General features: G+C 39.9%; 1 protein-coding gene across 10 annotated transcripts; it reads right to left on the bottom strand.

Moving 5' to 3' along the window:
* Positions 1 to 21650: 21650 nt before the first annotated feature.
* HDX (highly divergent homeobox) lies at positions 21651 to 70233 on the bottom strand. 10 transcript variants are annotated; one of them, XM_075053806.1, is made up of 12 exons: positions 69461 to 69513; positions 67158 to 67227; positions 66339 to 66484; positions 60940 to 61086; positions 55202 to 56326; positions 49742 to 49795; positions 38438 to 38584; positions 32210 to 32417; positions 28776 to 28855; positions 25798 to 25881; positions 23050 to 23172; positions 21651 to 22404 (listed from the first exon to the last, which is right to left on the bottom strand). In XM_075053806.1, the coding sequence occupies exons 4-12, from the start codon at positions 61084 to 61086 to the stop codon at positions 22279 to 22281; spliced, it is 2094 nt and encodes a 697-aa protein (XP_074909907.1). In that variant the 5' UTR covers positions 66339 to 66484; positions 67158 to 67227; positions 69461 to 69513; the 3' UTR covers positions 21651 to 22278. The 10 variants fall into 10 exon arrangements, with proteins under 10 accessions (XP_074909907.1, XP_074909909.1, XP_074909908.1 ...); XM_075053808.1 differs by lacking the exons at positions 67158 to 67227; positions 69461 to 69513 and adding an exon at positions 69583 to 69600; XM_075053807.1 differs by lacking the exon at positions 67158 to 67227 and having other exon boundaries at positions 69461 to 69517.
* Positions 70234 to 72089: the final 1856 nt, after the last annotated feature.

Genomic DNA, 72089 nt, shown 5'->3' with positions numbered 1-72089 from the left:
CAACATGTTCCACAAGTAAACAAAAGTACTTATTACAAAAGTATCTCACTCTGAGCCTCCTGCTTAGTTTCATCTGATGCTCCCTAGCCTTTTATTGTAAGGGAGAGTGATTAATCACCCTCTCCACATCGTTTGTGATTTTATGCACGGTATATATCCCACCTCCACCATCCTACCGTGCTCTGCTCTGTTTGCCAGGTTGAAGATTCCTGGACCATTTAGTCACTTGTAAATGAATGTACACACTTTCACTCGTGATTTGGGAGTAAATATAAAATAACTACCAATAACATGCACAAATTACAAAGAGAAAGGAAAGTCATGAGCAGTCATTAGCTATCAAAGTCCTTTGGGAAATGACAAATGACTCAAAGTAAATTACAGGCTGTCCTGGTTTTGGCTGGGATAGAGTTAATTTTCTTTCTAGTAGCTGGTATGATGTTATGTTTTGGGTTCAGTATGAGAAGAATGTTGATAACACGCTGATGTTTTCAGTTGTTGCTGAGTAGTGTTTAGACTAAGTCAAGGATTTTTCAGCTTCTGGTGCCCAGCCAGCAGGAAGGGTGGAGGGGCACAAGGAGTTGGGAGGGGACACAGCCAGGGCAGCTGAACCAAACTGGCCAAAGGGCTATTCCACGCCATGTGACATCATGCCCAGTATATAAACTGGGGGGAGTTGGCCTTAGGGAGATCGCTGCTCAGGAACTAACTGGGCATTGGTCAGCGGGTGGTGAGCAATTGCATCGTGCATCACTTGTTTTGTATATTCTAATCCTTTAATTAGTATTGTCATTTTATTAGTGTTATTATTATCACTATTAGTTTCTTCATTCCTGTTTTATTAAACTGTTCTTATTGCAACCCACGAGTTTTACCTTCTTCCTTCTGATTCTCTCCCCCATCCCGCTGGGTGGGGGGGAAGTGAGTGAGCGGCTGCGTGGTGCTTAGTTGCTGCCTAGGGTTAAACTGCAACACAGGCCTACCATGAGGACTGGATACACAAGGAGTGATCAAGTAAGGAGGGAGTTTGTTTTACCACCACAAGCAACACTGCAGGGATGGATACTTGAACTTTGCATACAGTTTTGAAGTCTGTGTGTAGAAAAGCCCAGCAGAGAACCCCAGAGATGCTCCAGCCTCTATGTAACGACTTACAGTGAAAAAGCCAAAGGCTCAGTTTTATCAAACCTCATTCTAAGTACTCATCAACAAGAATTTCTTTGGTAATTCAGCTCTTTCCAAAGACTACCGAAGAAAACTTAAGCAACTATATTTCCTATATTTCTTATATAAATTCCTAAGGTTAGCTGAGCCAAATGCAGGTCAGAAAAAGTAATTAAATACTGAAATAAGTTACTGCAGCAGTATGCATACACCAACAGATGGCAAATCTACCACAAGCAATTGATCCTTTTTTTTTTAAACTGAATCTCACATACTTCTGTATTTTTCCAAAACTTGCTTCATTATGTTTCTTCAAACCTGTTTAATCCTTGAAGCTGAAACCAAGCCTGAAAATTTCAACTTGAATTCACAGTGAATTTTGCCTCAGAGCACAGAATAAACCATCATGATGTTCCAATATGCAAATGTATCAACAATGATGAATACTTAAGGAATTGATTGCATCCAAAATCATCATGATCTCAATCTTCAGGGAAGTTTTTGTGACAGCAGAGGGTGTTACTTCTGAAATGATACAGAGCCAAAGATGTTGCCAGTTCCTAACTTTAGCTAGGAGCCCACATATCATGCCTCAAACCAGTATCCTAATCATCTCAGGTGAAAATTCTTCCCATTTGGGAAGACTATAATTAACTTCCTACTGAGCCATGCTTAGAAAAATGTCTCAACCTGGAAGATTAAATAGGGACTTAGTATCTGTCAGAAATAATTCAGCAGTAGCTGTTTGTGTCTTGCGGTATAAAGATACTGATTTAAAATATTATATTTAGAAATTGTTTTCTCCTTATTGTGGAACAAAAGGACTTGACTGCATGAGTAATAGATACATTACTGGGAATAGAGAGTAGGTCGCTGAATACCACTTCAGTAATATTAGTTTAGGTCTTCAGATAATTGCTGTAGCAGCAGCGCTTAAAGAATCCTCACTCCTGAAAGAAGAGAAATCAGTGTACCTTCCCAACTCACTGCTATTCTTATAGCTTCTGGGGGTCAACATAACTTGAATTGATTGCTATTTCTTCTCCACTATTATCAAGGTTATTTTCAATCTGTCTTGACTTTGCTTCTGTTCAAATTGGGGCACAACTTGACTCATCAGTTCTTTATTTGGAATGCACATCGCATTTCTTCACTTCATCAGTTCTCCTCCCAGTGAGCTCACTTGTTGGTGGCCATTCAATACTTCCTCCAGGTGCCCATTTCTCAGTTTAACTCATTTTCATACTATCCTGTGCATGGTGTCTTGCTTAAAGCCACCGTTCAGCCAAGTATGCCTTTTGTAGCAGTGTGACTTTGGGTTCAGGAGGATATAAGCACATGGTAAAAGCTGAGGACATTCTGAAATACATTTCAGAAGCAGTACCTGAAGCCCAACTTCTTTTTCCATTTAAAATGGTGACGATGTTCATAATAATTTCAATGGGAACACGATCATTCTGTAAGTAATTGCTATCAGGAATTTAATTTAAACCTCATTTGACTGACATTTCTTGTTTGCAAGATATCTATTTTAGGAACAATGTCTTGCTAGTATATCTCTCTTCATCTTAGTCATGACTGATAACAGAATAATCATCTCAACTACTTTCCTTTTCTTCTCCTGCATAATGGCTTTACTGCATTTTTACATACCAAACATACAAGAATAGAAACAATTAGAGAAATAACAGTATTGTATGCAGATGAGCGGGTAAGTGACTAGAACTTACTTGAAACTCTGTACTAGGATGGATGTCAGGCTGAGAAGCCTCTGCAGTCACATATTGGTTTGTTTAAAAGACTAAGGAAAGGTGCAAGTTTGTCTCTGAAGCATGCCTCTAACTCACGTTACTCTCAGTCAGCATTACGCAGAGTACTATAACTCTGACCTGCTCATTATTTAACGTGCTGCTCTGCAAGAGTTAACTGCTCGGTCCTCTCAATGCTATCTGATAACACAGCATTACCAGCAAAGTCAGAACTATTTATCCCAGTCACATTGTGCTTTCCCAGGACAAATCTGAAGCAGCAATTACAATGGCAATTTATCTTTAAACAGTATCTTTCATACAGGGAAATGCCACAAAGTGCTTCGCAGTTCATTTCATTATCTTGTTTCTTTTACTGCTTTAATAAATGACAGTGGTCACGGGGCAGCTGAATGCTAAGTTAAGAAAGGACATTACTTGCGACTGTTCCCAGTTCTTTGCAATATTTTCTCATTTGCCATAAATCTATGAGGACGAGCGGTTATGAAGAGTTTTCAACAAGTTGACTTTGACACCGAAAGAGCTGCTTCTCCTTTTAATGATGAGCTGTCACAGGCATCGATCAGTAGCCATGGCAGAACAGATGAAAGCAGTAAAAAATGACAGACGAACAGACTTCTTAATGATAAGGAAAAAATACAGTCCACACCATCTGAGAGGCAGATTCTCACCGCCTTTAATGGGAGGTTTTTTTAGTAAATGTTGTGTATTGGCTTCAGTGACAAATGAGAGCACTCAACGGAGAAAGCATCTAATAGAATGAGGTCAGACTTTTAAAGAATGGCTATTACCCAGGAAACCAGAACATCAGCAGACCACTATGGAGTAAACAATAAATAATCTGTTAACAGCAAGAATAACGCTGGTAGGGGCTACCTTGAAAACCCCAATGAAGCTACAAAAGGTCAGCTCCAGCCTGGTATAGGTTTACAATGTTTCACCAGTTAGTGGTGTTTCACTGAGTTTAAGCAAATTAGAACTGAGCCCTACAGCTGTTATGGCAAGTCTTTAAAAAATACAGCAGAAAGGAGCTAGATCTAGAGCCTCACTGCTGGAACTCTGCTGTTATCCGGACAGTCTTCATGGCAAAGGGGAAAAGGCAAAAGCTGCATCAAAATGAGAGTCTGTAGCAATGACCTGGCAGTGCTGTTTCTCTTTCAAGTTTGGGTCACTTCATGAACAGGCTTGCTCCTATTCTAGCAGTGTAGGCAGTATGTAATGAAATTACTTTCTTGCAACAATAAACCCCTCAGTCTAAGATTCTGTGCTGCACTCCGGAAAGTGCTCTAGGGCTGGTTTTATACCTTCCCTCTTCTGAGCCACAGATGTAGCTCAGCTGATCCTGACCCCATCACATAAATGGACAGGTGCTGAATACCCTAGAGTTTAGAACTAACAGTGTATCTTATAGCCAGGGAAATAAAGTGCTACTTTCATTAAATGCTAGGGTGTTTTTTAAACTTGAAATTCTGAGCATCAATCTTTATCTAATAAAAGAAAGAGGAGGAGCCCTTGATGTTTTTTCCTGTAACCAACACGATCTAGTACCATCTTTGGAACCACAGCAAAAAGCACTAGTGTAGGACTCTTAAAAAGAGGAGGATCTGATTTTTTATTACAAAAAAAACCCCAGTAAGACTTACTTTTAAAATATGCTAACAGTAACATAAAGAAAAAAAGAAATAATGCTGGGTTTGTGTGGGAAGGAAGCATATTTAAATCTAAAATGAATGACATACCTTGTAATTACAGGAACTGTTGAAAGAGATAGTCAGAATTAAAATACTTTAAATATTCACATTGAAATATTAATTTAAAAATTTTAAAGTATGTATAAATGCACATAAACAGAGGCAGATGATAAAGGGCTGAAGTTCAAATTGACTCAGGGAAAGAAGTCAGCCTTGTTAAATGAAAGCTAAAATTGTCACTGAGCTCAGCAGTGAGGGCTTTAGGCAGCATGTGGCTGGGTGAGCAGCTCTGCAACTTCAGATTTAGTGCTAAATTGTGTATTTTAGAGCACCACAACTGCCTTGCAATGATGCTTTTCTGAAGCACATGAACTCTGAGAACTCTTAAAAATTTAAATCAAAACACCCTTCTAAATTTTGAATCGCCAAACAATGGGTGATTAAGCATAATTATTAAGCTTGCAGCAACAGAAGTAACATATTTCTTCTGTTATGACAAAGTCCTCATTGCTTAATGCATTTTTATAAGACAGTTATAAAGTATTTTATGTTTTTACAGACATTTTACATCCAGCTGTTAATATTGCTTACTTAGCTTACTATATGGAAGATGTTTTCACTCAGAGACAATTCTATCTATATTAACAGCTACAGATAAAACTATGTACCCATTTAACATTGAGAGATGGCATTTTTTTTGAGCAAGGATGATGCTTATCTGAGCACAGAACCAGCACAAGACTCCCCCCAAGTCTTGTTACAGAGCTAGATACGATTTTGGTGGGGTAAACATCTTGTATCATTTTTCCATTCAGGAGAACATTTTGCCATAAGTGTTTTCTTCATAAAAGATTTTTCCTCCATAAAATGTTGAATTGAGTGCTCAGCATTTCCTTCCGAGGCCCCTTGTGTCACACCGATAGATCTGCTTAACCCACCGATAGCTGCAGAAAGCTTAGGGGAAATGAAAATTGTCATTCCTTGTTTGTCTGCTTGTTTGTTTAACTTCAACCCTGCAGTTCTGGCTTCTTCCAAAGTTGTTTTGAGACTCTGGGAGTGCTTTTTTAATGCTATTGTCATGTCAAAGTGACACCTACATTTCATTATACTCTATACAGTTGGAAAAAAAAGAGAGCTCACCTACGAAACACCTTGGCTGCTGAGCAGAACCAAACAGCTCCTTACCAAGGCACGGCCTCGAAAGCGGGTGATTAATCTGCACAGGTTGGTGGTTCATTTTGAAAAGTACCTGCCAAAACAACTGCTAATGCATTTCATTTCAACATTACTGAAATATTCACATGTACTGAGTTATTTTCTATCGACACACACCACAAGGACCTCAGTCCCTCCTCCCTCAAAATGTTTTTGAGCAGGAAATCATGGTTTGAGCTTTTATGGGGGTCCTTAACCCTCCAAACAACAAGCAGATTGATCAGCCCTAACACAGCCTCAAGCCCTTTTTTGTTTTTATCCTCATCCCACTCTCTATGTAAAAACATCTTCCTTCTGTTTTATCTCCATAGGAGTGCAGTGCTTCTCAATTTGTGTTTTAATTTCTTCTCGAGTCTGCTGAAAATTATTAAGCACATCGAGTGCTACAGAACTGACTGTTTTGCCTCCAGACTGTCCATCTTTCAGCTGGCATCCATTTCATAGAGAACTGCGAAAACCTTTTTGCGTCATCCTTCAGCTTTCCGGAGAGATTCAAACTCCTCGGGGAGCTCCAGTTGTACACGTAGGTTATTATAATCCTGGTGCAGCACATTGAGAAATCTCTCAGAAACAGCATCTGGGAAAGGTCTGCTTCAGCCAGGGTCTGAGCTGGAAATGGTTGGCATTGCTTCCCACCAGCACAGCACAACGCTGGCTCCACTGGTGCCAGACAGTTCGTGCAAGAGCCCTTTAGGGGTACAATCCTCTCCTTTTACTACAAATAAGAAATACACATTTATAAGCCTATAGTTGTATTTTAAAAGACTAACCAGTTGAAGGAGTCACCAAAAAAAATGTAAATTAAAGTTATCAGGTCAGACTAGACCTAGGCTAGAGAAAGCTGGAGTGACTCAGTTTATTTCAGAGCATGAGTTGAATCAGTTCAAGATCTCTTTCCTTGAACTAGGAGATACTTTTAGAAAAAATACTCATCATTGTAAGATTTTTAGGATATGAAAAATATTAAGTAACTCAATGTTATTACTAGATAAGGGTAAAACCAGCCTTTAAAACCTCTTGAGCAGGAGATATTCTAATGGATTGCATTTGAATTTCTGCTTACAATTACTGTACTGCTTTTAATACAAATTATTATTTTGTGCACAGATTTTAAGCTTTGCATGTAATACAGTCCTAAAATGTTTCAATGAAAATTCCACAATATGTAGCTTATAGTGAGGATATAACCAAACAAAAAAAGGTTGGGTTTTATTTTTTCCTTATTGAGCCAAAAATCAACCGTCATTTCATCCCACTGCTACACCTACAGGCAGCATCGTCAATGTGGCATGCAGCACACACACCGCACCAGGGCTCGTAGCGAGAAGTCTGTTCCTTCTGAACCCGGGCCAAACTGAATCGGTGCAGTCCCGGATGACACACTCGTCTTCAGGTGACTTCACCAACCCTATTTTTGATTTGATCCACCAAGATCAGCTCCCCCTTACACTCCAACAATTAGGCTGTTGTGGTTTGGTCCCGATTCCCTGACACTCTTCCTTTCTGCCCCAAGACCTGTATGTCCGTCTCTGGCATCTGGTGCATTTGCGACCCCATCCCACAGGGCTGTCCTTGCTTTACAGGCTTATCTTTCTCCATTAGGTAGTTGCACAGACATTTTGTCTATGGGTTTAATTTGTCTTTATTACCTGTAGTTCCAACCTGTTGCGGTTCTGTTCCCTTACGGTTCCTCTGTGGTCTCCTGCTGCTACCTACGCCCAAGAGACAGATGAAATAAGGATTTGGGTGATCTTGGATCCCGACTTTAAATTCAAATCCAAACTGTGATGGTCACAAACCCAGGAGGACACAAATGCAAGCCTTTGTTTTATCCTCATTCTTAACATATTTTACACCTTGTCTTGGCCTCAAGACAAGGCAAAACTGCATTGCCTGAGTTTGGCTCATGCCAGACCTCAGGATTTAAATAAGCATTGCTCTTGCTCTAGAAGCCCAAAGCAGGGAGTTTGGGAACTCTGCCTTTCTGGGCACTTCCCCTCGTTCTTGCTCAGCACTGTGCTGCATCTGCAGAGCCAGTCCAAGACGGCATGACCCGTGTGTCCCCATCTCCATTCACCCTCCAAGTTATGCCCTCCCTTCCTGCCTGCTTCAGAGCCTTCCCCTCTTCCTCTTATGTACATGCGTTTTCTTTTCATGCATTGAAAAACAGAGCTCACAAAGATGCGTGTGCAGCTCCGGGGACTCATAACATTCAACCAATTTAACCTATATTTAAACAATTTTTTGTTGGAAAGCCAGAGGGGGATCACAGCAGAGTTTCTTCTCTCTTCTTTAGAAATTTCCTTTCTATAGGAAGCCAAGCATTCGCCGCTGAAAGGCAGCGATCCCTACATGAAACGTGGCAGCTGCTCAGTATCATGGAGGTGGGGAGGTGACAATAAGGAACCACAGAAACAGCCGACCAAATGTACCTTGCTGAGCTGGAACTGGTTACTGCCCCTGTATTTTAAAGAAAAAATCTGAAATCGCTCTTTAATAACTGCACATGGTCAGGATGTTAATTGGAGCTATACTGAAAACCCCAGCGCAGCAGAGCCAACGGGAACCTCTAAGGCCATGCTGAGATATTGATTGCACGGTGACTCAGAGAGGGGCCACCCACTGAACCCACCGCCAGCAGCCTCTTCGGGTGAGATGCAACAGCTACACACGCTTCCCTGCCCATCTATACATTTTCAATTCACACAGAGACCTATGAATGTATATATATACACACACATATTATACATCGACATTTAAATATAATATACTGCCGGAGTTATGATTTTTAAATATCTGAAGGATGTGGTATCTTGGAAACCGATTGCCTCGAGTTGCCCAAATCAATTACAGAGTGAATCAACACATCGCTTCAGCGTGGGAGCAGCGAGCAGTTGGTGGTGCCGGCCGGCCCCGGCCCCGGCCCGGATGGGAGCTCATCGGGAGAACAGCTCCGTCAGCCCCAGGCACTCCTGCTCCCCCCTATGGCAGGACGCCTCGGGGCATGGAGCAAGCAGCTACAGTGAATGATTTAATATCTGTTGTCTCAGATGGCTTCTTCAGCTGAAAGTTGATTTAAAGGGGAGAAAAATAATTGAAATGTAACACACAACGGTGATACGACTCTTCGTTATGGATGTTTGCACAAAATTGGGGGGTTTTATTAGCTGATTATTGAGCAAGGCTTATTTTCTTACTTTTTTTCTACATGTCATTCAGACAATAAGCAACATGTACTCTAGAAATAGTTATCTGTGTGCATCCTGTTTCTTGATGAGGAAGCAGATCATAGCAGGCGTCGAGAGAACTCACAGCCCACTGACGGCAGCAAGAAACGACATTTTCAGCCAAGCACTTAGGGTTTTGTAAGAAGAAATTTTAAATAAATTAATGTTTTAAAGAAACGAAACTCAGAAAACCAGGTATTTCTGAAGTGTGATCATAGAGCATGCAAAAATGTTATCCATCCTCTTCTCAGGGCCCTGAGCTCAACAGGGAGGCAAAAGGCACACTCAGAGGGAAAGGAGGGCCAGGGCTCACTCAGGTTTACCTGGTTAGGTTCAAACCCTTCTGCTTGGCAGTCCAGATTTCATGTGAGGAGCAAATAACCTGATCCACAAACAAGAGATGAACACGTTCATTTGTTTTATTCCTCTCAAATCAGTTTTTCTTCTTTGGCCAGTTCTGTAAAAATGCTGAAATTTTAAATAATGGTCCAAAAATGGGATTATGTAGCTAGGAGAGTGTGGGTTGCTGAGAGAAGAGATTGCTGAGCTAAATATTTGGCAGAATTAAGAAAACCAGGAAAGACATGTGGGCATAAAGAAATAATTCAATATTAAATTTCTGGCAGAATTCATAAAATCTGTTTATAGTTCAGATCACAGTGAGCCATTTACTTACTATTATTGGAAATAAGGTCTAAGGGATTTTGGTTGCAATGGGTTTGCAACTATTACAGAGTGAAAGTATTGACAGAATATTAAAGACAGGCAAATTAACCTGCAGTTTTCATTAGGCATACCTGTAAGGCACAGCGCTCTGCTGTGCACAGCGTCGGATGGTGAATATCTGCTCTCAGATGCCATTTCAAGGACTCAGCCATCCCGAGATGTGGCCTCCTGGTGCGGTTGCGACTCTCCTGCCACAGGCTCTGTCCATCTTTGATGGGGTTGTACTTGCTGGTTGTCTTTTTTAATTCACTTTAAATTCCCCTCTGTTCCAAATGCTTCCATGGGGTTTTTGTTCTTCTCCTCCCCTCCCTTGACCTCCACCTCCTCTCACCAGCATTCTCATCTTTCACACTTTGTTCCATTTCTCCTTTCTTTCCCTTATTCGGTCTATATTCCTTTTCCTTTTAGCATTTCTTGCCAACGGCCTTGCTCTCACCCTCTCTGCCCTCCCCAGGCATGGGTCTGGTATCTCACCTGCACCTGGGGCTACCTGGAAACCCAACGCCAGCCAGAGGAGGAAAAGATGCTCCTGGGGAAGAACCTCACTCCAGCATCACTTGTTAAATAACGAGGGGAAAGAAGCGCCCGTTACATTGCCATAGCCTTGGTTTTCTGAACCAGGTGGTCACCTGGGAAGATGAGACGAGTCCATGGGAGACACAGCTACCACCACCCGCTCTCTTCCAGACCGCTCCAGTTTGTAAGACTCAAACCAGCAAGGAAGTTTTTAAATAGGGCTTCGGCTATTCGGAAGCACGCCTAGCTTAAGGAGAAAAGAAAACATCCTCTGATTTGAAATTAAGAAGCTGTTTTGGGAGGGGGCTCCCCCCAAGCTCCCCTTCCCAATGTCCCCTCTTGGGGTCTGCACACCCCTCCCTGTTAATCCCCTGGACCCGTTCCCGTCCCGAGGAGAGGCTCAGCCCTGGCACACAAAAAGTAACGACACTACCACGCTTCCCTGCTGCAGGGACTCTTGTTTGTGGTTTTGAAGGGCACGGGGTAGCTCTGCCCTTGTACTGCTCCCTGCCTCAGCAGAGCCGAAAACAAGCTACAGCTGGTGAGGGACTGCTGGGGGATGCAAAGCCTGGCTGCTGCAGGGACAGAGGCATGAAAACACAGAAACACCAAGTAAATAGCAAATGCGTGCTCTCCGCATGATGTATATCGCATGTCGGAGGGTTTTGCTGGGTAATTATTTAATTAAGTGATATGGGAGAAGCAAGGAAGCAGCAGAGCGGGGAGAAAGATCACCTTATGTGTGATTCACGTGGACACAATAGATGAAATCCAGCGCGTCTCTCCAGAAAACGGGCGATGCTGTTGTCTGAGACGGGGCTTTACACACAGCTCCTCCATTCACCCTGGGAGGCTGGTTCCCCTCGGGAGTGGGCAGATGATGCAGCTGGCCTCATGCCCAAATAATAACACTGCAGTCTTGTTTTTAAGGCCTTCCAGACCAAAAGGCAGGGCTCGTTCAAGCAAGTGTCAGTTTGTCATCCTTTCTTCTCTCCCATCACCATAGCATGAGGGCAGCTGTACCCAAAACCTGTCTGAAGAAAGAGGTAACAGACCATTAACCGAAAACTTCACGTTAAACAGAAAAGAGGAGGAGCCCGTCGTGGGAAGATTGGGGCTAGTGAGAATTCTTTCAATAAAATTTCAAATCAGCTTTTTTTTAGTGAAAAATTTTATGCAGTCCATGATTAGTCCAGATTTCCAACAAAAGAGAGAAATAGCAAAAAAATCAGATAAAATATTAGTCTGAAAATTTTCAAATCTCCTTGGCAGGAATACCTGAGCCTCTCCTTTCCTCCCCACTAAAATAAAACAAACTGCAAGTAAATAGAAAACACCTTTTTTTCCTGTGGTTGGTGTTTTTTTTTTCTTTTTTTTTTCTTCCATTACTATTTCCCCTCACCTTTGCTCTCCATGGAGAACAGCTCCTGGATAGCTCATGTTTAGCTGGTCAAATAATTCACTCTGAAAGATTTATTTATCTTTCCATGTCCCCCGCTTGTGCGCATTGTGTAACACACTCGTGTTGGCTTGGGTGACACTGCCTCATATAGACTGACGTATGCTGGCTATGTGGAGCCGAGACTGGGAAGATCCAGCGGGGAATATTTTGGCCCTGGATGAGGTTGCTGCCTGAGAAGAATAAACAATGACGTACGAAGTCCCCTCTGCCCCAACCTGTATCTCTTGCAGCTCAGACATCTTAACAACCATCAGAGCCGTGTATGCTCTGTTCAGCCACGTTATAAAGAATAAATCCAGCGTTACCTGCAGCCAGAGGAGCGTCTTCATTTGCAGCAGGAGCACGGAGATGGAGCGGCCGCCCCAGCTGCCCCTGCTTGCCGCACATCACCTAGTCTCATGGAGCAGCTTTGGAACCCCCAAACCTAATTCCTCGTGGAGGAAACTAAATCAGAATACGCACCCAGCCTGTGACTTTCAACCACCGATAGGCATTCAGTCCATAGGGTCAGAGCAGAGATGGGGTAAAGCCCCACAAACTCCCCCCGTACGGATGCAAAGCCCCCGGCAGCGATCTCGCCTGGGGCAGGGGCAACCGGGGCGGCAGCAGCAGGGCCGGATCCAGCCATGCTGCCTTCACACCAGGCACAAGAAGAGAGGGCGTGCGGAGGCTTTTCGCTACTCCTGAGCAGCGTTTGGCATCACGGCCAGAGGTTCAGGGTATCACCTTCTTCCAGAGATAATCCCTGGTTCTCCTGCACCAGCCTCTTTCCTGGGCTAAAAAAGCTCCCTTTGGCTGAAGCCAACAGTCACGGACACTTTTTAGACCTTTATACACCTCAGCAGGACTCCTCAGATGACTGCAAACAATATTATATCTTCTTTTTGATAGTGTTTCTTTTACAGACATTTCTTGTAGAAACAGTGTTCAGACAGGAGAGAATACAAAACGGCTGGAAGGCTCTGTGTCCAGCTGCAAGTCCTTGGATGCTTCACTTTTATTTCTGGCAAGTTTAATTCAGGTTTGAAGAGACCCAGGAAACTTTGTGTAGCTGATACATACTCACTTGTTCTTCATTGGCTTAGCAAAAATACTAGTGTTGAGTCTCTTTAGATACTGTCCCGAAAATCCTGTTTAGTTATTACTTCTGCACAGCACTGAATTAACAAAAAAACAAGTTTATGACTGATCTGGTTACTCTAACACAGTGGTTCAGCTTCTGCAGATGAACTTACCAAAATTTAAAACCAAAGTGAAATCTGAAAGTATCGTGAAGGATACAGAACTCCACATCAAACCTTTCTGTCTTTATTCCTTTACACATACACACACACACGTTAGTGTAATTTTCAGAACTAAAAGAGCAGAGTTAAGGCTGCACATTCAGTCTGATCTCAATCTCCTCATTACTAAATGCCAGATTCCTTGTTTTATTATTAAATTTATTTTTCATTTAGATAAAAATAGTTGCTTATTCTGAAATATGAAGTGTGGGGACAGTTTAAGGCTTTTTTTTTGCCATTACTGTTGGGGTTTTTTTGCCACCAGGTGGCAACACAGCTACAGCCACCATCTCCACTCAGGGTTGGTTTTATCCCCAAAACATCCAAGTTCAGTGTCACCTATAAATTTGTTACTAAATCTTAAGTGTCAAACAGATTTACTTCCTCTTCATTCATCTGCTTCTCTCTGCCTGTTTTTTTTTTTAACGTCCTTCTCTGCAGCCATCATTTAAGAAGTTGGATGTAGTCTCAGCTCCAAGTTTTGGTTGAATTTGGTTGACTTCAGAACACTGAGAATTTTATTAGTAATCAGGTTTATACATAGCTGCGGTTTAAAAGAAAAGAGTCAGGTGAGCGCACATGTGCCTATATGATACGTATGGATGTGGCTACACTGCCATCTGGCAGCGTTTGTGAACAAGAGCAGTCTTGAATAAAACGGTGATTAGGCTAAACCTCGCTTATCCATCCTTGTCTCAAGCAGCCTGGGCAGGAACCCGTCCTCGACGTGCCACTGGGCGGCTGCCAAGGGTGGAAGGGCAGCACCCAGACCCCAAAGCCGTTTTACGTGGGATTTCTTGCAACTACTTTTCTCTCTCTACTCCTGGACTTTATAAATTCTTTCCCTCGGTCATGGTATCGCATTGTAAGCTCTTCAGGACAGCTGCAGTATTATTTTCATCACCTACGTTTGCTCAGAAAGCAAATGGTAATTGGTACTAACAATTTTTGCCCAATTTCCATCGAACCACTCGCTTGGATTGCCGGCCAAGGTGAGAGTCCACAGTATTTAGCTCTGGAAATTTTCAAGGTAGCAAGTGCTAAGAAACAGTATCATGATTAACAGCAACACAGAGAGCTCACATTTACCTTTAAAAATAACTTCAAAAACCCCACAACACAAAACACTTCAGTGTTAAACTTCACCTGAATTAGTGTGAGCTGCTGTTAGTGTTGTATGTGAATTGTCTGCATTAGACATAAATTCATGTTATAGAAAGAGAGAACACTTCAGAAATGTTTCAGGGACAGAGGGTTGCAAGTTCTGTATATAATTCTGAAAAGCCTCTCCATAAAGGCATAACAAATTAATTTAAGATATTCCTAACTCCTCCCAATAAACAGTTGATCTCTTACAGCATCTATTCTTCTCCCCCCCCCCCCCCCCAAAAAAAAAAAAAAGATCCCCACTGACTGGCATCACAGCGCTGCATCCCTCCCTGGCACAGCCCAGCTCTATTCCAAATGAACGAAAACTCATTACAAGGACTGGCTGAAGCAAATACAGGGTCTCACAGGTTGCTACAAAACTACAGTAGAGGTTATGCTGTTTTCCCAATTTTGTTTTTATAAACATAGAAAACTCTGTAAGCTGCTGAGAACTGGATATTGGTAAAAATTAAGTATTTGCTTTTTGTTAAGCCCATATGCTAGATGGCAAATAACTCTGCAGTCCAGCATGAGGAAGCTACTGATTGCTGACAGTCCCCCACCAGTTATAGCACATTGCTGCCATAAATATTACTGCCTCTTAAATTCTACCCAGGTAACTGGAAAATGGTTTTATTTCAGAAATTCCTATTGCCTAGTGATATAGTGAAAAGTGAAGAATTAGGGAAGCAGAACGTGAATGCGCCTGCACTGAGCCTGGACATTAACTCAATTCTTGATACTTTGAATAGGACTGAATTTTTACAAGGCAATAATAAATACAGAAACTGAGAACTTCATATAGGAAAAGGAGTTAGTTAACCTTTATTTTATTTCTCCATAGTCCCAAACTTGACAGACGTAGAAAAATATCCTTGAGTCTAGTAGACAAATTTACCAATGCTAAATAGCCCTTTACTCTGACCATTTGGGCCATTCTAGATACATTTGTACAAGCATTACTTCAATTTTTTTGTTTTTTCAGTGAAAGGTTTTGCTAAACTATAAACAATAAACTACAGAGGAAAAACTTGATCTACTAAAGCATGCATATGAAGGTAAGGTATCTTCCAAAACTTAAAAAAAATAATAATTAAGAAAGCAAACCAAGCTTGAGACACATTTGGAGGAGAAAACAATTTAGAACAATTTGAGGAAAAATAATTAACTAAAGACAAGTCAAAGCAAATTCTGTAAACTATCTGTGGATAAGTTAAAATATCTATGGCACAACTTTTCACAAAAAAAAAAAATTAAGGCGAAGACCAACATTTTATATAAAAATAGCTGAGCAGGCTTCTAAAGAAGGAAATAAGCATTTCTCATGATGACTCTGTTAATACAAGATTATAAATACCCTTATATACACAGAAAAAAAAAATCAATACAAGTGTATGGAATATTTCACTAGGCATCCATCTTTCAAATAAGCCAAGATCATATGTCCTGGACCATAGTGGAGGTACTTCAGTTTAAGATTTGTAGTAGTTTCTTTGCTACACATACTGATACAAATAATAAAAATGCAATATAAATATTGATTTTCACAGAGAAACTCAGTAATACACTCAGGGTACAAAGCTTAACAAATTGGCCCAGAAAGAAATGATACAAGTTCTAAGATCATCAATTATCTTATGTTTTGTAGGCTAAGGAAAACATCCAAGTTATACAATAATACTTAATCTTTCAGCGTATTTTTTTTTTTTTTAAATCAAACATACCTTTAGTGAAACTAAAGCAGAAATCATCATGGTAGAAGATTCATTATCTCTTCATAAATACAGCAGTTTGTTTATTTGCCAAGATCACTTAGAAATACCATTATTATGGGCATTTTAATAAATTTCCAAGCCTAAAAGTTACCAGTTTTGCAAGGAGTTAAACTATAAACAATATTTGTATGGATGTATTTGACTAAATTTCAAAACTATGTAATGAATATATAGTAAGACATGAAAATAAGAGCAAATAAAATATATTTTAGAAGAATCACATTAATTTTAAGTGAAAATAACTTTGTAGGTGCTAATACGATGATCAAGTTCAGTATATCTGTGCACATTATAAATATGCATATGTGTATTCATATACACCCAGTAATTCTAGAAATAATCAGAAATGATATCATTTCCATTGGAGAATACAATTTTTCCCCCCAACACAACTCGTTGGATTTGCCAATGACTTTTTGAACTGTATTTCACAAAATTTGAAGATAAAGTAGAAGCTCTTGTCTTCCAAGGTGTAGAAATTTCTTAGTTTATTGTCATTTTCTTGACTAAAACCCCAGGATCTTAATTTCTGCTACTCAACCGAAATGCCTCCTTGTGTCTCATTCCCTCCCCCATCCCCAGGCTGAAGAGGCTTGTACATTCTGTCAACCTTCCCCCAGGTATTTCAGAGAGATAGGTGTGACGGGGGAAATTATAGGGACTCTTTTAAGATGAAATTTGACTACAAAATATGGTCTACATATACATTTAAACCTTAGCTTGCTACTGATTCATTTTAAAGTTAACACTTGCTTACAAGCAAATCAAAATTGTTTCTACAAGGTCTTTATACATAGTTATGCAAAAAAAAGAGAAACAACAGCTGAAACAAAAATATGAGGCCATATTTATGAACTGTTATGTCTCAGAAAAATGTAAAATCCTATTCTTTTTCATTACATTGCTGAGACTCATTGACTGTTCTCTCTGATAAATTAATCTATGATGTATTGAGAAATGTTACAACAATCATTTAGTACCAGAATAAAGGCTAATATCAATTCCTTACAGTAACTGTACTAAAAATAGCACAGCTAGCCCATTTACTACATCATCCTTCAGCTTTAATAGAAATATTTACTATTAACATATGCTAATCTTTTCTCCCTAATATCACATCTTTATTATTTCCTTGTCCATAGATTGTGTTTAAGACAAATACATAAAAATAGTACTAAAATAAAAAACAAAGTGAATGTCTCACACTCAACTAAAAAACAAGCACAAAATTGAAGGATGCATGTTGGAAATAATTTATTGCCTATAAAACGTTAAAAAAAATGTTTAAGTTCACATTTTCTGTGTGGTTTTAAAGGTGGTGTCACGTTTCAGAGGTAGTGTGTGTAAAATGTAATACAGAATTTGAAAAGAATTATTGACTTAGTTCAGTAATACAGTAAAATGTTCACCAGAACCAAAGCACTGACCTGAAACCATTTTCCTTACAGGAACATTCTTAAGCGCCTCTTTTACTGAAGAGGATTGCTCATTTGTTTAAAAACAAGAACAACAACCACCACAAGCCCAAGTTTCTGCCCCATTTGTGTCTGTCATCTTCTGACCAAAATGTCAGCTGCTGCCTTTCAGAGACAAATAAATACTCTTTAGTCAGAATAAAACCCTATTCTGCCATGGAAAAGGCCAATTTTGTAGCACCGCTTAGCCTTTTTTTTTTCTCGTAACTTTTAAGATTTCACATTTGGCCAATGTGCGAAAATATTAATTGGGTAGAAAAATCAAACACCACAAACCAGCTTCTGTTTTGTCTAATAACTAGCTGGAGCTTTCTCGCTAACCGTCCTCTAACTTTGATCAGGCATCTCACAACTGAGCAACTTACTCAACGTTATGATGATCTGGGGCAGAAAAGGCAGAATCCCAAAATGCAAGTTGAAGGTTAGACAGCTGCCAGTCCTTCTAACATGTAAAGCAGCCTCATAGTTCACTGGCTGACCTGAAGGATCTGGGCAGCGGGACTGGAGGTAGTAAATCAAGCTTTTGGTTGTAACGTTACAAGTTACGAATTCTTCACGTTTCAGATATTCTGTGCTATTCCATTTATGCATATTATTGTCTTTCCTTATGCTATCAGTATCCTGAGACCAACAGTCAGCTACGACTAGAGTACCTAGGGAAAAGTTAGTGCTGTGCATTAGTTTCTTTTTAACATTACTAATACGGTAGTGCAATAGAGATCCCAAATCGGATAGCTGATCGATTTTAAGCAGTAATTTCCATTTCCACAAGAAGGAAGTTCACGATACTGTTGATTTGTCCTATCATTTCAACTGTATAACCACAACAGTAGATATAGCTGTCTCCGTTTGGTGAATGGACTTGATAAGCTGCTTCCCAATTTAAGAAGATGAAGATACAACTGGTACATTCCTTTTTTTCACTCAGAGGACTGCAAAGCCCACGATCTGCTTGTCGTTTTCAGACTTTTTATTGCCTTAGCGAAAAGAAGTACTTGGAAAGATTAAAGTGCAGTGCTGCTTCAAGAACCAAGCACTCAAGAAAACTGACACTTCTATGGTACATCTGTTCATGTACTTTTAAATCTGCCAAAAATTCACCTATTAGAATATTTACTATTACTCACTCCTGTTAGACCTCTAGACTTGAGAGAAGCATCATTGGCAGGGAAATGAAAAGAGGCATAGCTTCAGGAAACAGCTTTCTTAACTATAAGCAAGCTTGCTAGCATCAAAGACTTTCATTGCTCCCTAAGGAGAGCGGGCGTCCTGTCTCTGGTTTAAAGCGTCTGTTCTGAACTACCTTTTTCCACTTTGGTTTCTTCAGAAAGACATACTTCATCATTCACGTTCCGACAGACGCATTAGGAATAAACAGCGTCAGGGAAGTCATCTTTCACAGACAAAGCAAATGAGAGCCTTTGCAGAAAGAGGATAAAAACATCAATATGTGGCACTTACGCCGTAGCGGTTATTCGAATTACAGAGCCAAACCACTGAAATAGCAAGGGGGGCTTATTTCTGTCGTCGTAACACAACACAATATTAGCTTTATCTGTCACGGAAAGTCTATGCAAATGATGAACTAGCACTTAATGCGGGCTTTTGTTACCACCCTATGAACAGAGGAAATAACCACAAACCAAATCCTAACATGCCATGGGCCCAGAGAGCCATCCCCATCATTTTCCATCACCTGAAGAACTTTCAGAATTTCAGCTGGAAACAAGCGTCCTGGTGACTGTGTATCAGAATGCGATGTCTGTCAGCAAGATGCTTGTCAGTACAATTACTAAGACGAATTAGGAAAGGAATATGCCCAGTTCTCTCATACCGTTCTAAGGTCCAGCTGAACAAGTTACACGGATCAGAATGCAATCTGCAAACTCGATTAGCACATTATGTTGTTGTCAGGGACACAAGCAAACTAAAACAAGTCCTAAATTACAAAGCACGTGTGCAGCGCTAGTCTGAAGTGCGATACTTGGATATGTATTTTCATAAGTCTCAAGGATGGTTAAGCGTTATGTTACAACACCTCCTAAGCTGCTCTTCAGCCACTGTTCTGCAGAACTGTTGTTACTGCAATGATTTAAAGTACCATTGATGGTAATATATCATTAAAGTTTTTGTTTTACATATGGCAGGAAATACACACCAATATTGAAAAACAAAAGCAGAACAGCTGTACAGTATTATCCTATATAGCATTTTGTTATACAGGAATATAATTTATACTTTTTTCCTGAATATTCCTGTAATATTGTCAAGTGTTTCAGGGTATGAAAACATGACTACTTTGCTATGTTTTGTCTTGTCACCCTGCAAGAGAAAAGACCAAAGAACAACATGCCCACAGGGATGACGGGGGCGTTGACTGCAGCTAGAGTTTTGGCTGCACATCCTAAAGAGGATTCCAGCTTCCTTGAGAAAAGGGACTTACATAACTGCTTGGATCTGGTAGTAGTTCATTCAAAATTAATTCCTTCGATTTGTTTGGCATATGAAATAGAAGCAAGACATAGCAAAACATGAATCATCAATGAAAGTTTTTCTTGTATAAAGGTGGATGACTTAATTGACCATGAAATCAAGAACTCTCATTAAGAGCATCCTGCCTTTTGTCATGGGAATTTAAGTGGAAGAAGCAGGAAAATAAGGTCCAAATAGTGGCAAATCACAGTACTTTTTTTTTTTCCCTCCATTTCAGCAAAGCTCACAGAAAACAAGAGGTTTCCTTGTCAGTGGCACAAGTTTCCTATCTAGAGAGAACAGTAATAGAAAGCATTGTTAACCCAGTATAGAAAACCCTTTATAAATGATTTTTTCAGGATGAGCAGAATTACAGTTGAGCTCTATCTTACATTTGAAGGATAGTACTGTGATCTTTGCTCACAAACTTTAATTAATTTTAGATTGGTGGTCATTTCAACAGGCATGTAAAATACCGCTCCTTCTCAGAGTAAGGCTATAAGGATCTGTCTGTCAGCCAGGATGAGACATTTCAGCTCAAGCAGTGAAAGGATGAGTAACCTACCACTTACCTCCTGGCTACACAGAGTGCCTTCCCTCCCTCCTGGGATTCCATTCTGAGTTTTAATGCTAAACTCAAACACAGGCCCAACAGCTTGCTTTTGTGGGGTCACTCTGTAGAATAGATGGTAAGAGGTCTTTTGGGAACTAACTGAATTGTCTAGTAGTCAGAACTGTGAAACTGTTTTGTTTTTTAGAACAGCTTTTAAAACTGCGACTATCCTTTATGCAGCTGGCATTTAACAATATTGCTAAAAGCTCCCCATGCCCAAGGACAACAGAGAGAGAAAAAAACCTGAAAGAACACAGCTCATCACCAATACCAGGGGGGGGAAGCTGTAGAAATGATTAGGGGGAACTGACCAGAATGAGAAAACCCTAAAATCTGAGCTAATCCTAGTATTAAGCAGGGGGGGGGGGGGAGATAAAAGTGTTATTTCCCCAACACTCTGGATTTTCTGAGCTACACCTTGGACCTCCCACTGAAATTATGGGGATTACTTACTATACTGCATGAATAAGGATTCACCAGAGTAAATTATTATTTGGCATAAAATTGAAAGATCAGGCTTTTTACCAGACTGTGAAGGTATCCGTTTCAAAAATGCTTGCTGAGGAATATTCAGAAGTTATAGGGCATCAATAATATGGGCATGCACCTACATGCTCCACTAAATTTATCTGAATGTGTCTGCACATCCATTTAATCAGATGAGTAAAGGGATTCAATGTCAACGACAGCTGGGAAAGAAGAAATTCATTTCAGCACTGCCTGCAATCAAGCTCACAGTTTAGAAATGGCACTCGGCAGTTGCCAAAAAATTCATCAGACAGGGCTACTTCAAAACCAGGTCACATTTAGAAGATCTGCAAAACTCAATTCCAAACACTTGAATACCTTTCAGGATGCAATGACAGCTGTGGATTTATGACAGTGTCTTGATAAAATGAAGCCAAGTTTGTGGAAAAATATATAACCAATACTTCAAACAATGAACAGAACTTCAGTATTCAGACTTTGACAAATAAAACCTGTAACTACATTCATAAAACCCTAAATAGTAGTGTAAACATCTAATCCCATTGCTACTGTGAAAGTATCAGAAAGTCGTGTTTGCAGCTATCAGGTTTCCCATATCCATCTAATTTGTTACAACACTTATGACTGCTTCTTTACATTAATAATTTATTGATGATAATTCAAATTTTTCAGTTAGCCTTTCAAAGTTTTTTCAGCTATTTTGGTCAGGAAAATGGAAGATTCAACAATCTGAAGTCACATAATGAAAACCACTAGTTTAATTTCAGATTTTCAAAAGGCTTCAAGCACAACTCATAAAAAGCCTGTTATTCTATTTGGGTCCCCAATTTTTAGTCCACCTACCTGAGTAAAAATGGGGAAAAAAATAATAAACAGGACTGGTGAGCAAGCAACTCTGAAGAATTAGCTGTCTGTATAACAGGACATTTGTTTTCCACTCTTGGATCCCTGCTCAAAAAGACTTTGCTACAGAGCAAGAGTTATTCTGGAAAGTCAGAAGTTATCCTAATCAAGGCCAAACTGCTAAAAGTGAAACCCTTCTTGACACAGTTCTTTCATTTACCAAAAACAACATTCGAAATTTCTTGACAGTGCAAACTGTAGCCATGACACACTACAGTCATCCTTCAGGAAAGTCTACTTCACCTTGGGCCTTCTTTTTTGGACTGAAGAACACTGGATAGCAAAATGCCATTCTCTTGAAACCTACACGTTACGTGGGGTTTCTTTTTTGTCAATTAAAAAAAATAAATCACAAACTGTCTGAGGCATTTTTCTCCGATAGAGACGACAAGCTGAATGAGGTATCATCAGGCTCTGGGGATGCATGATTGAAATCCATTTCTTCTAATTCAGGAGGTAAGTCTGAGAGCAGTGCCTATAAGTAAAAAAATATTACAATACGGTATTAGGTATATGTTTTATGTCAGCATTCAAATGTCTTTTAAACATATAGTAAAAAAACTTTCTTGAGCTTTTCAGTCAGTGTTGGTATTGGATAAATGGGCGGGGGGGGGGAGAAGAGGTCAGTATTCATAGATATTGAAAGGAAAAACATTGTCCAAGATGATGTATTTTAAAGGCAAAAGGAAAAAAATAAAAGCAACAAAATCTCTTCCTAAATAAAGCACAAAACGTTACCCACACAAGACATGATCCAACCAAGCATTAAAAGAAGTGCTATGTATTAAATGTGGCACAGTGAAACTGAAGCAGCCTGGCTTTTTTTCCTAGATCTCGCATCTTAGATCTCACAACAGACAAATCCCAGTCCCTCAGTGTACACTGGTGCACTGGTTGTCCTTTTGTAAAAGTCACACTTCTTTGTCTATGTCATCACTTACGTAAATTGCCAGATCTTTCTTTTGTTTAAAGTTCAGCTTTTCTTTGCCTACAAGATGTTCAGCACGACTCTGCCCTAATCATAATTTGAGCCTCTGGGCACTATGGAATAAAACCAAGGGAATGACAGAACACAAAATGACAAACACTTTCCATTATTAAAACCTACTTCAAGACTTACCTGCTGCTGTTCTTTATCATCTGATTTAATAGCAAGTATCAAACTCCGAGTAAATGTCTGTAGTTCAAAATACTTCTGTTTGTGATTCTCCAACTCATTCTCAATGAATCTGACTTCTTCATTCTGTAGGGGACAATTACACAAAATTCTGGAAATAATAAACAGCACTGCATCTTTTCAATGACACCTAAACATACTTGTATTAAAACTAAATGTTTTTAGTGAAAATGAGTAAAAAAGTGTTTGTTATGATTCCTGCCAAAACCAATATTAAGTATAGCCAAAAGTTCTATAGTTATAGAATTATCGAGCAATACACGTAGACTTTGGATACAAGTAGAAGTTTCTGATGAATGACGAGTAGTGTCACACTAAACCTGCAAACACGTATGCCATTTCATTTCTCGTTATTCTCCACAAGAGATGTGATAGCCAACCATGTAACATGCAGCCAAGGCGTTTCAGAATTACTGACTATCATTAAAGCATTAATAACTTGAGCCAAAGTTTGCATGAACCTTTTAAAGAATCACTCCTTTTTATTTTATAAGGATGACCTCTAATTCTATTTTAAAATAAAGAAAAACAAAGCCCAGGTCTCTTCCTAGAAGTGATCTTGAAAAGACAGGGTGAAAAGAGACAGCAACTAAATTTAATTATTACAGCAGGAGGCTTGACACAAAGACTAGGCAAAATAACTTGAAAAATTCCTCAAAGCTACCACAAATTAAAATATAGCATCCTCTAGTACAGCTGAGTTTGACATGTATCATGAAGTGTCAGCTCACCAACCTCCCCAAGATCTCTCAGGTTACAGAATAAATAGGAATGTACTTACAAAATGGAGAAATATCAATAATGTATACGCTGTGGCTAAAAAGGCATTTTTCCAACCTTTGCATAAATATGCATTACTGTACTTGCAAATCACTTAATATAAAAACTTAATTAAAAATTCAGATTTGATAAGTACTTCAGTTTATTCCAAATATCTCTTCTCCTTCAATCTCACCAACTGATTAGTATACAAGATCAAAATGCTAAATCTGTTGATCAGTGTAGAGGTAAAATTAATTTTCTCTGGTTATTTACCTTTGCAAAGATCACATAACCTAAATAAACAGTTCACTTTTCAAGATCGAAGTCATTGTGCATTTTTGCAAAAGGTGTCTGCATAGTAGCACCAAATGTGCATCCTCCGTAAGATAATAATGAAAAAAATATGCCCACAGAAATTGTTAGCAATGCACAATACACATAGAAAGTAAGCATTTAGGTTACACAGATAATTCATGTTAAGTGTTGCATTTACCAAGGGGTAGAGGCAAGAAAAAAACCCACCCTTGCTTATGCAACTATACGATTCATTAGGTTGGCAGTTTTGCATGCAGTATGTTCCTTGATGGCTGGTTTTGGTGGCAGCAAATAATTACATAAGCAAATTTCAAAAGTGAATTTATAAGCTGGCATTTTGTTTTAATGATGAATTTTTTTTTTTTTTTAAGAAACATAGAACTATGCTCTGATATTCATGCTTACATTTGCTAGACTGGCTGTAATTCAACTTTAGTTGATATGTAAAGGTGAGACTACATGATGAACTGGAAGGTTTGTAACAAGCCTTTAAAAATGGTTGTTGTTTGGTTGGGTTTTTTTCCCAGAAAATTCACATTTCTTCAGTCAAAACACCGCTCACCATACTGTTTCAGGTTATAACAGCTCTGAGAATAAAAGAAATATTTGGGCTGTGATTTTGAGGCTTTCATAAGAAAGTCAGCTGAATGCACCTTTCAGATGGAAACTTAGAAGTTGCCTATTTAGCAATGGATTTTGCGCAGCCAAAAAAGGAATTCAGATTTACGCAGAAAACGCATAGGCACAAAGACTAATCACTAATGTCGAACAACAAACCAACAAACAAGGTTCTGTAGGGCATGCTGTCACAACAAGCCTTTCACTGTGGTGACAGGTGACATTAAGAAAAGGTCATTCCCTCTCCATACTCATTCTCCACTGCCCTTACCAAGAAAACACTGCTTGAAGGAGTAATTTTTGCTCTGAAAAGATGATCTATTTATTATTTTGGTAACTGATTACCATTAGTAGAACATACCTGTTTTCCAAGTAAAAAACCAGCTTTATATAGGTAAAAACATGCTCAATATACAACACCAAACTGTAGCAACTCTTCGAGCAGTAACGCACACGTAACCTTTACCATTTGGCAGAAGACAGCAGCTGTCAGGTATCCAACTGCTTTTCCTCCCTCCCGTAACTACTGCTTCCAGACATGTTCTGCACTACACTGTGAGAATGACTTCTTCTCAGATCCCCCCCATTTTATTAGAAGATTCCAGCCGTTACGTCCCTTTCCCGAGCTGGCAGCATCACGCTGCATGTAAAAGCACACTGCAGCACTCCAAAGAACAATTCTTGCTCAAAAAGAAAGTTTCGGTTTAGAGGCTAACTAAATTGCTTTGTTTGGGACACATGGTGGGAGATGCAGATGGCTACAGCTAATGTAATGTAAAGAAATGGGATTTTTCCTGCCTCCCTCTGGGTTGAAATACGGGTAATCTGGCTGTAAATGGGATGAGGAGATGTGACTGAGGGTATGACGTGCACTACCGCAATAAAAAGCAAAGGAGCTGCAGGTTCCCACATGCCTTTGCTGAATTCCTTACAGATACACCCATCTGAATGTCCTGTGGACCATCTTGCTTAATATTATATAGCCTAATTACTCACCTTATAGTCCAAAAGAGAACTCATTTGATCCACTTCAGAATTACTTATCATATCACTTTCTTCATCATCTATAATTTCTATTTTCTGAAACAGAAGGGAACAGTTCATTCCAAATATCTGAATGCCTAGATTAGACAGACAAACAACAATCCATATCTCAAACTGGCATGAAAGGATGAAGGTAACAGGACCTTTTGCTTGCTCATGAGAAATTCTGAATTGTGCAGCCCCCATTAGATGGCAATCATGCACCTCAGCCACAAGATCCAGGAAGAATCCAAATTGAAACTGTCGGTACTCAGAGCTGCTGCCATGGTGACTCAGGCTGTTTACAGAGGAGGAGCTATATGTCACCATGGTTTTGGCATTAAGTTGCATATTGTATCTCATTACAGCCTGTACAAGTCTGCATTTTATTCTGTAAGCCTTTTGTTGAAGACCTCCTGCAGGGCGAAGAAGGTTATGAAAATTTATTCCTCTGGAGCAAAACAGACATTGTGGCAAGTGACAGGCAAGTCCTAACTGACCTACTTCTTGCCTAAAACAATGAAGAGGTCTCCTTCGGCCTTCTTTGGCCATACTGCAAGTCAAATGCCCTACACAGTAAAGAATGTTGATACAAAGGACAGTTCCAAATACATACACATGGACATTTTCACTTAAGTCACAAAAATTCTCGGGGGCTTTTTATATTTGGTCTTTAAAGATACCTGAAGTACAATGTTAAAGGCCAAGCTTAATGCTGTTTAGAACTTGGAAATACATTCCAATTGTATCTCAAGTTTTAAAAGATTCGCTTTTACATTATTTACCACTTGCATGTTCTGTTTTTCTTCCCAACAGAAAACCTTCTTATGTAAGAAAATTATGTTAAAACGTTATTTCAATAGGAGAAAACACAAAATGTACACATTTTTAGTGCACCTATGAGATTTTAATTTTTTATTCATCTCTAAGCTACATCTCAAACACACAGAATGAATTTGAATTAGATAGTATACATTTTTGAACAAGAACTCAGAAGGATGACTGCCCAGATGAAACCATAAATTTCACTCTATTTTTGAGAGGGAAGCAGTGGTAGTATAAGAAGAGGTGTTTGGGTTTTTATACTATTTTTCATTGTTTTGACAGTTGTAAACATTTATAAGACTGTATATAGGAAGTTAAAGCAATTTTACTATGGTTTTTAGTATACTGTTTAATACAACGTAGGCAAGGGCCCACATTGACACAATACACTTTAATGGTTAGTTCTGGAGGTGTTATTTTAGAGGAGGTTTCTTCTCTGCAGCATATGTGTGTGCCTTCTGCCTGCCTGCAGACCAGTCATCAGAAATTTCCTTCTAATAACCAAGAAGAAATCCTTCAAGAGAGGTTAACAGTCTCTCGCTAGTAGTAGCCACCAAGCTCACAAGTATGTGTTAATGGTAGGGAGGGTAAACCACATTTTCTGTGCTTCTGTCTGACAACCCAGCTGAAGTGATAACGTTTCAAAGGCTTAATGTCAAAGATCTGCTGCTGTATCATATCCTGAGTAACACTGTGATTCAAATATCTTTGGTTTTAGACTCAGCTTGAGGAAAGAGTCTCTAAATAAATGCCAAAGATTCACACTATCGTTCTTATAATAATACATTTTAAGATAGTAAGGGAAAGAACAGTTTAGAATTTCAAATAAGAAACCATATCTCTTAGGCAAGTCCAATGTATGTTTGTCCAGTTTTAACTGCAGAGATTTTAAAAATGTTGTTACAGTGTTTTCAGAACAGAGTATGAGAAAACTACTTCTCCCCCCCCCCCCCCCCCCCCCTTATTATATCAAATTATATAATGCTGGAGTTCAGGTGGACCGGAGAACTGAGTCTCTCGGATATCATCTTTGCAAACCTTTTACCTTTGTCATTTTACATTCTGCATCTCCATGGTAAACACATCAGCCTGAAACTCAGAGTGATTATATCTAAGGTCACAGCAGGCCATTAAGGTAAACAGAAAGGAAAAAGGCAGCTGTTTCTATTCAGGCAACCACAGAAAATACAGCCGTGGGATTTCAGTTTATGCGAAAGATGATCATATATTAACAAAAGAAAGAAAATGTTCTCTCCTGTCTCTCTCTCTATATATAGAGGGAAGGGAATGTCCTGTTCGCTTTCCCACTTCAGGTTCTGTGTGATTAATGTAACACAAATGTTCTTGTCATGTTCTGAGCTACTGTTGTTTAATCTCCGACTGCAAAAAGAGTGCAGTTGGGAACTGGAACCATCACCTGTTCATTCTGCAGATAACTTTTAAGATAAAAATTACCCTACCACTTGGGGTCTTCTCTCCTCTTCCTCCTCTCCTTTCTTCTAATTTGAGAGAAGGCAGGCTAAACAAAGGGGATATATTGTATTATTTCCTATGACTCCTCCCTCTGTCTTTCCTTCCTTGTCTCACTGCAGTCAATTAAAACCAGCAAGAACAATTGTGTTTGACTCAATGTGAATGCAAGGGAGAAAACAAGAAACATCTAAGTAGTGCCCTGTCAAGGGTATGGGAATGAAGAATACACACCCACCCCAGTCTAATCTCACATATTCAAGGTTAGCTACGGAGAAGCAGCACTAGGAAGACCTGACTTTCTTAAAACTACAGAAAACCATTGTCAATTATTATTCTGGGTTTCTTATTCTTACTGTTTTACTATACTAGGTACTTATAGAGCACTAACCAAGCGTTGTGCTTTGCACTCCAGAAAAAGAACACCAAATTGTTATAATACAGAAAAAGCCATATAAGTCAATTTCTTCTCAACATGCAGAGCTCTATGTTTTAGTACTTTTAGTACAGTTTCTTTTAGTGCTCAACCAATTAGGAAGGACTCTTAGCACACTCAACTGATGTTTTCACCTAGTGAAAAACACTAGTGTTGGACAACAACCTCAACATTAGTGATTAAGGAGGTCCCATTAGTGGAAAAGGAAATGTATACATACCACATTATCAGTAGATACTGGATTCTGGTCATCATCTTTGTGACCGATTTCCTCATTTTGAAGAGCTTCATTTGTCTCTTCTGCAGAAATAAATCAGTTTTTCAGATTTCATTCAAATTTTATACTGAAGGAACATTAATAGTCTTTACCACTAAATATGTCACATCTGCTAGATACAAAAGCAAATTCATATTATCAATGTCTATTCATAAAAAATACTGTATGTCTTATTAAAAAAGACATTGTATCACAAGTATTTCAGGCCAACATCATGCCAATTGCTACCTGAAACAACAGGAAAACTACCAGTTACTTTCTTGCAACATACTAAAACCTTCCTATTTTATGTTCAGGTTGGAATATTCAAAAGTGATGATAGTTTCACATCAGAGGTGCACAGAACTTTTTTCTTTTAATTAAAATAAATTACTACATGAAAAATCCTGCATGCCTCAATAATATAGGGGACATATGAGAATCCCACCTCCTCCTTGCTGATTAGCTGATACTGATTAGTTTTGAACCAAAAACTGATCAAGCAGATTATTTCATTCTTGTATGGCAAATATCTGCTCCTAGTGAACCTAAGCTGCTCTCTTATGTATAAGCAAAGTACACACTTGAAAACAGAGCAAATCTTATCCTTAAATTTCAACCACAAGCACTAGCTGATTCTATTAGCCCTAACTATGGCCAATGTGAAAAAACAAGAAAGATAAGCTTATTCGTCCCTACGATTAAGTACGTTTCTCAGATTTACTTAAATTCTCCACATTAATATACTGTTAAGAAGAAAATGGTTGATAGAAACAGCAAGTCAGGAAATAAAACAAGACACAGAGGCAAGACAGCTATGATAAAAAACTTAAATGATGTCATTAACAGCTAGGCTATTAATTGGAAATACACTGCTTCCAAGTGCTAGTAAAATTACACAGTTCTGCAAAGGACAGAGCTTGCATTAAAAGGGTCAAACAGTTCAGCTATCACATCTAAAGAGAAAAAGAGGCATGGTGAGTGAACGGGCAGCAAGCGTTCATATGGGATACTGAAAGAGGGCAGATAATGATGCAGGGGTGTATCACTTCCACACAAACACAGGGGTACCATTACTTAACTGGAGATTACCAAGGCTTGCAAAGATAGGATAAAATTTAAGCCAGACCATACAGAGATAGTTAATTATTTTAAATAAGTTTTCTACCAATTAAATATCTCTAAACTGAGCAAATTTGATTTGAAGTTGTTTCAAATAAATTTAATCTGCCACTGGTCACAATTTCAGAGGAAAATTTCTGCTAGCAGCAAAAGCAAATGGGTTCAACTGGGAGAACTGTAAAGCAGGGAGCAATATAGGACCCCATCGTTCCAGTCAGAGGAAGGAAGGTCATTGAAGATGCACCTCAGGGACTCTGAAACAGTCTAAAGCACCAGTCACTCGCTAACCCTGACAGTCACCACTTGGATTCAATAGTCGAACAAAGCAACTCCCTACAGCACTTTCAACTCTTTAAATATTCATCCTCAGCTAATATAAACTGGCACAGCTATAATAGCCTCCACAGAGCTGTGTTCATTTACACAAAGTATGGATTCAATTAACATACATTTAAAAAAGGTATGGCATTATGAGAACTTTAATGCTTAATTTTGCATCTGAGTACAGCTTTTCTTCTTTTTTTGTTGTAATATTTGCACACTATGTTTTAAAAAGCAAGTGCCATCAACGCTTTCCTCTAATTAGGTGACTAAAAATATCTTTTTCCTGTCTCTGAGAGTGTTGTGGTTTTGGGGTTTTTTTTATAAATTAGGACCAAAAGTTATAGTTCTCCAACATTAAAAGAATCAAATACCTGTGACTGAATAGTACACATGATTATTGGAAGAAATATTTTCCAGGAAGTTCAAAATAAGCTGAGCTGCAGCAGTGAAACCTACTCCTTTGAACTGGAGAAATTAATAGAAATAATTCTTGTGGTGGAATAAAGGAAGGAAAGAGGGATTCCTGAACGCTGTGGAAATCCTACCATTTTCTTGTACTTCCTTAAGCTTTGACTCTAATAATCTACTCATAGTCTTACACCCTTATCTTGTTTTATGAAAGCCTCGTTCAATAAATGTGGTGTTATTCCTCACTTTAAGCTACAGAGAATTCAGACTCTTCCCCATCACCATTTTCTTTCAAGCAGATCTGACTAAATCAGTTCCTTCCACACCTCAGGCAAGTCAAGGACTCTTAGATTCTGCACCTCACTTGGCTGTCAATCACTTGACCCATTTCTTTATCATCTTATTCTCTTTACAGTAGAATATGACAAAGCTATCACAAATTCATGCCCAGCAGTTCTCCATTTTTCTAGTTCTTTCCTTTAAATTGTTCAGACAAAATGACAAGATCAAGTCTGGTATATTAAGCTGCAACAGCATGCACTAGATCAGGCTTTCTTTTAGTTTATAGAGCAAAGGCTTTATTGATCCCTTCTAATCAGAAGCACTGGGAGCAATTAGTTGAGCTTGTGAAGCTGGTGAATGTGCTGAGCGGCAGTTCATCTGCCCTAGGCCCAGAGTGCTAACGTACAAGAGGGAAAGGGAGAGATCGATTTAATGTGGTCATGCAGTTCTGGGAGGTGGAGTAAAAGGGAATTAAGTTCGAGACACTTATCACTCAAGATCATGCAATTTACTGAGAACACACAGGCACCCCGTATGTGCAGTTCTAAGGCTTCCTGAGTAGTCCCCTGCTACTGACTTTGATCTTTTCTGTTGGTTTGTATTTGCTTGTCAGAGACCATACACACACCGCAGACAGCTTAATGGCAGAAGTTCTGCTATGCTCTGACGTACTGTGAAGCTCTTTTAGTCCAAGACCAAGTCTGAGCTAATAAATCTTCTGAACATATCTCATCAGCATGAGTTTAATATCAGGAAAACTCTTAAGTACATAGCTCTGGTCAGCTCAAAGCAAGCAGGTTTGCACACATTAGTGCTTATTTAGATGAAAATTGTTGGTGTGGTTCAGGCTAATGGGAATGGACTCAAGCTGGCTGTGCAGAACTGGCCAGTTAGCAGAGAGCATTTTTTAAAAACCTGGCTTCCTAGGGAAGCAAGACTTATACATTTGTACTGTCTGTCCATCTCTCAGTTGCACCAGCAAATTGTGAACTTGTCATTTAACTTCAGCTAAATCTGGCAGAAACAGAGGTCTTACAATAAAAGGTTTCTGCAAGCTTTGCGATAACAAACCCAACAAAATTCATATAGAGAGAGGTAGAAGAAAGAGACTGAACAGTACCTTCAACATAGCCGAGGCAGATAACTTGTGACTGTTAGACACTCTTTCAGACGTTTCTGAATGTGTACAACAGAGAATCGAAAGCATGCACACTGCACAAAATTAAAAATATATGCACAGTAGTAACTGCATTTTCAAATACCTTGTGAGCTTCCTTCAGATAAGCAGATTGATACTTCATCATTCCTATCATTATCATCCCCCACTTCAGTAGCAGTTTCCTCTCCTGGATTAAGTGCTGATTTAGAAACAAATTCAGATTGATCAGAGAAATCAGCAGGACCTCCTCTAGGGGGTGGGACCTCAATCCCCATTAAACGATATTTCCGTCTTCGATTCCCAATCCAAGTCTTGTAAGAGAAATAAACATGAATGATATCAGAAACTATAACAAAAGCAACAGGCCCACAACCAAGTGAAATTAGCACATCTATACTATAGGAACAAGAGTGTAGCCAGCAATTCAAGGGAGGTGATTATTCCCCCGTATTTGACCCTCATGAGGCTGCTTCCTGGAATACTGTGTCCAGGTTCAGTCCTCCAATACAAGGGAAAAAGGTAAGGTGCACAGCAAAAAGAAAAGAAGCAACATTGATAAGTCACAGCAAGGGAAGCTCTGACTGGAATTAAGAAAAAAAGAAAAAATAATGCTTCACACTGAGGCACTGGAACAGTTTGTCCATAGGAGTCTTGGCACCTCCAATCTTGGAGGTACTCATCATTTTACTGGACAACATCCTGAGAAACCTGACCTAACTCTGAAGTCAATCCTGCTCTAAATAAAGAGTAGGACTAGGTGACCTTCTAGGGTCTCTCCCCACCTAAATTATTCAATTAATTTAACATAAGTTCTTTGATCCAGGTTCTCCCACTCTGCAACTTTCATAAGGGGACTAAAGCATCCAATGACCCAAACAGCCCACGTCTTCTGGGATTTCCTACAGCACAGAAGAAATTGTCCAAGGTGATAGCTCTACATCACTCCACTTTGATGACAGAACATAATTTGGCAGAATTAAGTTCACAGCAATATTATCCTTAAGTCCTCTTTGGTTGGAAGACAAGTCTTTAAGAAACATTGCTTGCAATAAGGTATTTAAGAGCATACTGTAAGCAGTGGTGGGAGATGAAACAGGTCCCAGACCAAGGAACCTGGAAACACATTCATGATCAGATGGGTATGGATGCTTTAAGTTCATTTTACATCAGTAAAACTGTGTTTCAAAAAATAAAATTAAAAAAACCCAACCAAAACACATTCAAAATTCTTCAAGTGGATCTGTGTGACTGTTAATTAACTTGCTTTCTCTGATAAAGAAAAGTCCACACTAAAAGTTATTAAAGACTCAAAATAGAGTTTATGATGTAATAAGAATTGTCTGCAACTCTTCACCTCTTAACTCTCTCCCTTCCCTTGCATTACTCAGGCTTTTGACTTCTCATCTAATTTCAATTCTGTTTAACAGCTCTTGTACTCCGGTCACTTTGTTCCATCCAAGTCAGTTTTCCACTGGCAACCAAAAATCCTTCTCAGAGCCAGGAATCAACTTATTTGCCAACTGCTAATGTCCAGTCTTCTTGACCTGGCTCTCCTCCCACCGCTACATCATCTAAAACTCAATAAATAGGAGCAGCGCTGACAGCACTAGTGGGACCATCCTCATTGTTTCAGGATCTGACCACACGCTGGCCCAGGACGGAGAACGGTGAAGTTTGGCCACGTAAGCTATCACTATACAGAGTGTGCTTGATTACTGCAATGACGATGTATGCACAGCATGGTCGTTACTAGGTTCTGAATCATGCTTAGTGCTGGAATTTCTGGATTGCTAAAAATCAAACACAGCTCTAGAAAGCACAGGGAGTTCATATTTTTGAAAACATATGATCAGAGCATGGCAAAATGCACACCCTTTCCATAAGGTCTATGTTCCAACAGAGTTTACCAAACACATTAAAATATTATAGGATTTTTTTCTCTAAAGATACACTAAACATTACTCTGGCCTTATTTCAGAAATACCTGCATTGCTCCTCTTTCCGATCACACTTCAACCACAGTTCTGATATATGGCATGAAAAGGTTTAGTAAAAAACTTTTTGCTTATAAAACCTTGATTATCAAATAGAAAAATTAAGAAATATTAACAGCAGTCCCAGCTACTAAAGATAGTTTCATGCTGTGTCAGCCTTGAAAAAAAAATATTTCTTAAAGCTGAATCTCTTTAACTAGCTAAAAGATGACATGCTTAACACTATTTTTAGCTAATCATTTTTGTTGGGTGGTATTTGCTTTCCCAGCTTGCCGATTTTCCTCTTTGAAGAATGTGAAACAGGTACACAGAGAGCTACCTAGATATTTTTGTACATTATATACAGTTTGGGGAAAAAAAAAAAAAAAAAAAAAGGAAAAAATCCACACAAGCAGCCCCTTCCAAAACCAGGTCTCTCTTTTCCAAACAGTGTATTGCCATTCTTTAAATTTTCTCATAATTTTATGATGGTAATAAATAGTGCTAATGACTAACAAAATTTAAAAGCAGATCTGCTTCTTTTTACTGAAAAATTCAGAAAAAAATTGAGGCACTTGGGAAATGTAGAACTTGTCTTTTTATATACCTTTCAAAGCATAAAACCTTTCATTTGACATACTGAATATGTCATAGAAGATGAACATATTTTTATAGTGTCTCAAATTAAAATGGGAAAGAAAAGTAATAAGGCTCCATACCCTCCATGCTACATTTAACAGTGAATATTCTGGAGCAGTACAATGGCGAGGGTAAGAGCAGACTAGTATTTCTACATAGGAAACCAGCTTAATAATTCTATATCCCTAAAATACTACCTCCTTAAAAACTTCAAACATCTGTAAAGCGCACGTGATCAGACCCATTAAGCCTACTTACAGCAGCCAGCAATGAACTCAGAAGCAACTTCCCCAGTTTCAACTGAACAGATGACCGGCAAGAGCGAGGGAAGAAAGGCTGGAGTCCAGGCAGAAGGAGCCAGCATATGTCTGCCCTCAGGCAGCTTACAAGTAAGTGGTCTGGCAGGGAGCCACTTAAAAAGCATGATTACAGCTCTTCAGATATTGAGGTTAGGGTGTCAACGTGCTAGAAAGATTCTAGGTTGGAACCTTCAGAAATTCCACTTAACTGAAAAAATAAAGATGGACGATTCTGAGTTGTTTTTCCAATGTTTCTCTTGACCACAAGCCAGATCCAGACGAGGCCTAGAGCCCCCAACAAGAAGAGCCATTAGTCAGCTGTGAAGAATGAGTGGCCTTTCTGCTGCAACTGCTCGATTTTGCCACTAAACTCAGACTGAAGCACTACCTTCAATAATCCAGCTTTTATCTGATAAGCTGCTGGGAAAGAGGAGGAGGTATCCTTAGCCTGTGGTGGGTGCTTAGGAGTAGCTTTTGACCTCTTATGTACAAAAGCTTTATGTTCTATTAATAAAAAAATAAAAAAAATTGTCATGCACTTTTCTTATATTCCTCATATATTTCAGAGGAGTTTGGTAGTTGTCACCCGTCTTTCTCAAATGTCTAATGTCTCGCTGCCAAGACGACTATTCTGCTTTCAGATGCTATTTTGGTATGAATGAATAGAATTAGTCAAGAGAAATATAAACAAAAATGTGTAAGTAACTACAAAAAAAACCACCAAACAAATGTAATCAGCAATAATTATAACGTAAGCCAAAGAAATATTGTAAGTTTAATGAAGTATTGGCCAGAGTTCATATATTTAAATATAACATAGCTCTTTTTTTTTTTTTTTTTTTATTTCCCTCTTTTGGTGTCTTGGGAACATGAAAGACATTTCAGGGCGCAAATGTTCACGATGTTCAGGTACAACCAGCAGTCACTTTGCAAGTCCACTCTCCTACTAGAAGTACAAAATTTACCAAATAAAATGCCCTATTCAACCTTAAAAGATTAAATCCAGTGGAACTATGCATAGTGGCAAACACTATCTTTCCTTGTACTGGAAAACAGGTCTGGTACTTTTTGTACTGGAGATCTTTCAAGCCAGTATGGGTCATAAGGATCAATCATTTGTACTTCTCCAAAAGCAACATTTATCTGGACAAATCATGAATTTCCATTTAAAAAGGTACTAAAAGGGAAAAAAGGAGACATGTATTTACTTGAGTTAAAACAAGTGATATGTATATATAAGTATTTTAGTTATATATATTTATATAAACTTATATTATTTATATAATATATATTTGTTGTGTGTATTATTCGATGTATATGTATTTTCTTGGTCTTATATATGTACTTAGTACTATTTGACATACCCTATTTTTTTTATTTTTTTTTACATCACCAATGGAGAAACAGTTGCTGGTTGCACACTACCTAGAATTCAAAGTAGGGTGAAATCCAAAGGCAACAAAGTACAAGTATTGAAAGTGGAGAGCTTTTTCCAGAAGCGTCCCTCAGTCCAACTCTTCTTGGCTGAACATGCAGTAAAGGGTGGAGATGCCGTGGTTCACTCACGCCTTACAGCTGACTGCATCATTGCTGTGTCCTGACTCCTTAGCAGAAAAAGACCGTGCTGCACACTAACCTCCATACATCAGTGTTTCCTACTGAAGAAAATGCAGGTTGGCAGGTAAGGAGAGAGGCACAATACGATGTGCCTATATAGATCCCAGAAGAAATTTAGGACAGATCCTCTAGAGCACGTGATGGAAAATACCTGTCCTACAGCTGGTACACACAGAACATGCCCTAGAGAAAGGACAACAGGAAGCACTGAAGTTCACGTATGTCCTGTAGCATTAATTCAGCCTTTACAAACCAAAAAACAGTACAGCATAGTGCAGGACCAACCTCCACCTAATTCTTACTACAATTCTCAAGTTTGCCATACAGAGGAACCAGAGGCCAAGGTAGGACAGATACTGGTAACACCACCAGTTATTAAGAAGAAAAGAAATCTTTCTGTTCATTCGTGTGTCTATGTTCTAATACAGGTTATGCCAGAGAGTCTTACAGAGTTGATTAGAGCCCAGTATACCTGCCCTGAAGACAAAAGCATTTCAAGCAGATGCAACTGAAAGATGTATACAGCACTTCATACTGTCATCGCATGTGTGCCAGTAAGGATGTTCTTAAGGGAGCAAAGTAAGGGAGACGAAGCACGGGTATCAGTCTTACTGTCCTGTGAATAAGGTATTTCATATCCAGGAGGCCCATTTTGAGATGCTGTCAGTGGAAACAGCTTCACCTTTCAGAAAGCAAACTGAAGAGCTTCGAAAATAAGGAGCAGCTTTGTTCTCTACAGAGAAAAGAGTAATTCTTTTCAGCCTCCAAAAGTACAATTTAATTTTTTATAATTCATATGTGCTTAGGAAAACAAGCAAGTAAATAATCAAATTAGTGTTCAAAACTGAAAGTAGCTTTGGTACCATTTTGATACACCAACCCAAGAGAGATCTCCATAAAACAAGAGTTTCAAATAAGGGCTCCTAGTTCTGCTTTTGTAGCAATGTCAGAATTTTAAGAAAGAGGTTGAAAAAGAAGATGAAGGCTGAAAGGACTAGTCACAATTGTCATGCCTGTTATGAGTGAAAGGAAGACTCATGTTTTTGTACTGACTGCAAAGACAGTCAGACTATTTTCTGAAGAATAGAAACACTCTGAGTGAATGAGACACCCACAGTTTGAGAGTGATGATGTGTCTGGTAACTGGAAATACAGTGGCAACAACTGATGCTGTACCAAACTTTCCAAACTCTGGAAGAGATAATGTGCAATGGTTCTCAGGAATCAGGTTATCTACAGCAAACCTGTAGTTCCTAAAGCAATCCTTCCTCAACAACACCTATACAGACTATCAAATTGAAGTGACCCAGAATTCTTCATGGTACCCTTTGCCCTCTATCACATCTCAACCTGGCTTCAGGACAGTCTTGTAAAATATTTTTTTCTTATTTGTGAGCATTTTCTTTCATATGTTGACAATGATTTTCTCCTATAAGCAGTAATGAGAAATATTTCCCCTGTATATTTAGAAAGGCTTTTTTGTATCTTAATAGCAATCTTAGTAGCACTTTTCAGTCTTCTAGGATATCCCTAAAAAATGTAACACTTTTACCTAAAATCTTACTCAAGTCTAAAGAGAACGTCAGACAGCTCGTAGTGCTCCTGCTGATCAATAAGACTCTTACCTGAGGTCTTTTTTCTATATATAGACTGCAGAAAGAGCAAGAGAGCACTTCCCAACATGGTCATTCATTATGTAACATGTGAAATCTATTTCAAGCTTCCTCATGAAATTTTTAAAGGCTTTCATCTGTCCTATTTTTGCTTCTGCGACAAGATAAGGGAAGACTCTAGATTTCTTACCCGCACTATTTCACAGTCAACATTTAATTCTGCAGCCACAGCTTCAATTTTCTCTCTGCAGACTGAGCCCAGGCTGGTCATGCCATTGTCCCAGTATTTCTTTAGGGTAGCTAAGTCTCGGTCACTAAATTGTGTGCGGTCCTGTAACTGTAAGATAAAAAAAAAATACTGTTAGACTTAAAAAAAATTCTGCCTATGCTATTCATTTAATTTCCAGAGGTCTTGCATACAGTAAGACACACATGTTATACTGTCTCCATGGCTTTTCTTCTCTTTTAACTCTCCCTTAAGAAATTTTTTTTTAAGTTTGTTATTTATCCAGGGCAGTACAGAGTTCCCTGGGATTTGCTTTAAAGGCAATGGCAGTGCTAACACAAGTTTAAAGCACTTCAGCTTTGTTTCAACTCCACCTGATTTTTTTAATTTGTTTTATCTCATTCTATAAGGCCTTACTGAAAATAACTTTTTTCCCCTTGTGCTGTTTACTCTCTCCACCCAATTTATGCAAATTATTCCTTAAGGCTTTTCAAGTTTCTCACCCTCCCCCACCTAGAGTTCTTTTATCTTACTGCAAACTACAATACATGCATAATTCAAAGGATTCTGAGTTCCTAAAGGGAATACTTTAATGTTTATTTGGTAAGCTTCAGAGTTTAAATTGGTTCCACTGTTTATTTGCAAGTTCCCTAACTCTTTGTGTACATTTATCAAAATATGTGATAGTGGATTACTGATAAAAGGAGTAACACTGAAAAACAAATCCTAGACATCCTACCACTCCTTGAACTGTTGTGGGCATACGGTATCATTTGCTAGTAGAACTTACAAGCTTTATCAAAAGCTCTTAGCCCAGAATTTTAACCAAAATCTACAGTTTATTTACACCAACCCATGTTTGTCATCTCTCCTGCTATTAGTAGTACATAAATGCAACAATAAAGTCTGTACTAGTAAGCTGTAGCCACATGTGCCAAATTTGTCATTATTTCAACAGTTGAATTTTGTAAGACATAATCATGATTTCAATAGCTGAAATATGGGTTTGCTCGTTTAAAAACTGTTAAAAGTGAGAATGAAATAACTTTAAAATGGAGTAAAAATAAATTTTGCAGAACTAGAATAATTTGACAATCTTCTATAAATTACCAGTTTTAATTTTTCTTAATCTTCAGAGTATGGTAATCCTTGCAATTTTCTTCTTTTAAAAATTACTATTTCTAAAAATTTTAGAAGCACCTGAGTCTCCTTAATGTATGAAAATAAAATAGAGGTATCAAACCCTTGTCTCCTTGAAATAATCCCAGTTGGTCCAGTAAAAAAAAAAAAGTACCAGTTATATTCAAATATGGTCCATTATTAACTGCTACCAGGCACTCCGATTTTTTTCTTGGCTATCATTTCATACATTCAGGTACAGAATTAGAGAAGCTGCCCATCCATCAGCTGATGTCTTACGCAGGGAGCGCAGGACCCCAAGAGGTTCCCCGCAGAGCGAGGCGGGAGGTGCGGAGAGCCCGTGGGCACACCACGCACGCTGCCCAGGCGCAGCTCTCCTCCGGTCCTGCACCTATTAGCAGCCACGGCACACGAGATGCACTCCCAGACAGCACGCCGCAGTCTATTTTAATCTAAAAGGAATCCAGTTGGCACATTTCAAGGCTGCTCTAGGATGAGCTGCGAAGTGCAGTAAGTGGACTTCACCTCAAGAGCACCCTGCTGAGCAAAGCGAAATCCCTGATGCCCACTCACCCTTAGCAGATGCCGGTTTTCCCTGTACGCTTGACCTGAGCTCCAAGCCATTTTCAAAGAACAAAAGTATAGTTATCTCCTGAATCGCTGCAGCAATATCTCCTCTTAGAGCTGTTGGGAAAATAGATTGTAACTTCTGGAAGTGATGGGAAGAGCTCTTGCTCTGCAGCCGGGGAGCAGCAGCCAAGCGTTGAGGAAGGGGAAGGCAGAAAGGACCGTGATAGCAACACTCAACTACACAGAGAAACAAGTCACTCTGGCCTATCCCGCTTTCCTGAACGCTCAGGGCAACTTCACCTTCTAAAGTACACTGAGCGTTTTTTAGACATAAATAAGTAAGTGACATTCGCTGTTGGTTGTGGAGAGTTCACGCTGACAATGCTGCTGTAACAATCCACCACTCACACAGCTTCCTGCGATCTGCAATTATCAGGAAAATAAAATAAAAATTTTCTTCATATTTAATATGCACAGCTTAAATAATCCACCTGGAACATGCTGTGGAAATTTCCCATCCCCAGCGGAGGGGTGAAATGAGAGAAGCAAAAGGAAATCTGCCTAATATTGCTGCAGATGTAAGGGAGCAAACTCCAGTTAGTGTTGTCTTCTCTCACCTAGTTGCAGCAGCTAAATTAGAACAAAAACCAAAGGCTGCACAGCTGATGCTGGAGTAAGTTCAGATTTCTGCTTGCCACATGATTTTCCAGTTATCTAACAAAATGCTGCTTCTACTGAAAAAAATACAGGGCAAGAATACTCGCTAAGAGAAAAGCTTTATAGTTGTGATATGCAAAAGGATCCCACATTACACAAAAGACACACAATAACTGACTACAGATAGAGTTACCAAAGGGATGGTACTGTAGGAAGGGTGCAGAGGCTGCTCAGCTTTTACTTACTAAATACAAGAATTTTAAGTGGACAAAGCAGTGTTTAGCAAAACCACCTGGCCTTCAAAAATTTTACTTAAAAAAGCAGTGTCATATCTTTTTCATTTTAAGTGGATGTATAATCCACTTAAGTGGTGTTAATTCTGATGAACTACTACAAATGTTTTAATAAAAATCTTGTTAGATAAATCACTATTCAATGGTTGTCACCTCACAACTGCTATATAATTTTGCTACAAGACCAGGGTTGTAGAGTCAGTCTCCACAGTTTAGATCAAAGTAGATGTTTTAAAATTACAGGAACTCTCCTGTAGCTACATTCCCAAAGAAGTCTTTTGCAGCCACTTTCGGGGGGAAGGGGGAAAAGAACTTAAAATTTTTGTTTTACCTCCTTGTCAAAAATAATCCCTAGTGTTTCAGATGACAATATGTATTTTCACTTTTTTGCTGCAGTTGCTGCCACACCAGGTACTTTATCCTTTCACTCGTTCCTGAAGAGCTCGTGCAGCAGCACATGAATCACACTGATACCGATCACAGGTCAGAGAAGGAAATGGAGAACAAGTCTTTTCAGTCAACTGATATGAAAGAAAAAACAAAAAACCCACAACACACACCACATAAAAGAGTCCAGAAGGCAGGAACAGAACTGAGGGGAAAAACAAGCACATGTAAGTAGAAGATGGTATGAAAAGTCAGGTCCCCTCAGGGTTGAGGAGAGCAGCCTTACTGAGATGCCGGGCTCAATCCAGCTCAGCAAACTCAGCATATTCTCCAATTAGTACTTCTCATCCTGCTTTAATTTTTCTGCTTTGGAGTCTGTCTCATTTTTGCCATCTTTTTCCACCAAGATCAGCACTGAGTAACCTATTGAACACAGCCGAGCAGGTAGGAATTGAGCCTCAAAGAAGCTGAAAGCGCTGTCTGCAGAAAGGTACATTTTGGCAGCGTGATGACTGTACTACCGCTGGTCAGTCTTTGCAGCAATGAAAGACAGAATCTATCAGGTTTCTGGACTTGAAATTTTACCAGTGCCCCGAAAGAAAGATTCTCAACGTTTAAGGGCTCTGATTCACAAAGAAGCTGCTGAAAGGCCAGCAGGTCACCGCGTATGAAGGGAGCCACAGGAGCTGTCTGCCTGCACGCTTGCGCACAAGGTCAGCTGCTTTACGGTATCTCAGAGAGCACAAAGGAAGATCGTTTACTTACTCTGCTCTCACTTGCTGCACCACTGTAACAGGATCAGTCTCGACCCTTATGCTCACTAGATGTAAATAACACTTCAGCTTGTCCAAAATGTAGATCCAGACTACCTACCTTTGTATAACTGATGGTGCCATATGCCTCTTCGTGAATTTCTTAGGGAAATCATAAACTATGTTCAATTGCAGGATTGTCCCCTTGACAAAGATTATACCTAAGTTTGACACCTGCATTATAAATTGCTCCAAAATTACATAATGCTTTTATAAAAGTTAATTACTTTTGTGAGAAAATAAAGGGCAGAATTTCTACATTGAACATATAACTATACTTCAATCAATTTAGTTATTAACCTTCTCATGCTTATTATCATCAAAGGAGCTGAAGAAACAAGAGGAAGAACCCACAGTCCTATAAATATCATAACATTCATGGTTATGCATCAGTTAGCATAGAAAAAAAATATCAAAAGATAATACTGAAAGCTTCATATTTAGGACATAACTTTCCACAGCTGAAGACAAGCCAGTAATTCAGTTCTTGTTTTCACTTCATTATAACAACTATTATGAATACAATTCTCATTTCCTCTCTTCAGATCCCCTGCTTGCTGATTCGAGGCTCAGCTTTATCCTCAGCAGTGTTAACTGTTTGCTGAATTCTCTACATTTACCAGTTCTGTTGTCCATAGTTTGAAAAGCAGAGAGAAGCTTCTTCCAGCAGAAAATAGACTATCAACTCACAATGAAAAGCAATCCTTGTGAACAAATTGAATCAGCAGTTCTGCCGAGCGCAGGGTTAAACCCTGCTTATTCCCTGACCTCTCAAGTGTAGTAACATTCTTATAAGAGATGACCCAGTTTATTACAGACATTCCTGGCACTTTGCCGAGCCCCTCATAATACCCACTGTGCATGCAATATTTGTGGTGCAAATCTGGTGTCTATAATTGGTATGAATAATTGCATTGCAGTGGAGTGTCCTTACCCCATCTTTTATTAGAGCCTGCTTTTTTAGATCAGTTTTTATGCATGAGTTGAAAATGTTTCACACCACATGCATGAAAGCTATACACAATCTTCAGATTATTAATAAAAGACGTTAAAAAATGAAAGAACTACAGCTTTAATATAAATGTAATAACTATTGCATTTATGCTGCGGCTGAGCACTGTACGTTGCTAACAAAAAGTTATGTTTATTTAAACTGCAGTGAAATCATATTAAATCAACAGTTCAGTTCTGATGGTCTGTGATGAAATGTTCTAAGATAATGGTTATTTGTAGCAAACAAACCTCTCACAATGAATTTTAGTCACTACTGCTCAGAAACTCTATCACAGAGAAACAGCAAGGAATCTCAGAGTAATACTTTTTTTGGTATATTTTAAAAGTTCTTTAAAGTTTAGTAAAAAGTAAACTAGGACAAACAGTGACACTTACTTCCTAGCAATCTCAGTATCTTATAAATTGGAGGCAATTCTTACTTTAAGTTACCCTAAACAAACATGTCCAATCTCCTTTTGAGCCAATCTAAGGCTAGCTTGATTTGATACCTACTCTTACACTGGAACAAGTAAGCCCGTATCTGCTTCTCCACACTCTTCATATTTTTAAAGCTCTCCATCACACTTCTCCACTCCCTCCCAGTCACTTCTTTTCAACTCTGAAGAGATACAGCCCATTTGGTTGTTCACTATATGGCTGTTCTGTGCCTTTGATCACTGTCACTGCTTGTCTGTTATATTTTGGGAGAAATGGGAAGATCAGAAGTGCACACAGCATTCAAGGTATGAACAAATCCTAGATTCTTCTATACAAGCATAGTGTTAGCTTACTTTGTTCGCCATCCCTAATGATGCCAGCATTCAGCTCTCTGAACTTTGACACTACTTAATGTTTAACTGATCTTTTCAGAGCATTATCAATTCATATCTCAGGATCTTATTTGTATGTAATAATAGTTATTTCTGAATTAATCATCACACATATGTTCCCCCTTTCCCATCTGCACCATTTAATGTTATTCTCACTCTTCAGTTTATTATTTCTTGATTTCATTGCCCATACACAAATTCTGAGGGTCTATATTTCCCTTAACACTACCAGCATATTTAACTTCATTAAAGCTACGCCAGATTACACATTCCTCCAGTTTGAGGTTTTAAGTTCAGGTTTCACAACTGTCACAGAGCTGTCCCCCATTTCAGTCATACCCAGTCTCCTGCTACAGAAGCAGTCCTGATACTTTGGCTAGACACTGATGCTCATACACAGTGTACATTGCCCATGCAGGAGCAGTGCAATCAGAAGCATTTTTGAAAGAACCATACTTTCCACAGACAGGCAGAAACTGCATGCATTTCCACACAGTAAAGCCCTAAAGACTCCCAGGCCATGCATGATTCTCCCCATGGGAAAAAAAAAAGAAAGGCAACTGGTGGCCAAAACTACCAGAGTGATTCAGAGAGCTGGTATCTAGACACTGCCTTTCCCTGAGTCTTGACAGGTCCCCTCTCATCAGGTGAGCAGATAAGTACCCATCACGAGATACCTTCAATCTTCTGAGGACAAAAAAAATGTACCTGAAGGCCCTTAGCAAAGCAAATGACTAGGAGAGAGTTGCTACTACCAGCTCCATTCAGAGCAGAAGATACAGCAGCAAGCTGCACAGCCTTCAGGCAAAAAGGTGTTTGGAAACGGACTGCAAGCCAAACAGCATCTGAAGGCGCCCTTAAACTATTATTGCTAACACACTGCTAGCGCACAAACTGTTAAGATTTCTGGAAGAGAGACTTTTTGCATCTTTTCCCACTGGTTGGGTAAGCTTGAAGTTTGCTGCGGTGGAAGCAGGACTGATAAATATTTCATAGTACCACAGCTTGAAAAGAGCTGTAACTGCTTCAACACTCAGCCAAAATCACATATATTCTGTTAATATGTGTTTCTTAACCAAATACAGCTAAGAAGGAAAAAAAAAGGAAAAAAAAAGAAAAATATATCAGTGCAATAGAATAGTCTAGCCAAAAAATTACACTCTAAACTCCAGTCATCTCACTCCATAATTTCCAAAACCAACTTCCAATCCACACAAACTGACAACTCACCCTTCTTGAAATTTTGAACTAGTTTGTTAAGTAGCAAACATTCAGCCACAAAGTAAACTGATATTTAGACAGTAATTATCATGATTCTTACTTAACCTATTAATGTCTTCCTCATTTGACTACAAAGTCTGCTCTTCCAGTTCCTGGCCAGATATGACCTATTTCCAGCCTGCAGGATCACAGCGTACAATAAGCCCAGGTGATTTGCGGAACTTAGGTGCAGCATGACGTATAATAAAAAGATGTATTTTGTCTGAAATGATGGTAAGACTTGCCTTCTCTTTGCATTAACTGAAGGATTGCTGTTGGGAGTAGTGAAAAGGTGCTGTTCACAGCAAGAAGGTCATGACACGCTATGCATGTTATTATTATCTAAGGTAAACATTAACAAAGTGAAATACCTTGAGATATGTGGTGAAATATTTCACAGAAAGAGGAAAAACATTAACCAGTTATCCAAATGACACAGAAAACATGAAAAAGGACAGTGTTCACAATTCAGTCCTGTTGAGATCTTCAGGTTGGCTTGTCTGTCTCTCTTGCTGAAGACTGACTACCTTACTCAGACATGCTCTAACCAACTTGACTAAAATACAGTTTTCTTCCCCTTGCCCTTCTAGGGGAGAGGAATGCAAAGAGGTGAAGAGAACTCCGCAAGTTAGTACTGGTATAATTTTAAAACAAAAGGTACAACTAAGATACACTTTGACTTTAGGTAGCTTTAATCCCTATGGGTTCTTATTTTACTTTAAAAGCCACTCTAAGATATTTTCCCTCCAGCGCACATGGGCTTACTGCGGCAGCCAACATTTTTCATGAGACTTAATAGACCGTAGTCCAATAAGGTATTTTCTTTAGTAGTCATATTGATGTATCTCCCACACCTAGTCTCCTCCACACAATCCAGCTGTCTTCCCCATGCCCACAGCTGTGCCAGCACAACTGGTGGCAGGTTTCACACTGACCAGCTCCTTTACCTGATTCCAAGTGCATCTACTGTACTCTTTCTGTGACAGGCAGGACTCTGAGGGAAGCACTTTAATGCCACTATCTCCAGAATTTTATTCAAACAGGCAATATTGAAAAAGCAATTTAAAAATAAAAATTTAGCACAGGAACTCTCCACTCATTTCAGGTATCTGCCCCCTGAAATACATGCCAGATGGAGAGGCCAGAGACCCCAAGCTGAAGCTCTAGGCAGATTCAGCCAACCCACCTATGGCAGAAGTTCCACCAAAGTGCAGCAGTTCACTGTTCAAGAAGGTATTGAAGCCATCACTACAATGCAGTGTTGCTCCAGGTAGGGGGAAAATACAAGACCAGCTCCCCCGTGAGGTTCTCCACTGAGGGCAGTGTTCCATTGAAACCTCGCACAAACTAGCCCAGACGTTAACATGAAAGACAACTTGAGTTTCATTTAAAATCCCATCCAAGACCCATGCTACATACCATGTGATTTACTATGCCTGCTTCTGAAGGGTGATGGGCAGAAATAATTATAAGACCTTAATCTGCTCTCTTAATGACTTTGTGTTTCAGACTTTATATTAAGACCACTAGAACAGTTTCTAATTAGACATTTAAGAAAAAAAAAAAAAAAAAAGGCAAAACCAAACCCCCACTCTCCCCCAAAATAAAACTTCACAACTAAGCCAGGCACAGCTTACGTAGACTCAACACCTATGTGACAAATGTTTTTCATAGTTAGCATACCAGGTTATAGCTACCATAAACACTAACCATTCTGCTAAGACATCAGATGACATGTAACTTAAGCACAGTTAGTACACTCAAGACTTAAATGCAAGGACAAAAGCAAATATGTTTTCCCCCTTTTAATTGTCTTCAACCAGTATCTTCACTGCTATTTTTGAATCCTTGTTACCCTTCCACCACCCTGTGAAAAACCAAAAATCAATGCATTTGTAAAGGCCAATGCATTGCACATGCACCATGACTGAATACAGAACTCTGTAATTTCCAAAGACATTCTCATGAATAACTGAGAGGGTGATATTTCTAGACTAATATTCATTAACAGTCAGGATTACGTCATTTTTACAGCATAGCTGAGCAGACTAGAAAGAGTTTCTGCAGAACTGCACAGTTTTTATTTCTCTCTTGATGCAGTTGAAGGACAGGGCAAGGAAAACAAAACATCAAGGCAAAAGATTAAAAATTCAGAGCATCTAAAGGACTATCTTCTCCACTTTAAACAAAATACAGATTAGCCTTTTTACTGTTTGAATGGCAGTAATTGCCATAATCGCAGTTCTACAACTGTATCCATTCTATTTCTGTTCCCTCACGGTCTTTCTTCAAAAGACTTTCACATCTGAAACTGAAGTTTCCTAGGAAGTAGGAGCTTTTTCTCTCTTTTTGTTTTCTTACACCTGTGTGTATACAGCAGTTTTAGAGCGCCAATTCCTAAACTTGTCTCCTTAAGAAGGTTAATTATGCATTCAAATCAGAGAAAGTGCATCCACAAATCTGGAAACAGATGTTGTCAAATGGGACTGTATTAACCAAGAGGCTTTACGCATTTTATTGATTAACAAAGACACAGGAGTAAAGGTCTAAGGAAAAAGAATTCCCTAATAACCATTCTTAATAAACAGGCACTTCCACATCCTTGAAGGTTCTAAACTTACTGCAGAAATTTATTCTACAGCTTGTGTCAGATATCTAGCACGACCACCATGCCTCAACAACCTATCCAGTGCTAGAAAGTAGGGGACAGCATCATGCCCCACTCCCTTTATTGCTCCCAGCCACATGCTCCTGCTGCCAACTTTGAGCTGGCTCTGGCACTCGTCTGATCCCCAGTAAGTACATTCAACTCACTAAAGACAAACTCAGCAGAAGAGTATGCATCTGACAGGTCAGACGCTTGACCTGGATTACCTTGCAATTAGATACTAGCACCAGTGCTATGGATGGGGCGGCAGTGCACCAGTAGGGAGGGGGGGTGGAAAACCTCCCCCTTTCAACAGTGATGTGCTGTGAAATCAGCTCAGCCGAACAGTGAAACTGTACTCTAGGACACTCACCAGCTGCTTGGTGTCTTAAAAGGTCATTAAGTGATAGAGGGAAGGTGCCTTCCAGAAAAGGGCTACATTTAAAAAAGCCTACTCAAGAGAACTAGGACTCAGGAAAAAAAAAACCAACAAAAAAAGAAGACAGAATAAGCAACAACAGGATTTGTATAAAAGTACTGGTTCCTCTGGGAGATGCTCTTATAAAGTGTTCTCTATATAAACAGAAATAAGCGATACTACCAAAGTCTGCAGAAACTAGAAGTGTGGTACAGTTAACATCTAGCAAAAGCCTGAGAGAAAACACAATTAATGTGGTGGTCCTTAGACTCCTACTTATCCAGGAAATGCTACCAAACTCACACCTTTTGAAGATTAAACAGAAGAACTGAAAATAATAAAAAAAAAGAAAAAAGTACCAGGTACAGAAGGGAGGAGAAGGCAAGGAAATGTTCTTCCATTACCTAGACATCATTGCCAAAGCATCACACGACACTCACAGCTCAATGGTTTGGGGGGGGGGGGGGTGTTGATGGGATAAGTTTGGTTATCATGATAGCCATCTCCCTAGCTATTGCTTCTGATATAGCTGGACTAATATCTAACAGCCTCTTGAAAGCTTGGTTGTACCATCCAACCTGCAGGTTTAGGGCGTCTTTTCATGGTAAGCAAGCAGAATCGACATGCTCTTCAAAGAGAAGCTAGCAGACTACTCTTGAATGGAAATGCTGAACAGTAATCAAACAAAAGAGTTGGAGAGAGGTATTTTCCTGACAAAAGCTGTTTCATACCTCGTGTTACGGTTTGGAGTCATTTGTGAATTGAGGACACCAACTTGGCTGATTCTGCCTAATGTGAAATGACATATATGTGGATAAAATTAGACTTGATAAAGTTACTACAGGTAGCGTGGACTAATTCTGTGAATGTGCAGAGTAGCTGAAGAGGGAGCTACTCTCTTAAGCATTCGGTTGCCTCAATTAACAATCATTTCACTTTCAATATAAAAAAATTATTCTGAGCTCTAAACTCTCAGTCCTTATCAATTCAGATGTTATATTTCAGCTAATCGCCCTATTCATATATCTGGGTATCACATTACTTGACACAGGATTATGACCATGACCTGCTTTTAAAGATATACATCAACTTTACATTAAATGAAACATTGTACCTGCAGAGAATGTTTGTATTAGACAAAGTATAGAGGGGAAAAAGCCCCACACAATATAAATAGAACAAACATTTTCAAAAATGCATTTTTATAAACTTTTCATTCCTTCACTTGATGCATTAGATACTTATATGGAGATATACTTACTGCTCTTTTCCTGGAACAACCTGTAATCCAAGGCACAGTAAGGTTTCCTGAAATCTGTAGAGGGGAAGAAGGAAACAGAACAGAAAACAACAACAGCTTAGGTTGCTATAATAGCAAATACTGAGCAGCTTTCAGAAGACTTCAGTATTGTGCATTCAATTCTGATAAGAACGTCTTTAAAACAGGATAAGATTTAAAAGCAAAACAAAGTCACACATAGCCTTACTGTTCTAAGGCTAAAACCAAAGGGTAAGGGTAAGATAACACAACAGGAACTCGGGTGTTTCTGTACTTCTGCTATCTCAAAACTTGTATTTCAGAACACAAGTTTTGTGTTCTTCCCTTTCAATGTGTCACAAAACTGGTAAGATTAAGCAGACTGGAGTTAAGACAAGGGCCAATGTCTGACAGAACTGCTGTCACATATTTTTCAATTACATCAGCTAAACTTTCAGAAAAAAACCTATCACGTTAGTAACTGAGCTATTCAATGTCAGATGTTAAGGATTTGCATATTAGCAGAAAAACTAGGGACATCAGGTAGGAGAAGGAAGGGCAAGGGGTATGAAGACAAAGGTGAGCTGCCTTGATTCCCATTGCTTCTCCATCATTCCCAGAGGTCAGAATTTATGAAATAATAATCTTGGATTGTTTTTCCTGGCCATCTGAAATGTGTCACAGCCTGGAATATTTTAGGCTTATTTAGGATTCCATGTTCATCTGCTGCTGCAGACAACCAATGCTTGAGAGACTAAACATAGCTCTTGAGAGATTAATCAATCTCAAATCATTATACACACTATGTATGTGAGGAAGAAAAATCTCCGCACTTCTGCTGACTGTATCAAACCACGCTAATAGTTTTTGTATTTGCGAAGTGCTCTACTAATGAATCTTGTAGCATGAGCATAACCAAATATAGAATACCTGGTACACTTTGTCTAGTGTACAAGCCATAAGATACTTTTATTCTTCAAGCTTTTAGCTGGAAGCGCTTGGAGGTGACCTAAGGTCAGACACTTTCTTATTACAGCACAAGGCGGGTTGACAGGGACTAGAAATGAATGCCCTTCCCCCCTAAGGGCAAGTTTACATCAGCTTTTGTGTCTAAAATATTAATTTCTTAGTTGCACACACACATTTTAGAAATTCTGTATAAACTAGTTAGGTCTATTACAATTCTATAACCCACACAATAGCTTCACACCGCAGAATCTGCTGTAAATGCATCCTCAGTATCCACCCAGATGGCTTCTATTCACAAATTTAAAGTGGGGCTACAGAAAAAAGTGCTTTTCTACATGAATAAAGCAGTCAGTCTGGCAGAGCATTAATGGTTACTTGGAAGACAAATGCACACAAGTTCTGATAGGCGTGATGCCAAATACAACCAAGTTTATCAAATTATAACTACTTGAAAGACAACATGCATGCAAGTATTCTGAACTGGTTCTATAAAAAAAGGCACAAAGGTTGGGTTTTTTTACATTTGGGTTTCTTTTCTGAGTGAGATGAAGAGTTATCCTGCATCCACAGGTAACTCCAGTCCTAGTCCAACTGGGAAGCTACACTGAGTTGCAAAAATGACAACCTGAAATGCTTGTCTCAGAAAGATATTGTGTCTCAAATGGCAACTCTGGCAGATGCTGAAGAAAGTTCAAAGGTACAGCAAGACTTGTGTATTGCCAATGCTGTTACCTTAATTAAAGTGGTTACACTAGATGAGGTCCCTACATAATCTTTTCCCAATTCACCTGTAGATTTACTGTCCCAAATTCAGTGCACTGGAACAAACCAAGAGCCCCAACCCAGTCCTGGCTGCTGTGTGTCCCAGCATTACTTGAGGCCACACACAGTGTTTTTGCAGCCTGCTCACAGCTGCTGTCCTCCCCAGAGCCCTGCAGGTTCTCCCCACTCATGCAGCTGGAAGTATTTCATCCCAGAAATAAAGTGGAGGAACTCCTGTGACAAAGGTAACTCCGCTTCTGTTAGAAAAATGAGAGTCACAAAACACTTTATTCAAGTCTCTTCTCAGAAGACCATGTTGGTCACACTAGCAAAAAGCTGCACTGCCCAAAGTTAGCAAGAAAGTCCTCCTCTTGTCTTCCAAAGTTCCTAGGGAAGTAAACAAATTGCTCTGACACGTTAAAAAACCCCACAAAATAAAAATGGATTCCCATTTCTTAAATAAAGCAAACTTGCAGCTCATTCATATAAAGCAGCATCCTCAAAGTGAATCTTACAAATAAATAAGTATATAATATATCTAGACACTATTTTGACATACTGGCTGCAAGGCTTAAGATTTTCCCTTGAAGAAGGCAGAGCTAAATTAGATAACTGTGCTTCAGTGTGTATAACAAAGTAATTAAAAATACACATACTTTCAACAGTATTTTTGTCCCTTAGGGTTGGGGAAAGAAAACCAAGACTAAATCACAATTCAGCCTTGAGGAAGAGCAAGAATAGCCTCTCTAGTTCAATACGCTTAAAGCCAAACCAAGAAAAGCAAGTAGGTTGAACAATTTGTTTACTGAAACTGCTCAGGCATTAAAATTGATCACTTTATTAAATTTACTCTTAAGTTACACTAACATGAATTTGATTAATTGAACCAGTAAGGAAGCTATAACTAATTGCTAATTAGATACCCCACCAATACATGACAGTAATTACTTCATTAAAACACAAATCACACAGTCCTGACTTTGAAGAAGCATCTAGCTTGAATGTTTAACTACTTCAATAATCATGTAGCTCTGGTTTAATCTGTTTTTAAATTTAGGAAGATTTCCCTAAGTTTAAGGATTTCATTCCTACACTGATGGACAAATTAACTAAACACAGGCAATAACATTAACAGAAACTGGCTCCATACAAAAGAAGTGTCATCCTGCATAAGACTAAAAGAATTCAGACTGCACCTGTTATGAAATCTATGTCTCTGGAAGTTGAATATATAAATATTATTAAGCTATAAGCTACATGAAATAGTCATACTGGACTTAAAATTAAGGGGAGGACTTGGAGGAGGGGTTGAAACTAATGCAGAACTGATGATTTCAACAAAATACGTTATCAGCCTAGCAGAATACACTGTTTGTTACACATGACTTTGAAGGCAGTAGGTGAAATTTTCTTGTCAACGTGATAAATGAGCCTTGGAAGCATCACTCTCATACACTAACACCTCTTAAGATACAGAACTTACTTTTGCATTGTTCTGGAACATGCTAAAAACTCTCAGGAAGGAATGCAGTGATCTGGAGAAATCAGCACTGTCGTTCCTTCAAGGTACAATGGCACGTAGTCAGGCTGTAGGCCACTATTCCTCTGCAGCTTCCACAGAGCCATGATACTACATGCTCTGACCCCACAGCTTTTGCCCTCCCTTATAAATTCTCTAATACTGAAGAGTGTCATCTCAGAGGTGCACAGCATGCATGCTTACGGGAATAAGTGAATTCATAGCGACCTGGCCGGTTTTTCCAAGGTTTAAAGCTCTGGAACAGCAAGGGATACCACAGGAAACAGGAGCTCCCTTAGTCTAAGGTGCAATCCCAATCCAAAGAACAGGGTCTCTGAGAGACAGGTGTGGAAGTCAAACAGGGTACAGATGAATTCCTCACTTATCAAAATAATAGGTACGTCATTATAACAGGGGTGGGGGTGGGTGAAGAAAAAAAACAAACCCAAAACAAAGTTACAGAGATCTTGTTCTGATCCGTACCACACCACATGAACAGATAAAACGTCAACTACCATGAACTGTTCCTAGCTGTTTAAAAAGACTTTGTCCCTACCCTCAAAAAATCCTAAATCAAAGTTATTTCAAATTTCCCTTAAGAACTAAAAAAAGCAGTAAGACATACATCTCACTCATGCTTTTTCAAGAGTGAAATAAAGTACTAAGAGCACACAGCTGGAGGTATCAATAATGTATTTCACTTCATGCAACTTCAGAAAAATTTCCTTAACTATCATCTGCACTTCTGCAGTTTTACCAGCCCTTTATTGAACAGATGTGCACATTTACAGCTTTTCTTCTTCTGTGAAACTGGGATGTCAAAAGTAAACAGCATTTAATGAATTTTATAACTCAAGTAAGAACAGTAATAGCAAATACTGACAGACTATCTGAGAAGGAAGAAAGGGAAAGAACAGCTCGTCTAAAGTGGTCAGCTTAGAAAAGGCTATAAATAAGAATTACAGATGTCCATCCCATCTACTACATAGAATCTACTCCAGACTATATATGCTCATCAAACCTCAGGTTTACCAAGAAAAGCAATAATTCTGATGAAAAGTGGTGCTTGGACACAAAAGCTTTCTTTCAAATCCTCACGAGATAGGAACAAGTCAGAAAAAAAAGAAGAAAAAAAAAACACCCAAAAACCAAACACAAAATGCTTCACAAAGTATTGCTCCCTATACTAGTGAGCAATGCACAAGAAAAGATGGTATGCTGTTTACATGGTTCACTTTCAGGATAAATTAAAAAGGTAATAACAGGCATATGCACAAACGTAACACACACAGTATCACATCCTGTCAGTCTTAAGACTTTTATCTCAGTGTCTCTAGACTATGTTGTGCCAGATGGCATAAAAATCCATGAAAAAAATCAATTTGGATGTTTCCTGCACAACTATTTCTCCTCTAATTACACCAAAAAATAAAAAAACGTAAGCATGTCAGTGTCATAGCTTCTTCTGAACATCTTTTAGATCTTCAATTATCTGCATTTAATTTTCCCCTCTCAGTATCACTGAAGGGACTCTACTACAGAATGAGGAAATAATGGGATTGAATGTAAAAGCGATATTTGAATTAGATGCTGTGGGAGAGGAAGAATATTTGCTCACTTAGTGTCTCCCATCATCTTAACCACCTTGCAGGAGATCCTAATCCCTAACAGAAAACGGGTCCAAGAGATTGGCATCTGCCCAGGGGGTACAGGCAGTGCTGATGGAAGAGCTAATCCAGACTGACATTAATAAGGGCAAGCAACTGTACAGCACACAAATGACAGCATGATCCCATGTTCTGCCCTGTGCCACATGCAAAGTATGCCTACAGAGGAACAACCAAGGGTATCGCTGTGACATGTGCTGGCAAGCCACGTCAGGACAATACAGACTTTAGCATGCCTCAGCAGTCGTAGGTATCACCCTCTTGTAACCAAAGTTGTTCTGTTGAATCTATGAAGCCCACACTGATCTTTAATATATGGCTACCCACTGCAGCCACAGGCTCAGCTATACAGGTAAGAGTGCTACCATACGACGGTCTTACCTGCACTTTTGTTTAAGAAGGAATTATCTCTACTGAAAGATGTAAAAGGAGCGCAGCTTGCAGAAAGACGAACCTATCGCTTACCAGCTACCAATTTTCAAAGAAAACAGTGCTTATCTACAACTTTGTCTTCCAGGTTTGAAGACAGATAAATTGATGGATTACCTGGTAATTATTTTGGTTTTGTGACAGCCTCAGTTGACTTGAAGATGTAAAATGAGGAGAAAAGGTACTTCTTGATGGATTAGCACTGTTATATAATGTATTGGATGTTGTGTGTAATGAGGTCCGTGCAGGCAAATGGTAGTCTCTGTTATGATACAGAATATTGTCAGGCACGTCCCTGGCATTCACCATCTGTGAACTACAGCTCACATTTCTTCCTGGCCCGGACAAGGCTGCACTTTGGTTCTCTACTCGAACAGAGCTGCTGCTTTCACAGTATCTTGAATAGCTTTGTATTTGTGCTCCCATGGATGCTAGTTCTTCTTCTCTAGCATATTCGTCATCCACATCTCCAGTTTCCATCGCAATGGACAGACAGCTGCCTTCCACCGAGCAATGCTTCTGCGCTGCACTTCCTCCCACAATTCTTTGAGGTTGATCTGTAACCGCCAGAGAAAACACTTCACGTATTTCCAGGTTTTGCGTGCTACAAGAAGGGTCCCTGCTATTAGCCCTTTGTCCAGGGGGCACATGCGATGCGAGAGCTGCATGTTCTGGTTTTTGTAACCTTTGACAGCCCACGGGTTCAGCTTTACAGGGTCTGTGACATATCATCGGTTTCTGAGGTAACACCAACTCTGCCGTCTGGACTGAAGAACCACCATAGCTTTTTTTAGTGTGACTATATATAGAGTTCGCAGAATTCAGTACGCTTGTTTGCCTAGATAAAATAATAGTCTTTTCCCCTACTAATAGGGAAGCATTTTTACAATGTGGTACTTGTCGTCCTATAGGGATGTGCTGCTGCTGAAACTCTGTATCACTTTTTCCTGGTAGTCGTGGAATAGAGGTTTTATGTATGTCTGCCATTGAAGCATTTGTCTGTTTGGTGGATCCTTGCCTACCAGATGAACTAGCAGGACTGTATATACCAGTAACTATTACATCGTTATTAGAAGAGGTCCAAGAAGACTGCTGACTTTGGGATCGAGCAATATTTACCACATTTCTAACTGCTGCTTCTGGAGGTACTGAGGGAGTAGTAGGGACAGTCCCTGGGGGAGTGCCTCCAGATTCTACAGCACTCTTGCTGCTCATCTTCCTTCGTTTATTGCCAACCCACGTCTGCAAACAACAAACAACAACGACAACAAACAAAACAAAGTATTAAATAAGCAGAAAAATTAGGCAATTTATTTTCAAGCAGATCTGATGAAATGTTAAATGTTCAAGTTGAGACGTAAGTTTACAAATATGTAAATCACTTACTGATTATGCAGCGCCTGAACAATACAGGGTGGAAATCCATGCCTCTCATGCTTGCGATTCATACTCTAATACACACGAGAACCCCAGTCTCAATTCCAAAGTCCCAGTTTCTCAAAAATCCTAAGACTGCAATCGTGCCTCCTGTCCCAAAGTTACCCTTCAGATTTATTTCATTGACACCTTTGTAATTCCTCCAATTTTAAGTTTTTAATATTTAGCACCTTGGGATGCAGAACAATCACTGAGGTACGTAGCTAAACTTTTGCAACCAAATAACAGAGATATGCCCTTCAAAACTGCCTTGAACAGAAACTGCCAAGTCTTGAATTTAGATGAGAGGAAGAAAAAGAACTCTTTCTGTTAGACAACTACAAAACAATTTTGTGAAGTATTTAGACTTATGGACTAATTCCTCCCCTACCAGCTGCACAAATCAAGATCTGATGTCAAAACCTGCTTTTGAAAGACGCTGATAGACGAGATTAAGACTACTGGGATTAGATTCCAACAGAAGGTTGCTGTTACTGACATTTCTGAAAGTGACAATGACAGTATATGGTTTTGTGTAAAAGCTAGTAGAGGTAAAAAGTGAAAATGCAGGTACTGTGGTAGTTGTGCACAGGTTAAAAAGTACTGCTGTTTCAAACACACAGGAAAGCCTGTCCTGCAAGTAACACATTAAGATATAGCTAAAAGAACTGAAGGGGAAACATTAACTTCAGTATTTTAAGATAAAGAGAGTTAATCCGGTGAAGCACCAGCTCTAACACTGGAAGTGTAACTATTCCTGGCAATTTTCATGATCAGAGAGACAGGACTTGCTCAATTCTTTCACCACAGTACGTCTGTACTTAACATGAGGGCACAAGCGAGCAGGATACAAGTGCCGAAGAATGAAAAATAAGCTTTTGCATCTGCTTATGCTGGTTATTAAAAGGATCAGATACACATATAGAGATACAGTGAAACAGTTTTCTGCACCACTCTGAATGTCATCTGCTACACACCTAAAACCAAACCAAAGCAAAATCTCAACGTTCAGCAACCCAAACCAGCTGATTTAATCAATAAACTCCCTCACCCCATTACAAGCAAACTGCACTGAGTACCTATCTTGGGTTTCCATCTCATCACATGAAGGGAGGAAAGCTTTCTTCACATACAGATACCTGTTAAGGAAGTAAACAGATTTTTCTACAAGAAAATACGCATCCCTGCCATATAGAAGCATGTTGAAGTCTCCATTCCATTCTACTCATTTTTTGGTGTCAAATTTTACAAAATGCCTAATCTAAGGCATGATTCGTTGCATGCAATAAAATCTGTTACTAGTGGTAAAATTTTTCTTCTCAAAAGTAAGTTTAAATACAGAAATTATAGCCACAGATCTCAAGTTACTTTATTGCATAAAACAAATTTAGAAGATCAATTTATTTTTTTTTTAATTTCTGCTTAGTCAATAAACTTTCAAGATAGAAGTTATAATTATAATAGAGACACTGCAGGTTTTGGACCAGGAAAACAGATTTCATTCCCAACTTTTCCACCTGTATAGAATTAAAATCTGAAGGCTTTCCTCACAATTTTCCTGAAAAGAAATGCATTCAAAGAAATGTAAATAACTTACTAGCACTACTATTCACTTGGGATTAAACTACAGTTTCATGAGACAGCACAAGTCAGATTTGCCACTGCGAAAGAGTCCCATTCTCCTGACCATGTCCCCAGCTTCTCACTCCCACCATTTATCCAAAAGCACCCACCTGAAGGATCAGCGAGTGCCACTCCCCCAAAAGGCATAAAACTGAATTGGCAAAAAAAAAAAAAAAAAAAAAAAAAAGACCGTAAGTTTTGGTAAGGTTAGCAAATTTAACTGGGTTATTCCGAAACTGAATAAATGCGAGAGATGATCAGCACAAGAAGAAAGGAGAGAAAGAATTGTGCAGCTGGGAGAAGGGAAAGAGTACAAAACCTCCCATTTTTAGCGCTGTGAGACATTAGGACCAAGAATAATTACGTAAAACTATATCCTTAGACCGAAAGGGAAGCTCCACATTGTTACTAGCTTGGAGGTCATGGTATTAATTTTGGATGTGACAGAGGAGTCATTAAGTACAAAATATCCTAAGAAAAGGGACACGAATCTTTGTTCCAATCAAGTTCCCCAAGTAGTAAGTTTTGGGAGCACTTTCACTAACACTGGAAGCATTACTGAAGTTCCTAACTATTATTTAGGAGGAGGAGACGACCCCAGAAGAGATGATACATCAAAAGTCCAGCTGTTAAGAAAACTACCTGGAATTTAAGAGAGCCTGATTTTACATTCCCAGTTTGATTCAGGCAGAGCTGGAACTTCAGACTGTCCCACAATGCAGATACACACCACAGAGAGACTGTCAGTGGTGCCTGCCCATTAGTTTTGACCAGAAGGTCCTCCCTAAATCTGAAAATAAAGCGTCCTCAGGAAATCTTTCAAGATGTGTAAAAGAATAACGAAGCTGTAACTCTTCTGATATCTGCTGTTGTACTATGGGGAGAACCCCACACCACCTCCCTGATCACTGCTCCCAGTACTCAGTGATACTGTGAAAATCAGACTTGGAGAACTTCTGCACTTCATCCAGCATTGCTCACATTTCATGTAAAGACAACAAGCAACCAGCAGAAGTATACTAATATTAATAGCTTGGTTTCAGTCATTCAAAGCTGATGTAACTAGAATACATCTCTATTAAATTTGAAAAGGGACAGGTTTTTTTTCCCAGGAGTAACTCTACTACATGTCCTAATTTTGAAAGGAAGAACATATTTTTATGTATTGCAGTAAAAAAAATCTGTAGACATTTACATCAAATAATAACTAGGACTTTTCTTTTTTCCAACCCAGCTCAAGATTGGAAAGACTGGATGTAGTTCTATGGGACAAGGTTACAGAAATCCTGATTCAGGGCAAGAATATATTCATAGATTTATGACATTTGAATCATAACTGTTACATTTAGGGAATTCGTGTTCCTATTATAGTCATATCTGCAAGTGCCAGCTGCAACCCAAGTATCATTTTGCTAGACATGGTGCAAAGAAGTACTAATCTCTGTCCAAGAGTTTTATAGGAAAAAAAAGAAAAAAAAAAAGAAAAAAGGGGAGGATTAGGAGAGGCAGAAAGGAGGGCTGTAAAGAAGGAAAAGTAAGATCGTGCAAAAATATGAGAAATGCAGGACAAATGCTGGGTCTGTTTCCATTGCACTTCACAAGCAGGAAAAAAGTTTAAGTATTGCAAATAAGGGCTCAATAAGGGCAGAAAACTAAAGGAAAAAAGGCTGTGATACATTATTGCAGTAAGGGAAACAGAGAGGGACAGGGAAACATGAAGACAGAGAGTGAATGAGAACAGCAAGTAGAAAAGAGACTGGCTGCCTCCTCTAGGTCCTTCAATCAGAATAAAAATAGAAAAACAGGCCCTGACTGCATCATCAGCATCCAGATTCCTGTTACAACTGTTTGTCTGTTCCAGGGAGTCTGAATTTCTGGCTGACTTTCAGAACTTCCCACCATCTAGAGCTGAGAAAGTAAGTTTTAGTATTTTCAGAGTATTTTGAGAGAGGGGAATCCAGGTAAGAATTAGGGAGCAGGAGGGGTTGTTATTGTCAATATAGCACTGGTACACCACTTAAAAAAACAAAACTAGACTGGTCTTACTTCTTCCTCTTCAGTGTCCAGTGTTGCAGCAACTCCTGGTAGTTCCACTACTGTTGTTATTTTTTCAGCTAATGCTTGATGATTTCTATTTCTGCTCTGAGACAACAGCCATTTTGTTGTCTAGTGTTTCACAAAGGGATTATTATTTCCCTTCCTGTGGAATTCACAGACTTTGGAAGAGCTCCCGTTAGCACTAGTGACATTCTTCTTTTATAAGAAAAGAATGTACTCACTGTAAATAACCATGAGGGACCACAATATTTATGATTGTGACATGGAATACAAGTGTGACAGAGTGTGTTAAAAGAAATACTTCTACAATTATTCCTCCAAATACATTAGCTTACAGAAATTTAACTTAAGAATAGCTCCCTAATAACATGACCTTTCTTTGATACAATACATTGCATAAGGTTTCTACAGGGCAAACTAATTTGCAATTTAATGAATAAAAAAAAGCCAACCCCAAAACCCAAACCATAATATCATCAACAAAATACAAACAACAACCCAAAAAAACCAAACCAACCAAACAAAAATCACTCCTTGTGCAATCCAGGCCCCTGCTAAATACAGTAATCATGTGAAGACATTTCAGCGAAAACAAACTATAAACAGACTTACTGGATAAAAATGAACGTCACACACACACTGAAGTCTGATTTAAGACACGTATGAAGTTAGAGACTCCAGCCCTCTACAGGTATTTTATGTAAAGAAATGAATGTGTATAATTTTAACATACAAATTTGGAAGGCCTCAGTACTTACCCTGACTACACTGAAGTCCAGTTTAGTTTCTTGTGCACACTGTAATATGAGCTGAAAGCAATTTTTACTTTGATTTGTCATTCCATTTTCATAATAACGCTGTAATATCCTTTGTTGTTCTACAGTAAATACAGAACGCAGATTCATCTAAAAATAAAAGAAGATACTCTGAAAGTTGGAATAAAAACTGTAATACTTGCAGAATGCACAGCCTCTCATTTATGTTTGTTGTGATAACACTAAGTGTTGACATGTTTGATTGTTTTTTTTTTACAGAGTCCTTGACCAACACTTTTACTTACTTTCCAAAAAAACCTGTTACAGTCAGCATTAGTGATTCCTTTGTGATGGAGTGGAGTTGAACAGGTGAACTACATGTTTGGAACAACACTGACAGCTTTTCATAAATAAATAAATATTACATTGTGTTGCTAAGTCCAAGAGCCTCTAGTTTCAAAGAAAAAGATTCTCCCTTAAAAAAAAATAATAAAATAAAGGCATTAGGCAATACAGAGTAACACCAGCAGCTCCAACAATATTGGCAGGTCTGTTTCCCCTTCCCTACCAAAAAAAAAAAGAGACAAAATGTGAGATAAAATAAAGACAACTGTTTGGCATGAGTAAAGTTTCCACCGTCTCCAACTTCAGCAAATCCTACACTCCGTTATGGCTAGACATGCTACTCCTGCCCCTGCGTCAGCACCGGCACTTCCCAGCTGCAAAGTCACAAAGATCAAGAACCAGAAGACTAACTGGGGAAAAAAAACCAAAGAGAAGGGCTTTAGGCAGTTCTGGTCCAGCCCACTGCAATGCTAATGCTCTAATATTAACCGAAAGGAGGGACCACCCAAATCACAGCCCACATTTAGAAAGGTTCAAGCTACTGTGAAACTATACCCTGAGGCTATAAATGAGGCTTTTTAAGAACACTTAAGGATTGTTTTACTGGGGTATAAGCCAATGCTGGCTACAAGACCGCAGGATGCGTTCCTGCCCCTTTGCTTTGTCCAAAGCAGGGCTGAGTTTTTCAGCAGGCTCCACCAGAGTGAAGAGAGCCCTGCTCCTCGCAGGCTAACAACTCCTGGGGTCTTGTTTTCAGCCTGCTGAGCCAGCTCAGCACCGGGACCCCCCATGAGAGCGCTTCGCTGTATGGGGACAGGGCAGATGGGGATCGGGCAGCCACTCTGCTGCCGGTCAGGCCAGTGGGCATCCAAGGGCCCAGCCGGGGAGCAGCAGTCCCACTGGTCACACTGGTCAGCACAGGGCTATACTGGGCCACGACAGAGGCGGGAGGTGGCCAGGGATGAGGCAGCCTCTTCAGCAGTGGTTTGATGAACACGTTAAACCAGGCACAGCTTTGTTACGCACGAGAATTTATGCCCTACCTTGGAAAAGGCAAACAGCTGAGTATTAGCAAGTACAGAACAGACTCCTTAATGGCAAACTGTATTTTTATGCCCGTTATATGGTCTGTACAGGCAAAGAATATAATCCTCTGGTTGTATGTAAGAAAAGAAGAGCCCCATCATCACAGTATTTCCAGAACAGGGCCTTTGTCTTGTCCCAAACAGGACGCTGCCAGCTGAGACACCACAAGTGCTGGCCAGGAACAACCTGCATTGCATCCAACCTCGTGTCTCAGAAAGCAAAAAAGTCACCAGCCACAAGTTATTTTTAATACTTTCAGTATATGTATCAAAATAATGCAGAATGAACTAAAGAATAAGAAACTGTACCATCATCTTGTAGGAAACTAAAGGGGGTGAGGGAACCCTTTGTAGCTACCAAGCTTTTAGTTACCAGGTTTGGAAATTTTGGATGGAAAAGAGGAGAGTAGCAATATACTTAATCTTTGTGCAAGAACTGCTTCTAATTTAGAGCAAATAAAATTATTAAGGGCTCAAAAAGCATGAGCAGACACCTAACTCCTTTCACGTTATTCATCAAGATGATTACACTATGTAATGGTAACGGATATTAGAGTTCAACAAGCCTCTACAAAGAAAAAGATTAATATCTAGGATTTGGAGTAAAATGCTTGTAGGCCAGAGCTTTGACTTCAGAGTTTACTTTCCTCTGTATGTCAACAGACAAGAGAAAAAATCACTAACTACCAACTTGTAAAATACTACTGCGGAGAGTTTTCGAGCAGGGAAGACACAGAACACTCAATATGAGATCCTGCAAGCGTCTTCAAACTTTATTTCTACCAGGGTTCTTTTATATGATTTCTATAACATATGCCTACTAGTCATTCTCTTATTGGTTATGTGCTAAAAAGTTACATTTACATATTTTATAGACTTGTGGTTACAGACTACTTATTTTTATATTTCTTCAACCACAACTAAAAAGTCCCTCCTTTCACTGTGTCCTCGAATGTCATTGGTCGCCGTTGACGTATTCCATCTAAAACTGTCCTGTTTCAGCACAAACTCCAGAAAGTCCCGTCTCGTCTCAGCACAGTCTCCTTATCTCAGCACATATCTCAGCACATATCTTATCTTAGCACACATCTTCTTGTCTCAGCACAAATCTTCTTATCTTAGCACCTATCTTCTTGTCTCAGCACATACTACTGTTTTCTTTTCAATAATACTAAAACCAGAAGGTGATTTTTCAATCACATTTTTACCTCTGTTCCCAATTCTTAATTCACACTCTCAATCTAGTGCATTATTAAATGCAGCACTACCAGCTGCATTACAAGCCAGGCTTTGCCTGAGTTACGCCTCCCCCAGAATGTGTATTCAGTCACAGTCAGAGCTGGGCAAAGGAGACTCTTGCTCTGAATACTCTGCTGTTTAAAGAAATTTATAGCAAGCAACAGAGGAGACAATTATTAGCCCGTTAACAAATCAATAAAGTTCATAAGAACCTACTTTATAAAGTTAAGAACTGTCTTCAGATCTCCCATGTGGATATGCATGATGATGCAGCCACCAACTGATTTATATCACTTTTAAAGAGTTAATTTCGTGATTCTTTTTCCTCCTGCAGGATTGGCAGGAGGCAGCTTACACTTCTGTGTCTACTACTCTTTCAGTACCAGTGGTCCTGTTTTATTCAGTTGAGATCAGTTCCCACAAATGACTTCGTCAGAAATAAGTTATGAACCTTCTATCTTTCCAGATCCAGATGAAGTCTGTCATCCAATAGCTCCAGCATTTCTATACATAGGCTCATCAAAAAGAAGCATGCTCTCCAAATAGTTCATCAACCGTGATGAAGACTCTTCCAATTGCAAGATAAATTTTTAGAACCAGACCTGATGACCTGCAAGTGAAGATGTGTGTCAGGTGCTTAATTTTTTAATTAACACATTTTTTAATTATGTGGATTTCTGTATCCAAAGTCACTTCTGTGTTAAAATACTTTCATTGTTGTGTTTGACATCCGTAGTTTAGATAAGGACAGGGTGGAGCATTTTGAGGAAATCTCTTGATCTTCAGATAAACCTATATACATTGCATGACAGACTTCGCCTAGCTAAGCTCAAGAGAGGTCACGGTCTCGTTTAATAAGCAACTCATTTCTGCAGTTTATTTTAATCACTTGTAAACTTCACCTGCCAACCAAAATACTGGTATGATTCCTTAGTAACTTCTGCCTTGAATGCAGTCAAGCACAGCTCAGAGGATCTGTGCAGAGGCCATCAGAAACTGATTTAAATAAACACATTGCAGGACCCTACACAGAGTTATGGAAACTGACTTATAACTTGAGTTTACATTCCAACATCTAAACTTTCAAATAAGCAAGTGAGGATTTATCAATGGTTTTGGTTTGTTGGGGTTTTTTTGGGTTTTTTGTTTTTTTTTTTTTTTTTTTAGTATACTGAATCCTAAGTCAGTAGGCAGTTCTGTATCATTTCCCACTGCCATCTACCCACACACATATTGACCAAAACTACAGAAGGGACATTAAAATATTCTCTAAAATATCATTACCTATCCTGCTCTGTAAATCAACGTTATTCGTTCTGCTCTGCCAATTAATTAATATTTTTCTTTTTTTTTTTTTTTTAAATGCCTTTTACCAGAGGCAACAGAAATTTAGGGGCAAATTGCGGAATAAACCAGACCACACACATACTGTTCAGCAGGGCTATGCAGGCAGCTACATCTGTCCAACAGAAAACTTGGTTCCAATTCTACTCAAAATATTAAACTCAGAGCAAACCAACCAAACCACTGGATCCACAGGCCCACTACAACAAGCCATTCTATTACATCCCCTAATACTTTGAACTATCCTACAGTTGCTTGGTATAACATGGTTATTAACAAGTAGACCTTAAGCTCCAGGCAACGTATAAGCAATAGATAACCTCAACATACAGCACTAATGCCTAAAACAAAGCCCCCAGTGAACCCATTAGATGCCCAGGAAGCTGCAAAGCAGTTTTTACTATTTGGGTTGCAGATGTAGCACAACCTCACAAGACATGTCCTCTGGTCATAGCTGGGCAGGAAATATGACTTCGCATGAAGATCTTGGATTACACAGAACAGCAGAAAGGAAATGAAGAATCACAGTTTCTTTGCTTTTTAACTGCCTATATAATAATCTCTAACTAGGTATAAAAGATCACAAGACTACTATTAGAAGTAGAAATAGCAGTAATAATCTCCAAGCATTCAATCTCAATATTGTAGGACAAAACAATAACTGGCATACTGATTTCATACTAGTGTCTAGAACATTAGCCAATATTCCTTCTCTTGCAGGTTAAAAATTTACTTTTAGTATGTAATCTGTAGAGTCCAGATGGAAATCAGTTTGCTGTCAGCAGTTCTTCAGTGCTTATTTAGAATACCTAAAACAGTGTTGAAAAAAACAGTTCCTAAATGTTTGGAAGCTCCATTAGAAAGCCACAAAGTCCAAAGCCATCACATTAATCCATGAAGCGCTGCCTCTGCATAGCCCACCTCCACAGGCAACAAGCTTTGCTCACTTTCCATACCTGTCAGACCTAGCAATTTATCTACATTAAGTACACTGAGCATTCAAACATCTGGAAGAACATAACGCTACTGTCTCTGAGACAAATTAATACAGGGCATATTCGTCACAGGATTACAATGTGGTTTTGGTTTTTTGGGTTTGGGTTTCGTTTGGGGTTTTTTTTGAGAAGTATTACCTGTTTAGCATCAGTTTTCACAGTTATACACAACAACATATTCTAACATTTTCTTTAATATGGGACATAACTTACAAAGTGCTGACATTACTAAGCATTAAGGTAGCCACATTAGTATCAAGGGAATCAGCAGGCCGTACGCCTTCATAATGGACTCAGTATTACTCAAGACAATCTCAGTAACTTCAAAGGAAAAAAACTCCTTTTCCCAATTTGTGTACCTACGAAGCACCCCAGTTTCTTCAGGCTTTCTCACCTTTGTCTTGAACCTCAGACTCCAAGTTAGAAATCCACATGGATTTTTATCATAATTTCATTTCAATCTTGACTTGCCAAGCTTAGAAAACATGCATTTGAGCTTTTGAGAAGCCAGGTGTCCAGTTGGTTGGCAACATATTGGCACTGAAAAGAGAGTTTGTTGCAGAAAAGAACTCTGTGAAATTTAACAAAATTCAGGCAAAGCATTACGCAAACTGAGATTCCATGAACATAAGTTATATTTTCACTTCAATAAAAGACAGAGGTAGCAAAGCAGTATTTTTAAGGATTCAAATTCTACCATCTCTGCTGATAAAATAAGGTAGCCTTGGCCAAGTATGTTGCTGTCTATGTGACAGTGGAGAGAATTATCTACGACAAATGAAAAAGCAGGTTTCCTGTAAGTACTTCCTTCGCCCCTGCTATGTCTTCCAGGCCAACCAACATCATTCAGCTTTCCACTTTAGTGGTCTCCCACCCCTCAACCTTCTATAAACCCATCAATACAAAGATGTTGTTCTTCATTCCCTTTCTAAACTGGATACTAATTTAAAAAAAAAAAAAATCATAGTAGCAGAAGAATCCCTTTGCTATATGCGGTGGTTCAAGAGACAAAAATGTAGTCCAAGTGCTAAGTCAGGCACTGGGGACACATGAGAGATCTAAGGCTGGTAAGTGATAAGAACGAAGGCAGGAACTCCGTGCCCTTCTGTCTCTCCAAGACTGCTGAGTACGAGCCTCGCGAAGGACAATCCTACTGACACACTGCGACCCGTCACGTTGGCTCCTTGTCAGATGAGATTAAGGTTATTCTTACGGCTGAACTTCTTCAGACTTCTTTAGCTGCTTGAGCAACTTTTTCCACAGTATCCACCTTCCTCTCCTTTCTGTGGCAAGAGCGAGCACAAGTGGAGAAGGGAGAACACGGAAGAACTAAAGCCAAGTTTGCTTCTGAAGTGTAGCACACTTGCTTCATGAAACAGGTACTTAACGCAACAATTATCCCACGCGGTTTGCTGCAAATGCCTAGTCCTTCCACTCTAGTTATTTTATTCAACATCCAAAGTTAAGAATCTCTCCAGGGAGACCTGGTGAAGCCCAGAGTTGTATTTTTAGAAACTAAAGAAAACAACTTGGTGTCAAGGACTACTACAAAAGAAAGAACAACAATAAGAAAATGGGAATAATCCTCTACCAATGATCCCCTGGTTAGAAAAAAAACCAAATTCACGAGTTACTTAGCTGTTCTGGAGAAAAAAAAAAAAGCAGCAGCATAGTAAGAAAAAAAAATTTCTGTGGCCTAAAGTCTGCCTCCAATGTATAGCATTATAGTGTTAATGTCAAAAAGTCTCTAAATATTAAGATTGCTGAACCAAGTAAACTTACTTACAAGGTAAGTCTTTATAGAATACTACATTAATATTAATTAATTTGAAAAATAGGAAATAAAAACTTATTGAGAATCCTCTCATTTCAAACAGTAACAGAAACTACTCTTGGATGTGAAATTATAATTAATAAAAAAAATAATTCACTTGGAGTACAAGCCACCACAAAGTAACTAAGTGTAAAAATCTTTATGGTATCAAACACTATAAAACTGTCAGGGATTAACACATAGTGATAAAATGGAATAAGCAGTTTGAGAGGTTTTGGGTTTTTTTTTCAACCTCAGCATCAAACAAACATTTGTTTGGAAAAAAGTCATCTTATAAGAGCCTGTAAGACTATTGCTGTTTTGGTCTGTTCATCCATAACAGGTACAACAAGAAAATCAGCACAGTCCTCAATTTATTTCTTTTTTTCTTTCCCTCCACAGATCTCCAGTGGTACAAAATAACAAGACTCGGCACCAATATAAATCTGCAACTATAATAAGAAAGCTACCATATACACAAATAAAACAAGAGTGCAGTAGTGACACTATTACTACAGCTTTAGAAACCTGAACAGTACCGGCAATCACCTAATTCACTTTCCAAGTCTGCCAAAAGCTCACAAGTTTTTGCACAGCCCAAATGGAAAGAAAACAACCAACGAACACCCCAAGTTACACACCACGTGTGGAGATACTGGACGTACATCAAGCAACAATGTTTAATAATCTGAATTTGTAGGTAACTACCTCTTTCTTACTCAGGCCAAAATAGTTACGACTACACAACTGTAAGTGCAGTAGATCATGGTTATGGTTGAGTTAGTGTAATATACAGACCAGCTCGTAAAAATACTTTTAAATATCCGTGACTCGCAGCACAATTGCTTCCCTCTCCACTAAGTACAGCATTTGTAATATTGTATTACAGTCCTACCTATAAAATTCAGCCTTTTATTAGGGACAAATTAGACAGCCCTCAGTAACTTAGTAATATAATAACCTGTGACCACAACTCTGCAGGTTTATGCATCCCATCCCACTTCACTCATGTAAACGGGACTTCTGACTACAACTGGATTAGCCACATGTTTTAAATTAAGCACGTACACAAGCGTTTGTAAGACCTAAGACCTATGTCAGAAAGAAGGAAAGGAATACTAAAATGCAGTTTTACTCTGAAGATGTGAGCTGCTTCAAGACTCCAGTTCAGCGGATATAGAACTACTTTTGGTTAGTTACATACAATCTTACCTATATTAGAAGCCCCAGGCTAACAGAACGCGGGGGTACAAGGTTGGGGACTGCTTGTTATTCCCTGGAGTGGGGCAAGCCCACGTGCAACACAAGCATTTCCAGAGGCAAGACCTCCCCTGCACTATCACCCCCCCAGAACACCACAGACTGCCACAACCAGTGTGCTTCCTCCTCCTCGTTCCCTTCCAAATACTTGAGGGCTAAAATCTTGACAGCAAAAGGACACCCTGGTCAACTGCCACCACGACCAGCCGCGTTCGGCACCAAAACAGGGCCGATAACGGTCTGCGAGGCAGAAGTCCTCACGGGAAACAAGGTTTGAGTTGTTCCGTGACAATGCCCTACTGCTGGCCACCTCCTGCCCCGCTCACGCGTGGGTGTCCACCTGCCCCTCTGTGGGCCCTCACACCATGAGGCAACGCCAAGCTTTCCTCTCACCCCTCCCCAACCGGCCTCCCCCCCCCCAAAAAAAAAGCCTCCAGCTGTACCAGCCCAGCCTCAAGCAGCTGCCCCAGGGCTGACGCGAGGGGTAAGAAGGGGCCCCAGAGCTCAGGGAAAGAGACAACAAGGAGGGACAGACAGACGGACGGACGGACGGACGGACACCGACCACCATCCCAGCCCGCCGCCTCCCTCAGCGCATGCGCCCCACCCGCCCCGCCGGCCCCGCGGAGCAGTGCGCGCGCGCAGCGCAGGCGCGGGCGGCTTCCCCCCCACCACCACCACGAAGCGGCCGCACGCATGCGCACTTCGCCATCGGCGGCGGCGGCGGGTGCCTAGCGCCTGCCTCTGCGGGGCCGGCGGGGAGGGCGCAGTGCGCCTGCGCGCCCGAGGTGGGTCTGCGAGAGCGAGCCCGCGCGGCCCGCCCTCCCCCACCGCCAGGCCGCCGGCCCAGGGGCATCATCATCATCATCATCATCATCATCACCATCATCATCCTCCTCTTCCTCCTCCTCCCCGCCCGCCCGCCGCGCCCCTCCCGGGCGGGGACCCACCTACCCCCCCCCCCAGGGACTCCCTCGCTCCCGCCCACCGCCCCTGCGCAGCGCGCCGGGCTTACCGTGCTGTGCGGGGCTGGTCCGGGGGGCTCGGGGCTCCGGATTCAGCCGGTTTCGGCTGGGTCGGTCCCGGCGTCACACAATGAAATCAGCGCCTCCGATCATTAATTCTCATCATGATCGTGACGTCAGCGCAGACAGCGGCCAATGGGAGCGTAAGATCAGCGCCGGCCGGGACAGTGCTCGCCCCCGCCCCTCGCCCCCCGGGGAGCGGCGGGGGGGGGGTGTGGGGGGGCGGGAGTCGTTCGCCGTGCGGGCTCTGAGGGGCCGCGGCGGGGAGCGGCCGACACGGAGCCCCACGGAGTGCGTGTCCCGTCCCGCCCCCCCCCCCCCCCCACGGAGCCCCCTCTTCACCCCAACCCCGGTTTCAGCCCCCCCTCAGCGGCCGGGGCCGCCTGGGCGCGCCCGCCGCTCTCTCAGCTTGACGGCACCCGGCCTCTCCTCACGGCGCCGGGAACCGGCCCCGCCGCACCGGCCTCAGCCCCCACCCCAGGGGCGGGTGGGGGGCCCCGGCCGGCATCCCCCCGCCGGCGGGCAGGTAACGGTGGGCGCCGCGGGAGTTGCTTTCCGGGGCGCCCGTAAAGCGATACCGGCGTTTTCAGAGGGAAATCGGTAGCGAACGGCCGGGTAAATAGAATTCACCGTGCCTTACAACCTTTTTTCTTGCGCTGCGCTGGGCGGACGGATAGGTGCGTCTGGTAAAATCTGAAAAGGTGCAGGAAGGAGCAGGATTTCAGTTAGGTGAATGGTAATGGGGGTCAAGAAATAAACTTTTGATTGCTTGGGGTGAATACGTGTGGCCTGGGAAGAAGGGACGAGGCAGTCTCTTCAGGTGGGCAGCACGGGGCCGGTACCCTCGTGGAGGCCGGACACTCGGCCTGGGTCATGGTCGGAGCCGGCGATTGTACGAGCACCGCGACGCAAGCGACGCTCGTAATGTTGTGTTCTACCAGGAGCCCGCAGTACGACCGGGTGCATCGATGCCAGCCCTCCTTTGGGCTCCGTTTCCCATCCGAAAGGAAACCTAGTCGACCAACAAGCAAGAAGTCCGACACCACTCACCCCTACTGATGGATTATGTGATAGAAATCGTTTAAAGTCATTATTGGCTCAGCTGTAGAAGCACTAAGAAGTCCAGATCAGACTTGAGGCCTTGTTGTGTTAATTGCAAAGCCTCTAGATATGCCGTGTCCCTATCCTGAATAGTTTACGCTGTAAGTCATAATGTTAAAATACTAAAACAGGCGATAAATTTTGTGCAATGACTTTAATCGGAACTATCGGTAAACATTCCCGCAGGACTAAAATAAAAGCATTGCTACTGGTTATTTGTAGGCAGAGAGGAGAAAAGTGGTCAATGTGTATGTTTATTTTAAAACTACAGTAAGTTATTGATATTATTAAAAAATTTTAACACTGACTTCTGACATATGTATTCTGCTTCTGGCCACCTACAGTTTTGTCTATGGTTTTCCATGCAGCAGGAAGATGTGCTGAGTATTTGGTCATCCACAAATAAAACACATCCTTGTAGAGTGTCCTTTAATAGTTGAATAGTAGTTCATGTCCTGTCCACATTGTAATTACATTTCCTTCACCAGGCTGGAAAGTCAATCAATCAATTAATAAAGCTTAATCTGACCTAAAGGTCTTAGATTACTGGAATTGTTTCAGCAAAGTGCTAGTCTTTAGCTTTCCTGCTTTATAAAGCGGAAGATGGACCAAGCCAGCTTTCCTCTGGCAATGTACATCTCTCCTGGTGTAGCTGATGTTGAGAGCTCTGCATACTTCCAACAAATTAGGATAATATACCAGATATATTGATATTTCCTTTGTATCACACCCAGTAATTGTGTGGTGCAGAGGGAACTGGATGAATGAGGTGAGCCAACTGTAAAGATGGTGTTTTTCTGGGTGGGATCGGTTACCTACTAGCTCAGTTCATTGATAGAGCTCGCCTGCTGCAGCATAGTTGCTCGATTCACCACAGAAAACCAGCGTGAGGAAGCAGCTGAGGATAGGGAAAGGGGTGGGGGGTGTCCCTTTGGGTAGCAGCCCC

The sequence above is a fragment of the Buteo buteo genome, chromosome 22, assembly GCF_964188355.1.
Source record: "Buteo buteo chromosome 22, bButBut1.hap1.1, whole genome shotgun sequence".
NCBI lineage: Eukaryota > Metazoa > Chordata > Aves > Accipitriformes > Accipitridae > Buteo > Buteo buteo.
This window is presented reverse-complemented; position numbering and strand designations above follow the sequence as displayed.

Coding starts and splice junctions, on each gene's coding strand:
- HDX (XM_075053809.1), bottom strand. CDS start 61,086: ATGAATCTGCGTTCTGTATTTACTGTAGAACAACAAAGGATATTACAG. Junction 49,796..55,201: donor AAAACCAAAATAATTACCAG/GTAATCCATCAA, acceptor TCCCCTCTACAG/ATTTCAGGAAACCTTACTGT. Junction 22,405..23,049: donor ATGATAAAGAACAGCAGCAG/GTAAGTCTTGAA, acceptor TTTTACTTATAG/GCACTGCTCTCAGACTTACC.